The following is a 72,089-nucleotide window of genomic DNA, read 5'->3' on the forward strand; positions in this document are numbered from 1 at the left end:
GAAGAGTGCTTGTCTAGCACGTGAGAGGACCATAAAAGCCTTTTTCAAAAATAATTTATTTTTGAAAAGTGGTAAGCCAACCAAATTTTGCCTATGCCTTTATCTGTATTTTGTACTAGCCTTGTTCAAATTATCCAAAGTTACTTAACCAAAGCAGCCCTTTGAATAGATTATATTCAGTAAATCTATTAAAAATGATTTATTAGTTTACCATAATCCTTCTCATCTTAGAGATTTTCTAAATTAGATTAACCTGCACTGAGTCATTTATTACCCTTATCAATGTCTACTTAAAATACATTTATGAAATATGCTAACATGTGTGTGTGTGTGTGTATATATATTATATATATATGAATGTCTATTTCTAATTTAATTTTTATATTTTAGTAAATTAATTTTAATCAATACATAAAAATGAAAGAGTACACATGTTTGTAGGATATACCACTTGATCTTTTGTTATATATACATATTGTAATCAGGTTAAACATATCTATGACTGCAAATATATCATGTTTTCATGGAAAAAGCATTTGACATCCATTTTTCTAGCTCTTGGAAATACATAGGACACAATCACTATCTAGATGAATTGCTCAGGAGAAGTTCTTATTCCTATTTAATGGCAACTATTTACCAATTGATCTACCTTTCCTCAGCCTTCTCCTCTCCTACTTGAAAAGACTACTGAAATATCATTAAAATAGAAAACAAAAGACTACTGAAATACCAAGAAACTAGACTTGAGAAATCTGGAAAGCAAAGCATTTTCCACTGTATCCTCAGCTGCACATAGGAAATGGTGAATTTTTCTAAACTAGACGCTTTTGTGTCCATATTTCTGAGCTCAGATCTTCATTTAGTCAGTATAATTGAGCAATAACCTGAGATTAAAATAGAGCAACAGACATTAAATCTCAAGAAACACTATTGAACTACACTGCAAAATTGCAGCACATCAACTTAGAGAGGTCAACCACAAAGTTAAATGAGAATTTTTTTTCCTACTGAAGATATGTATTAGCATTACAACACAATAAAAACTGCCACCAGAAATCCAAATAGTGTATTATTAAACCTTGAAAGCCGATCAGAAAAAAATATGTGAAAACTCACTTAGAACTAGCATTAACTGAAGAAACCAGAGAAGCTGGAAGTGAAGAAATATAGTTCAAGGAGCAAAGCTTAGATTGGTTTTACAAAATTGATAATTTCCTCACTGTGCTTTCTTGGAGTTAGTTTTCTGCAGTCACTTACAGATGCGTAAACTGCAAAAAACATCTCTCCTTTGCACTCTTGCCCTCACTGTCCTCTGTAATTCTTTATTCTTTTTTCCATTTACAATTGCATTTCTTTTTTGCTTACTGAAGCCCACTTCACTCAATCTTTCTGTTTAACAAAAAAGTTTTATCTGATTCATAAATTATTTTCATGTAGCCCATGAAGTGATCTGTAATCTATCCTCATCTTATTAGACCTATGAGTTGTTTGCTGTAAATTGACCACTTTTTCCTCTTGAATGCATACTTTCTCCATTTGGTTTCCAAGACCACAATTGCATGTCTCTTCTCCATTTCTGTAGGCTATGCTCTTTCTTAGTTCCCTTTTGTATTTACCATATGTTGTCAATTCTCTTAAGTTACGACATACTAGGGGCCATTGAGGGAATGGTTATATTTTTCACTAACTATACTAATTCACTTATTGATATGACGTATTGGGCTGTCTTCTAATATTACCTGAATATATAGTGACTCTTTTATTTATATCATCATCCTAGAGATTTACCATGTGTCTCAATCTACTGTGTCTAAATCTAATCTGATCTGTGCTGTCAAATTAACTGCATTTGTAGTTTCTTCATTTTGGTGAATGCCAAATCTACTCTTTGAGTTAATATGGCCAAAATCTTGATTTTTATATCTAATTGACCCCTTTTTTACATGACTTTTACTCTCCATTAGGGACTTGGATTGCTTCTGTTTAATATATCCAATAACATATTTTTATTCAACTGCTTCAACCCCATTTGAATCAATGAATCTCTTCCCTTCTCTGTGATCATCCCGATTGATCATTATCTTTTACCTGGATAAAATAGTTGTCCAATTTTTCTCCTTGATCCCAACTTTGGCTAATTATAATTTGTCTTAAATCATACATCTGGCCAAAGCAGACCTCTTCACAAAACCTTTCCATGAACTCCTATTTACCTCCAAGTGGAAGACTAGTCCTTAGCATAGCCATCACAGTCATGGTTGTGACATTTCTGATTTTGTCTTCCACTCTCTTTCTTGAACGGTTTCAGGTGTGCCACCATTGTCTCTTTTTCTTGAGTGTGCCATGTATTCTGCCACTTCAGGGTATTTGCATCGTTTTCATCTTTGGCTAGAATGCTTCCACCTCTAGACATTCTACCTGGCCATCTCCCACATACCTATCAAGCCATGAGTTAAGAGATACCTTCTCAATTAGAGTTTCCTGATCACCGTAGTTTCAATGTCAACCATTGCTGTAAAAAAAAATAAGAGAAAGAGAGGGAGGAAATGAGGAGAAGTTTAGAAAACAAGGAGAATTGATTGAGAAGTTACAAATAATGTTTAGTTAGAGGTCTGAATGTAAATATAAAAGAAGGAGAAAATTCAAAACAGAAAAACAAGATGAATTCACCCCTAATTAAAAACAAGCAAAACATGATACAAACTTTTAAGCAAAACATGGATACTATTTGAAGACTTCTCAAAAACAGCAATAGAATGTACCTGGCTATTGTGATTTATTGTTTCTACAGTTCAATATATTATAATTACTCTAAGATATATAGTCATTTAATTTGCAAAATATCTCTAAGATAAAATAAAGAAATTGAAAAAAAATTCTAATGGAAGAGTAATTTTAAATTTTAATAAATAAAATGTGTATTAATAAATAATACTTTTATAACCTGGTTTACTTTAAGAAGAACTCATCCTTCGGAAAAAAATCTTATAAGAAAGATGAATTATACCAAGGAAAGCAGATATGACTGAATTAAACTTACAAATAATATGTGTACCAAGAAACTATTAAAGGTGGGCATATTACATATTGATAATTAGTATTTTGTTTAAATACCTGAAGTACTATGTTTCAGAAATACAATAAGAACTCAAATACTAAAAAAGTAATTATGAGTTAGTTTTCATTAAATTTATAGGATTATTTTATTTGCTAATTGAAATTTATTTTTTTCTGCCTTCTTTGTAGTTAGAACTTCTGCTTATGCTGGTTATAGTATAAATAGCAATTTATTATTTGAATTATACCTGTTTCACATGAAATAATTGATTTATAACATTTGTATATAATAAAATATTTTATGAAGTATTCCATTTCTAACACAATCAAAGATATCCGTATTCTTAGTTTTGTCAAGATAAGAAAATAAAAGTGAGGTTAGTAATGCTCAAATTGAGATAGCAAGTGCATTACCATGAAGACTGAATCTCAAAGCTTATATGAACAGAATAATTCATGTAAAAGCTTGATGACATGTGCACATATTGTTATCCAACACAACCAGAGTGTAGCCAGTTAATAAAAGGCACAATAAGCGTTTTTTACACCCCGTCTTTCTCAATATAATAAATTATTTGTTGATTAATAATTGATTATTTTAGCTGAAATACAATTTTGCTAGGGTGTCAAGAGAAAGGTGAAAAGGAAGGTGTTAACAATGTCATAGTTTTTTTATATTACATTAAAGGAAATAATCTATATTGAAATGCACAATAATCAAGATACAGACTGGAACTGTATATGTGAAAGGAATAAAAGATTATTAAAGGCCATTAATTCTACTGCAATGATTTTTCCTTTTTGGTCATTACTCCTGGACATATTTATTACTTTTTAAAGGCCAAGAATGTTTTGCCAGATACTTCTTGCTTGTTGAAAGAAACATCAAATTAAAAAAGTATCACAAGTACATACAAACATGGCACAAAAGGGGAAAAACAGAAGTACCTTGGGTATCCTAGGTAGTGTTTTCCCACCATAAAATGAAAGATTTGTAGGCTTGTGATACAATTCATGGGCTAAAATTAGATACATAGACTTAAGAAATCTGAATACTTAGGGATGTCTCATCGAAGTTTAAATGTTTAAAAAATTTCTGATATAATTTTAATACTGTGGTTGAAAGATGATAAGTAAATCAGTAATAACTACAGCCTCTCCCATAGACTAGAATTATAGAATTAAAAAGAAAAATAAAAAGCAGTCCTTTTTATTTTGAAAGAACTCCAATTTTATTGTATAGAAATTATAATTATAAATAGAAAGTATAAAACTAGTAATGACATAATTAAAAAAAAACAAATAAATATATATGTTAGCTAACCCATTTTTTAAATACACACACACACACACACACACACATATTAGTTGTAGTTGAACACAATACCTTTATTTTATTTTTATGTGGTATCCAGTACCTCAGGTGTGCTACGTGAACACTTAACCACTGAGCCATAACTCCAGCTCAGTTAACCTATATTTTTTTGTCATTCAGTCTTTCTGGAGTAAAATTGTATAATCTGTAAGCTGTTAAAAGTGCCTTATTAGTTTTGGTACAATATATATATATATATATATATATATATATATATATATATATATGTATTTAAGAAAATCAGTGAAATCTATCTTCTAAGAATAGAAAGAAGGTAAAGAAACTCTTTTAGAATATACTTTAAGATATCAATTAAATATCAACAAATATCTTAAGTATGTTTGTGGAAGGCAAAATTATATTCCTGTAGAATATGAATCATTTTAGATGAAAATTCTTCATAAGTGAATATTAATGCTCTACCTTGGTACATAGATTCACCTGGATTCTGATTAAGGTAGTTTTGTAGAGAATGTTTAAAGACAAGATCTTGTTAGGGTTTCTTAGAGTAACATTAATTTTACTTGATCCACTGATAGAGCCCTAATTACTTAGGGAAGTGAAATATGGCATGTGTTTACACACTTTTCATAAATAATAATTTTTTATTTGAATGTTATGATGAAATTCAAACAGTTGGAGGTTATGCTCTTCAATGGAAGCCTCGAATGTTTTCATTTTCTTGATTAATAACAGACACAATCCCACTGAAGAAGAGATGAACAAGTATAATGGCTGACACTATTTCATGTGACTTGAAAAGACTGAATGGTATTTTATGGATAGAAAGTGAGTACTTCAAAGCCAATTTATTCACATTCTCACATTTATATATTTTCTGAAATTTGGTTTATGCTTCTCTCTTATACCTATCTCACTATTTCTGGAAACAAGGGATGAGGCAGGCATATATATAATGGGAATACATAAATAAATGTAATTGGTATACAAAAATAATGTGAAATATCATAAGACCAATCAATAACAATTTCACATGAAAATCTGCAGGTTTTTCATGGGGAATTCTTATGGGAAATTTTTAAAATATATTCTTAGAAAAACTGTATTATCAACCAGAGCTTGTATTCTTCAGTGTATTTCCTTTCAAAATCTTAAACTGCTACTAACTGGCATAGCTTTTACTAATTCTGAGAGCACTAATGTGGATACAGAGCCATGTGTCTCTTTGCGAGCTTTCAACTTCAATTTCCAAAACAGAATTTGTGATTTGTTTTTCCTGCCGTGTACTATATACTTCACCATTGCAAAGTGCTACATAAATAACAAGAGAGCAGCACTATACCTGTACAATCTCCTTCTTTCCTTCAGCTGTATCTTTCAGATAATATTGCATCTATTTTCTCTCTGATAACTGGAATTTATGTACCTTATTCTACTATGCATTGATTGGAGAATAAATTCTTGCCATATATTTATTTTCCATGACTTCATTATATTTCTATTTTTCAGACCAAATATTACTGTCATACTTTAAGTTCTTTTAAAATGCAAGCTATAGATAATCCAATCCAATCAAGCAAAATAACTCATTTCTTACTCTGCTAAAAATACATGTTTCAAAAACGTTTGAAAAAACTTAATGATATTTAATATATGCTTTCAGTTTTTGAACACAGTTTTTCTTGCTAAAATTCATGAAGAAAAAAAGGCAATTTCTGGAATACTATTATTACTAGTTATATTTAAGACCAACAATCTAACATGACATTGAAAAATACATTTGTGAAAACCAGTAGGCGGCTAAAACATATTGAATAATGATTGTCCATATAGCGTTAAGCACCCAGTGTTTTACATGATGTGTATTCTGAATTTCTTGTAAATAGTATTTCTTTTATTTTATTTTATTTTATTTTTATTTTTATTTTTTTATTGTTGGTCGTTCAAAACATTACATAGTTCTTAATACATCATATTTCACAGTTTGATTCAAGCGGGTTATGAACTCCCAACTTTAACCCATATACAGATTGCTGTATCCCATCAGTTACCCTTCCATTAATTGACATATTGCCTTGAATTTGGAGGGAAATGGATGGCATTAGAGCAGATTATGCTAAGTGAAGCTAGTCAATCTTTAAAAAACAAATACCAAATGACCCCTTTGATATAAGGGGAGTAAACAAGGACAGGGTAGGGACGAAGAGCTTGAGAAGAAGATTTACATTAAACAGGGATGAAAGGTGGGAAGGAAAGGGAGTGAGAAGGGAAATCGCATGGAAATGGAAGGCGATCCTCAGGGTTATACAAAATGATATATAAGAGGAAAGGAGGGGTAAGACAAGATAATATAAATGGAAGAAATGATTTACAGTAGAAGGGGTAGAGAGAGAAAAGGGGAGGGGAGGGGAGGGGAGGGGAGGGGAGAGGAGGGGGGATAGTAGAGAATAGGACAGACAGCAGAATAAATAGTATTTCTATACATCTTTAGTTCCAAGCACATTGTCTACAGTTGTTTGAAAATTTGTATTAATTCAATCCAGTTAAAGTAGTAGTTAATATTAAGATATTTTGCTCCTATATTAATATACATGCAATATTTTTTATTTTTATAACAATATTCAGTAAGCTAAAATAATTATTAAAAAACAATAGCTAAATATTAAAGAAATTATTTCATTTCAGCAATGACATGGTATATAGGTAAGCTGTTATACTGGTGCAGTGATGTTGGTAAAATTCATCATTACACAGAATTCAGGCACAGGACTATGTTGCAGATGCTACAGGAATCTACAAATACTCCATTCTTTCTAAAAATTACCTCAAAGAAGAGTGTTTGGCATAAGGTAGTTATAAACTAACTAATTTGTATATATTTCTTACATGAAATCTTTGCAAGTTTGATCATAATAGACAAAAAGTTATTCTTTTTACAAAATGTATTTTCAGATAGGTGTTCATAATTGATGTCTTTAATTTTGCTTAAGAAATGTTTACTTAGATAGAAAATATAAAGATAGAAAATTAATTTTTTAGGACTGACAAATTAATGTGTTTTAACTGAAATTTTAGATGGGTATGCTTATTGATCACTATTTTAATTAACTGAAATTGGCTTTGGACATCAGTGGCTTTACTTCACTGTACAATCCATTCATAGTGTGCTGCCTCATAGCAAGTCCAAAGCAATGGAGTCAAGTGATCATCGACTGAGATCTCTAAAACTGTGCATAAAAATAAACCCTTTAGAAAACAGAAATCTGTTATTATCTAAAATTTATGAATATATTTTACATCTAATAACAAATGATTTATGAAATGAAATTAGATTGATATACTTCAGCATCAAGTAGCTATTTATGAAATTCCATGGTAAAAGCAAGCATTCTGAAGTTTAGCTCCCTCTAATGGACTTTCGGGTATAAGATTTGTATTTAACAGACACTCAAGACCTTCATTTGTTATTTCAATTCTACTGAAGTATTCTGAAAGGTCTAAATCTCTAAAAAAAATAATGATAAAAAAAAAATTTAATCAATTACAAAACTTAAGTAAAAAGTAATTAAGAAATATATTAATTTAATACATATTTAGTGGTTATAATATAATCATTAAATAAGTTAGAACTCATATTTAAATGGTTAGTATATAATCCAGTAAATGAATGGTGTTTAGAAATTTATTTGAATTCACTTAACCCCTGAAAAAGATATGGCATCTAGATTCTCAAGAAGAAAAGTTTGAGCTCTCTTTTCTCATTTTGTTTTGCAGTTATACTTTCAGTGAATTCATTTTTACATGGTTAATTAAAAAATTTTACTGGGTGAAAATTTCATATCAAATGATTTATTATTTATTACAAGTGATACAAAGGTAAATGTTACTATTTGATTTTTAATTTGGTCTCCAATTTCAAATAATATAGTGAATGTTACTTTTAAAAATATTGGAAAATGGCTTTAAAAACTAAGATTCAATCAAAATTCAAAGAAAGAAAATTCACTTCTATCATCTCGGTAGAAGATGGCATTTAAGTCAAGTTTTAAAGTAAGTAAAACATTCAGCACAATGAGAAGTGCTGAGGGAGGGTATTAAAATAGGGAGGAGGGAAGCCACATGGTGTGTTCTAGGAATGATGAGCAAGTCAGATTGCTGCATCATTTAACATATATTGAGAAACAGTGTGAGAAGAGACTAGAATATATAGCTCATGGAGGAGTTTGAATAATCAGATCAAATTTAAAAACATTATTGGCCATCATAGGTAGCTGTCAAGAGTTTCTGAGTAGGGAAATTTGATGAATATTTCTTTGGTTTAATCTGAAAGCAACATATAGGAGAATTTGGAGGACAAATGTACCATATGCAAAAATTAACAACAAAGGTCCTGAAATAGGTGTGGGGGTAAAGGCCATCCGATGTAATAGTCTAGAAGTAAGAAATACTGAACCCTAAAACTATAATTGCATTTATCCCCCTAAAAGTTTTAATTTCCATAGTTTAAAGTTTTTTATCTAAGAAATAGCAACCAACCAGAGAGTATATGTTTTAACCTAAACTACGATAAGGTATTGGTTATTGGTTAAAAGTTGAAGATGGCCAAAGGCATCTAAGTAGACATAACATAGACAGTTGTTAGAACAGGAGCATAAGAAGCAAATTTTCTTCCTGGACATTTTCTCCTAACTACTAACTGAAAGTAAAAAACTCAAAATCCCAGGGATGGTAAAAATTAAAGATGAAAAGAGCTGTGTTTCCTAAATTACCACATGGAAAGATCTTTCCTGACAGCCTGCAAAAGGAATGAAGTGCTATGTTATTGAATCTCTAAAATTTGGGGGTTTTGAATCAGCCCTAGCCTATCAGAGTTGCTGCCACATACAGAGCCCTAAATATATATATATATATATATATATATATATATATATATATATATATAATTTTAGACTTGAGAGAGAGACAGTGAGGATGTATTATTTTCCATATGCAATGGAAGGAATCATTGGATAAATTGGGGGGGAAAAAGTTGAAAAAATGCTGACTCTATCTCTGGGACCCAATCTGTCCCAGGTGAGCCCAGAATATCTAATAGTAACAGAAAAGAAGAAGTACTCAACAGAGTCACTTTCTTTCACAAAGAAAATAGAGCAAAAGAGCACAGAAAACACTCTATCCGTCAAGAGTGTAAGATTTATATAAGTATCAACAGTGATTAGTAAGGTTGATAAGATGTACTCTTGGTATGATACAATAAAATCTTATTTTTCTTTCCAGTGATCATCTTCCTGAAATGCTATGTTCTCATTCTAATCATGATAAAACATTCTACCATTTGCCATGTGAAGACAATTCTATAAAATAGAGTACTAGTACTTCTAAACTAGTACTTGTCTAAAACTTTCAGTCATAAAAAACAAGAAAAGGTTTATAAACTATCATAACAAAGAGACCTCATGTGACTTGATGCAACACGACAGATAAATGCAATTAGTGCCTTGAATGGAATGTTGGAACAGAAAAAAGGACATTTGGTGCAAACTAATGAAATCTGAATAAATCATGAAGCTAATTTAAAAATAATAATATTGATTCAATCATTTCAACAAGTTATGTTTAAGATTTTAATAACAAGAGAAACTTGGTTTGGGGTATACAGGAACTCTTATTATCCTCACACATATTCTGTAAATCTAAAATTAATCTAAAGATATTTATAGCAATTATAATTATGAAACAACCAGCCAGAGGGCATGCACAGATTACAAGGAATTTACAAGAGAATTTATTTCAGAAGCAAAATGAATATGAGACCAATATGTTTATCCTACTTACATGACAAAAATATGTGGGGAGACAATCCCCGTCACACCCCTTGTGTTTTCTGTACAATTTGTGAATGAGACAATGTCTTTCTTAATGTTCCAGACTGTCTTTTTCAAGACTGTTTGTATAGAAAACTTTTAAAATATCACATATATCTACAGGAAACAGTTTTGAAATATGGAATTCAAGGCAGGTTCACTTATTGCTCATTACAGAAGATAAAGATTCCCTCATCTCATATGTCCTCTGCCGTAACACAACTCATTATGTGTGCAGGTACATTGGGTATTCAAAAGGGACTCAGAGGACAAGCATAGAAATTACTGATACTCTGGCTCTTGCTGTTTCTGTGAATATTAAACTTCTGTTTGTGAACATACAGGAAATCTTTGTATTCTATCAGTATCTATCCTTTTTGCACTAGAGTAACATTTCAAATCCTTTACCATTCTTGACACAGAATCTCAAAATTATTGGCTGGAATGACTTAAGCATTAGTGTAAACCAGCGACCTTGGGTATGTTCTTTCCTTTTACAAAGGATAATTTTTCTCATAGATGCACACTGTGATATATTGAGCATTATAGCTAAATTAGTTTTACTTCATAAGTCTTCCAGACATGGACACGTACCTAGATGTGATAAAGAAGTCAGCACATGCAGATCTGCAGAAAGGCATGAGCTTCAGAAGGGAGCTTCTGTATACATGGGTGGAAGAGCAAGCAGAGATACCTTCTGGTCTTATGGTCAGACTTTGGCCCATATATTCTATACTCCTTATATTTCGTAGTTTGGTTTTCTTTGGAAATAAATGTAAGGCCAGCGGCTATGCCTCTTCTTTTGGTTCATTAGCTTAGTTTTCTTTGTTTCAATAGCTCTGTGTTCTTTACATTATACTTTGAAGGATAATTTTGAATACCTGAGGATGTTTGTTTTGATGTTCAGGTTATTTATTAGGTATTATAGAGGATATTTTTTAAACATTGCTTTAAAAGTACCTATGATATTAATGAAGTAACAAAAAATGAATGCTAAAGAATATGAAACAAAGAAGGGAAAACTATCATGATTTCAAAAACCATTATTTTATTGTATAATTTGACTTCCCATTAACCAAGTAGCTACCAATTGTATAAGTATATTCTACTTGTCAGTTTTTATATAATAACTTTACACAGAAAATTTCTCATTTAATATTAATTGAGCTTATGACTTCAGTAATAAGCAAATAATAAAACAACCACTATGTATTTGGCTTTAAACTATAACATTTGTAATTTACTTCAGAAAGAAAATTTAAAGTGTGACATTGAAAACAATTTATAAGAAGGGTGGTCTCCCCTCACAATTCTAATATATAATTATTATATCATCTTAAGTAAACTATTTAATCTCTTCCCAAAATAATACACTTTATATTTTTTAAGACATAATGCTTTAAACTCTTATTCTCTTTATTGATTTCCTGGCTGAATAACATTAGTCAACATATTCTTTTCAGTTACCCACCAATAAAAGGAGAATAATATTATTACTTTCCTGTTATAGCATCTGTGAAGACTAAATGAGAATATACATGTAAATCAATTAAAACAGAATACTTCCTTAAAATTAAAATTATATAGCTACTTGTTTTATATCATTAGAAGTATTTTTATTTCTATACATAATCTAACCAGGTACAATAAACACGTCACCATCAGAAATATTTCAAAAAACAAGTTTTCTGAAGTGAATAGCCATTGGTTATCTGTTCCATAATTATTTCCCGCTCTATGGAAGTTATGTATATTGGCATGACCTTACATGTAATTTGGATGAGGCTGAAGCTACTTCACAGCTCCAAAGATGGGCCTGTGCTGAGTGGCTTAAGTCAAAGAGAGCATCTCATGGTCATGGGAAAATTGACTGATTCTTGGGTGGGCATTTGGCTCAATTTTGGTCTGTTGGAGAGTCCAGTAGAAATCTCTGGATTCCACAACAAAACTATCAAATCAAACCTACTGTAGCTATTTTGATATCATGAGAGAAAATTCTGAACCTTCTAGGAGCCACCAGGTTATGTTTAAAGTCAAAATGCATTTTTGTATTAGGTTTAAAAAGCAAAAACAAACAACAACAACAACAACAACAATACAGACAGATTAGATCATTGGTATCATCATTTTGAAGGGTTAGACCAAGACCTAAAATTAGCCTTTAATCATTTGGTAAGTGAAAAGTGAAAGATAGGATATATTTGGAAAGACACATTAAAGTCAAAAGCCTATGGTTAGGGACTGGGGTTATGGCTCAGCCACAGAGCGCTTGCCTCGCACATGTAAGGCCCTGGGTTATATCCTCAGCACCACATAAAAATAAATAAATAAATAGATAGATAAACTTCTTTAAAAAAGCCTGTGGTTATTTCAAAATAGGAAAATAACTCATACTTCTTCCTTAAGCTCAAAAATTATGCATTATATTGAATAGTCAACTTAAGCAGGTCTTCATATGCATAAAATTCTGAGACTAAGTACTACTTTGTTCTCAGGCACATTACAATTGGCATTACGTTACAGAGGTTGAGAATGAAAAAAATAAAACCAGCCATTTTATACTCTTACATGGGATAAAATTGGTGACAGTAAGATTCCATATTCATGATTTCTCAAAACCTCTTCTGATGTGTACTTTAGAAAAAAGACAACTCTTCTTTGAGGGTGGAGTTTTATTTATTTATTTACTTTCCATATTAACTCATCCTAGATGTTTGGAACAGAGGCAATAGCTTTCTTTGTCACTTAAATGGGAAACAGAGAATTCAACTCTTTAAAAGATACCATATTTATATGATGTTTACTGCCCATTTTATTTATCTGAATCCAAATATGAGAGAATGAGAAAGAGAGAGAGAGAGAGAGAGAGAGAGAGAGAGAGAGAGAGAGAGAGAGAGAAAAGAGAGAGAGAGAGGAGAGAGAGGAAGGGACATACACAATAATGGAGGCAGTCTAATCAAGTCCAAAATCCATAAGGTCATCCATCAAAAGGACAGGTTAAAACTCCAGGTGGAGGATAAACCTCAGACCACTTGTGAAGCTTCATCCTCCTTGGGCCTTATTACCTACTGGGTGAGGATCCTTGTGGTTATATTGGCCCCACCCAAATATATAATAATATAATCTGGGGTATTCTGCCAGTTCCAAATCCCTTAACCACCTCAGCACAGTTCCTTCTATGATGTGAGGAATATATTTTTAGCTTCTAGGGATTATACTATAACATTTCAGGGAGCTATTATCCTATCAAAGAAATTAGTAGTAACAATAAAATAGAAGAAGAAAGGAAGATTGAATTCACAAATTTCAAGTTTTTTGAACACAGAAAAAAATAAAATTATTTTCAATTTTAATGGAAAGGACAGAACCAGATTTTTCATAATTTTACCAAACTATTAAGCATTTACTATGCTATGCTTGCATAGAAAATACTTAAAAATAAAGTGTTTATTATACAATTAAATTTGATCCACATTGGTTAAAAAATTACTTAGGAAAAAAAAATAGTTTTATGTCATGCATTAAATGATCAAATTACAAAAAAAAATTTATCAACTAGAAAGATAAATAATCCACAGGTAGGGAAAACATCATTTATTTTGAGGATTTCCCCAAGCCTAAAAAAAAGAGAGAAAGAAAGAAAATAAATATGATAGAAGTATAAGTATTCCATTTGTATTTTTCAGATGATACAGATAAGAAAAAAAAGAATACAATTTTGTCCCCAGAATCGCCCCAGAAGCATTTTTTTTTCTCTATTGTTTTTGCCAATTCAGTTTCCAAATGTGCCATCTAACAGAACAGAAATTAAATGATCTTCCGGGTTGCCCCTCAGCAGTGAAGAAAGCTATGCATTCTACTGAAAACAAATGTAATCAAACAAAAGCTATAAAAAGGGAAGGAAGGAGAAAATCAAGCAAAATTTCAGAAAGAAAATGTTTTTACAAAACCAGTATATAAATGGACTGATGAAGGAAACCATATTGAATCAACAGTAAGTAAATTGAGTATTAATAATATTGTGCTGAAAATTAGCAAAAGTGTGCCAGTTTCACCCTGAGAGGTGTTACATGAACAAGGATGCCACAATATGAAAAGAAAACTGTTTTTATTCTTATTTTAAAACTTTCAAAATTTTATCTGAGACTTCTGGGGGGTTTATTGTTATTGTTGTTTTGTTATTGTTCTTGTTTGTTTGTTTGTTTTACAAACTGTCATGCCTGTGTTACCTTTTTCCTTTCGATATCAAGATACATTTTCTGTTTCCATGCTCAATTCCATCTCATTATGAGAAAAGTAAACTACAGTCTCTTTATTTTGGGATATATTTATTTTTCCATTTATAGATATTCTTAGTGATCACTTCTTTTCCTGTATTATCATTGTGGTCGACTTTCTCCATAACCCCAACTCCTAATAATATTTTCAGTCCCTACCACTTCTCATGTTGTCTGAAACAGAATAAGACTTCAGTATGATATGACTAATTTATAAATATATACGCTACATAGGGCTGCTGTTTCTGATATTTTTTAAATATTTTAATATCAACAGCTTGAAAACTAGGAACATGTATTATGAATAATATTAGAGTTACCAGGTATGTGGGTTATAAGGGTAAAACTTTTACGGTCTTAATTTAGCCGGAACTACTCAAAAAAATATCAAATTGTCAAGTAATCTGGACATTCAATTATATTGAATATTCTGTTGCCTTTTTCATGAGGTCAAATCTGTTGGAGAATTATTTTTTTCTCAAAATGTAAGAGATCAATAATTAATACAAACAACAAGCTTATTATGTTCAGAGTGTTAATCATTGTGCCAATACTTTACCATGTAAGTCTAATTTAATTCTGAAAATATTTGTGAATAGTACTTACCATATTGACTTTACAACGAAGACACATTTTATAGTCTTAGATTTAGAAATGTAGAATTCGAATTAAATCCAATCTTGTCCAAATTCAAAATCATGCCTTATCATTATATCACTTTCATTTTATCCATACTCATCACACATTTCACAGAGACCTAGGAGACACATTCAAAGGAAATCTTCTTTTTTTCATTTTTTAAATTTTAATTTGTTATATATGACAGTAAAATGCATTACAATTCATATTACATACATAGAACAAAATTTTTCATATGTCTGGTTGTACACAAAGTAGAGTCACATCATACATGTACTTAGAATAATGATGTCCATCTCATTCCACTGTCTTTATTCTACATACTGACATCTACACTGGATGAACTGGGTAGCATGATTCTTTACTTATATATTTTACAATATAAAGTACTAAAATAGTCCTTTCTTATTTATACATTTTTCTTCTCTGGTTTCAGTTACTGCAGTCCATAACTGTCAGAAAATATTAAATGAAAATTTGAAGGAAGGAACAATTTACAATTTTAAATTTTGGATCATTTTTAAGTAATATAATGAAATCTCTGATCAACTTGCTGCAGCTCTGGCTGTCCTTCCTTCCTATGGCAAGAATTATAGTTTTGTCCAGTGTACCTGTGCTGTGAATGCTACCTCCTATGAGTCTCTTAGTGGTTTCTGTGGTTATCAGATCCAGTGTCTAGGTATTACAGTGTTTGGCCTCAGGTGACCCTAAATGTATTTCATAACAGACAAAAAGTGGAAGAATAATGATGCTGGGAATTTTCTTTCAATATATTTTTATAATTGTTTCATTTTATCAATTATTAATATCATATCATGTATAATTTACAAAATAATTTTTATGAAAAGTATATATGTGTGGGAAAAATATACTATATATAAAAATACTATATATATACATATATATATACTATATAAGTTTTGTACTACACATGACTTCAGCTATCAATTGGGGGGTTGGGGACATACCCACTGTGGATAAGGGGGACTACTGTCAGTATAAACAATGTGTCAAATCAGAAGACTTTTAGATGCCACTATTTGTGTCCAAAACAATCATTCTACTTTTCAGTTTATTATGGATTTTTTTAAAGAGAAAAAATTCTGAAGTAAATGTCTTTCTTTGTATATGCTTCTTATTTTCTCTAGATTTTTTATGATTTCCAAGAATTCTGGAGAATATGGTTTTTATTTTAGCAAAGGATGAACACTTAAATGTAGTTTCCTAAGAGACACTAGACACAGCTATTATTGTATTCATCTCCTCTGTGTACAGCAATGAACTAGATGAAAACCCTGTGTCTTCCTAATTCACTTGAATGTTCTATGTCTCTGTTTCTCAAACTGCATCCTCCTCCAGGAAACAAGGGTCTATGCAATGAGTGTTTTTTGATCTGCTGTAATAGAAAGGGTGCAATGCATCATAAGAGTGTAATTTAAGGAAAAAAATAAGCACGCTTTCTGAGTTCTTTAACCCTGATTCTTCTTAAATGTACATTCTGAGGATTCAATAGCTGTGCTTACTAGGGAAGATTGAGAAAGAAAATGTGAAATGTATTGTGGACTTTCTTAACTTTCTCTGGCAAATAGTGAGGCTTCCTTTGCTTTTTTTTTTTTTTAACTGACCTAAATGGGATTTTTATCATGTTTAATTGCATTTAAACATTTTCTTCCATGGGAGTGTAAGAATCTTGAAAAAGGCTCTGTCATGTACACATCCATAACACTGAAGACTTTACATGTCTACCCAATAAACATACTTAAAGAACGAGCAAATACTTTTCTTTATGAAAAGATATGTATTTCTAACCTTGAAATTCATGGCAAATTAAATTATATTAGTTTTATATTAGCAACTAAGAACAGAGCAGGGAGGAAGAGCATGAGCAAAAGATTAACATTAAACAGATGAGTGGTGGGAGGGAAAAGGAGAGAGAAGGGAAATTGTATGGAAATGGAAGGAGACCCTCAATGTTACACAAAATTACATATAAGAGGTTGTGAGGGGAAAGGTGGGGGGAACAAGGGAGAGAATTGAACAACAGCAGATGAGGTAGAGAGAGAAGATGGGAGGGGAGGGGAGGGGGGATAGTAGGAGATAGGAAAGGTAGCAGAATACAACAGTCACTAATATGGCATTATGTAAAAATGTAAATGTGTAACTGATGTGATTCTGCAATTTGTATTTGGGGTAAAAATGGGAGTTCATAATCCACTTGAATCATATGTATGAAAGATGATATGTTATGAGCTGTGTAATGTTTTGAACAACCAATAAAAAAATTATATTAGTTTTTAGATAAATCTTAATATCCAAAAAATCACATCCTTTGTGACAGTCTATGAAATTACCATCTTTTTCTCTACAATACCTAAAAAAATCACACTTATTTTGTTTTCAAAGAAATGAAAAATAAAATATTCCCTTTTTCTTAATCTTTTCCAAATTTTAAAATAAATACTATTACATTATAAAATGAAGCATCCAGATACATAACTGATTATTAAATGGGAGTAAATGTATGTCAAAATTTTACTTATTAAGAGTTGTAATATGATCTTAAGTATATACTAACAACAAAATCTTATACAACAGAGAAATGTTACCTATTTAAGTCAATAACCTAGAACATGTTTATATATCATAAATGTTATTAGGAAACCAAATAAAATGATTATAGACTAAGATATTTAGAATATAAAATATGTGCATATGGGTAATATAATAATATAATGTCTCAATATAATGTCTCAAAAGTTAAAAGATCGGGGCTGGGATTGTGGCTCAGCAGTAGAGCCCTTGCCTAGCAGGGGCACTGTGTTGTGTCCATTTACAAAAAAACATTCATTCTCTTTCTCTCTCTCTCTCTAAAAAAAAATTAAAGTATCAACTATAGAATATAAGCAAAGAATGAAAATTCTGACTAACATTATAGTAAAAACAGCAGTGACACATTCCAAATACCATTCTGTCTAAAATATTATTTTTAAACGATGAATTAGAGTTTCCTCTTTCACAGAATGGATCATGAACATATGGAAAATCCAAAGGTATTTCTTTCAATTTCTAGGATAATATTCCCTGAGAATTTTTTTGCATGCTGTTCACTTTGTACTGGCTACAAATATGACACAGTTTAAAGTTGAACCTACATTATTAACATTTTCTGCCACTTTTTGAAGTCCAGATACTAAAAATAAAGTGTCAAACCCCATTTTTAATGCTTGCTGATATGCATGATGTAAAAACTCATAACTGATTTTAAGCTGCCGATGTGGTGTCACTGAGCACAATGGCAAGAAATGCACATCATTAGAAAGCATTTCCACTATGCAAATGAAACAGACTTAACCCCAGGACCACTGATTATAGTTCTATGCAATATTAAAATTAGCAAGTGATGAGTGTTGAGTACTTTCTACATTTATTTTTAACTTAATGTCTCATTATAAGGTGATTTGATTAAATTTTTAATTTAATCAACCAGTTGTGATTAACAACTGGTTCACAACTTACAACTGGTTTATTTCCTGAAAATTAAGCTAATACAAGTTGACTCCAGTACATAATTAGCAGAGTTTATACAACAGAAATTCCAAACTGGATTGTAATATCGGAAAGCTATTGATATTCCACTAAAAGGTTCTTGAAGACACTGTTAGAGAATAGTGTCTCATGGAATACCTTAGGATGTCAGCAGTGGATGGCATTGTCACATGTGGTAGGTCCACACTCCTACTACCTCTAACCAAATTGGAGTAGCAAGGGTTGTGTTTATCCCCTCTGGACTGGATCAATTTAAAACTATATAAAAATAGGATAACAGCAAATCTGAAGGAATTAGATATCAGGTAAAAAGGGACAGTAAAATTGAGAGAAAGTAAAAACAATACAAATTGAATCATGCATTTTTTAACCCAAGTCAGCCTAGATGAATTATTTAGATCATGGTGCTTTAACACAGGAAACTCAGAGAGTGTGGTAATCCCTTTTAATTGAAGACATAGTATATGTTTCTGAGACAGCTCAAGTGCATGAAACAGAGAAAAGAGAGCTGTGCAGAGAGCAACCTTTGTAGATCTGCAGTGTCCCTCCCTCTCAAGTACTCAGCTGAACAAAAATCAGTGCATGTGTGAGGACATTGTACATCGTCAGAAAAAGAATGAACAGAAAAGGTGAGAGGGAGGAGTGCCACTGCTCTCTCAGAGCCAGAGAAAGTGTCAGTTCTCATTAGCCAGAGGGGAAAACTTTATAACTCTTGGAGAAACCATTAAACTAAGAGAATCCTTGCCTCTGTAGTTAAAAACAATTAACCTTCGTCGAAAGGCCGATGTGGACTCACATTACAATGCTTAAAATAAAAAACCCATAGGAATCAAATGTTTCTAAGTAACTTGATATGTCCTTTAACAAAGCTTAAGAATATTCAAAGTTATAGTTAAAAAGTCCTCCACCTGACCTCTCAGATTCCACACTAGCACGCATGACCTTCAGGCTGACCTTGAGCTACAGGCTAGCTCCCCACAAAATCAGTCTTGATTCAAGTCAGCACCTTGTTCTCTGAACAACCCTCAGAAGTAATAATTGTCAGTTGTGTGTTTGGTCTCTGTCTGTCCTGACTCAGGTGACATCCCATCTCTTATGGTTTGTATTTTAGGTGTCCCCCAAAAGCTCATATGTAAGACAACGCAAAAAGGGTGAAATGACCGGGTTAGAAGAGTCTTAAACAAATCAATGTATGAATTCCTTGATAGGGATTAACTAGGTGGTAACTGTAAGCAGATAGAGTGAGGCTGGAGAAGCTGGGTCCTTGGGTGCATGTCTTTGTGGATCTTATGTGTTTTGTCCCTGTTGAATAGAACTCTCGCTTTTTCTCTTTGCTTCCCGATGGCCATGTTCTGAGATGCTTTTCTCCATTACACTCTCTTTCATGATGTTCTGCATCACTTTATACCTTGAGGAGTACATTTGGCCATCTATGAACTGAGACCTATGATGAAATCATGAGGGCCAACTAAACTTTTCCTCCTCTAAAATTTTTCTTGTCAGGTCTTTTGTTCACAACAATAAAAAAAGTTTTCTAAAACACCCTCTTGATATTCCAAACCACTCATTCAAGATAAGAGTGAGGAGAGCCCTAGACACTTGGTGAGACATATATTGTGGGGTAGTACCATGCATGTGCACTTAGGGAGACTAACTGAACCATTAAAAGCTCCAGGAGTTCAGATGGCATTTAAGACACTGTAATATATTTCCTGTGGGGATACGTGCATGTTTATAAATGCATGCTAAAAATCAGTTTGAAAAGAGTAATAATGTTTACCACTGAGGAAAGCTCTGAAATTGCAGGTGGTGATCAGTAGGGATTTTCAGTTTATCAGTATTTTATTATTTTAGAAAAAAAGAATGAATTTGTACTGTACTCATGCAATGTTAATAAAAATTATTTTAGAAAGAGAAAAGTTTCCTCCACATAACAACGTGAAATCCAATTAAAAATTGTAAGGCACAACCACACAGGAAACTAAAACCCACAATGATGATGAAAAAGAAATCATTCCAAAATATCTGCAAATGGCACAAGTGGTAGAAGTCATAAGTAAGTCTGCTTTTATAACTGCATTCCATATGATGAAGAAGCTGCACAGAAACATAATAAAATGTTAAGTGAAGGCATTACAGATGTTTTTAAGGTGTCCGTAATCAGGTTTCTAGAAATTAAAGCTAAAATGACAGTAGTGGAAAATCCATTAGATGAGATTAGTAGGCATACTAGACATTGAAGAAAAATATGCTGGAAACATGAAAGTGTAATAACGGAAACTATAATATAAAATAAACCTTCAATAAAATAAAGAAGTATTAGTGAACACGAAGTAGTCAAACATATGTACATATATTTGGAGTCCCCAGAAAGGGACTTTACCAAAGAATTTGAGAAAATCATGGCTGATTTTTTTTTAATTTGGTGTTAATTATAAACATCAAAATCTTGAAGAACTACAAAGGAAAAAGACATTAAATAAACTGGATAAAGGCATATATTGCTCTAATTGTTAAAAATAAGTAATAAAGAAGAAAATCTTAAAAGTACTTAGAGGAAAGATACAAGTTACATACAAAGAAGATGAGAAGGACAACATATTTCTCTATAGAGAAATAATTCAAACCAAAACACAGTCTAGCAACATATTTAAACCATTAAAACAAAACAAAACAAAAAAATACAAGTGAACTTCTAACCCAGAATTATGTACTATTGAAAGCATTATTCAAAAAGTATTATAAAAATTACTGCTTAGAGACCTACATAATATGACATTACAAGACCTATAATGCAAGAAAGCATAAAGGACATTCTTCAAACACAAGGTAAATTGTGCCATATGGAAACTTCAATCTCAAACAAGGATTGAGTTGCATAGAAAATAGGATCTCAGACAGCATTTGTATGTCCTGATGATTTCTATTTTAAATAATATGCAAAAAAAAAAAAATCCTTTCCCCTCGATTGAATGAGGCATAGGCCTACCCTGATTGTGGGTCTCTCAGTCCACAGCTGAGTGACAAGTCAGAATCAAAACCAACTGCTATCATGTTCAATCCAGAAACTCAGCTAAATTAGTCGTGTTATTTAATCTTTTTCAATCTAAATGCTTTCCTTCTGTTCAGCTATATCCGAGAATAACAAATTTCTCAAATTTGTATTAAATATACATTAGAAATATCCTGAAATGTCTTAATTATGCAGACCTTCTCTTCCAGGACTAGACAGTATATCTGGTATATCTAACTCTTACATCATGAAGGTTTATTATTCTTGCCATAGTTCTGGAATCTTGAAGAGAATAGTCTTAGAAATGGAAAATCTACAACTAGGTGATGTACATGAAAGGTCTCACCACAGACTGTCTGCTGAAGACACTATTTTTATTTACATAAGGTGACAGTAGGGCCACATCATGTTAGAAATAAACAGGAGGGAAATATAAGCTATACTATTTGATCAAACAAGACTAGAAAATGTAAAGCTACATTATCACTTAATTATGTAAACATGTTCTTTATCACAAAATAAATTTAAAACTTTTCTTAGTCTATATCAAAAAATGTTTAATTAGAAATTTGATAAACTCATTCTAGAAAGCAAATGATGAGTACAAAGAAGATTATGGCTGAGAAATCATGAATAAGTAGACAATTAAGAGGTCTATTCTTTGAGATAGTTTGTACCACAGAAAAACCTGAAGTAACTAAAATTAACTGATGACATCATTGGAAAATGTTGAAAAGTAAAATATTGAAATAGTATTAAAAGCCTATGAAATATACTTCAAATTCTATGTAAATATATTATGTAACAACTGTGATATCTCACATAAACAGCATCAAGATTGGATTTCTACAAGGTCTTGGAAAATTGCACATATCTTTAGAAAAAAAAGATAATGTTAAAGCTCCATTTCACATGTTATACAAAAGAGATTCTAAATTAATAGACAGCTAGATGAACAGGATTTGAATATAACATCTAGTAGAAATAAAACATAATTTTAAATGTCTAAGAATTATTTAAAATGAAGTCTGGTACTCTTTCATGAACTTTATTTTTTTATATTTTTCCATTAAATATTCCATCATGGACACAGCACATGACATTTTCCTAATCATCCAGTTTAAGCTCACTTTTAAATGAACTAGAAATAATGAAAATTGAAGTTCTTTGGAGTGGAATTCTAGAACTTAAGAATATGAACAATTTCCAGAAAATTATCCTACATATTTCACTTTAATTTCAAACAGGAAAGTACATGACTTAGATATATATTGGTCATAATGGTTAGATTTTGATGTTGATTTTAACCAAGTGCATCAGTATAGAGCCAGGAATGGTGGTAGAAGTCACTATTGTGAGTCACCAGGTCTAAGTCAATGAATTGATAAATTTGATTACCAGTGTTTTTTTTTTTTACAAAAGAGATTCTACAAGCATATGTTATTGTTATTCCATAATGCCAAATAGCAAGCAAGATATTTACATACTAAGAAAAAGATCACACCTGATTATTTATTAGTATATGTAATATTAAAGCAGCAATTTGAGTAATTGTTGTAATTACATTGAAAAAGTATGTGATAACCCTATGAAACCTGAGATAGGAGCATTGCTGAAGAACAATTAATTTTAAACAATAGAAAGAGAAAGACATTGTTATCTTTCCCTATTTTTCTCTAAAGGGAAAAAAATCTTAAGAACTTATTCAGGTCTCTTTTTTTTCCTTCCCTAAGTTAAGCTTTATTTTTCATAATTATATCATCCTAGACATGAAATGCAGTGACAGTAGATATCACATCAAAACATTTTACTTTTAATCCAGAACACCACAAAAAGAACTGTAAGGAAGGAAATAAGCTTTGACATCTTTGTCAAGTCAAAATTATAGGTAATTATTTTAAAGTAGGTCTTCTTTTTATTTTAAAACTGAAGTAAGAGAAGTGGTCATAATTATTCTGTAGAGTAAATGCAAAAATAGTACAGTCCATAATTTCTGGAGTTATAAATTCTTTTCTATGTGTGATGCAGCAGGAACCAAACAAATAAAATATTTATGTGAAAAATGTAATTTAGTAAAATGAGCTAAGTGCAATTAAAATTATATAGAATATTCAAATAATGGACACTAACTTGAATTTTGTACTATTAAGCATTATCACAATAGTAAAAGGTAATGAAATGTGTGCATAAAATTAACATGTATTTGATATATTTAGGAGTTTGCCTGGTTTTCAACTTTGTAAAAAAATAAAATTTTGTGAGGTAGTATAACACTATCAGTGTCATTATAGCATAACACATAACAGCCTGGTTTCCACCAAGTTCTAATTAGCATCTATTGCATGAAAGAACAAAATTCCCTTTTAAAAATTGGGTTATTTTCACCTCCTATGTTACATACATACTTATAAGAAAAAAATGTTTGGAATACTTCAAAAGATATTAGAAAATTCTCTTAGGATATTTGAAGCAATTTAAAGAAAGATACAGGAAAAAAAAACATGTTTCTCACTTAACAAATCTTAAGGGAAAATTCAAGTCCAGAAACAAAGTAGCAAAAATAATAACTATAGAGGCAATTTTTTCTTTGTTTTTCTGAAAGCAGAATAGAATTTTCCTTGATCCCTAAAGAATGGCCATACAATTTTATGTATCTATATGTTCTTTTAAATAAGGCAATAACAGAATTCAACCTGAATTTATCTTTGAGTATATTTATTAGGTAATCCACAGAGTAGATTTTCTGTATTAGTCAGTTTCCTATCTCTTTGTCAAAATACTTTGAGAAAATCAATTTAAAGGAGGAAAAAATGATTTTATCTTAAGGTTTCAGAAGTTTCAGTCCATGATCCCTTAGCCTCATGGGTTTGGGGAGGCAGTAGATCATGATTAGGAGTACATGGTGGAATGCACATCATGGTGGCCAGGAAACAATCCTTTAACTGATAAGCTTTGGAGGCACATTTAACATCCAATCTATAATATCTTAAAACTGAAATGGCTGTGTATTAGATTTATCTACTTTATGTTATGGGAATTAGTAATGGGATAATTGCATGCATATGTTTAAATATACAAAAGATAGAGGGAGAGAGAGAGTGCACTTCAATCTAGAGCTGAAATCACATGGGTGGAGTTTCTGAATTCAGCTTCATTAAAAAGGGTAATAAACTTATTTGTTTGGTAGTAATAATAATTAATATTTATTTGGAATGTACTATATATCACATGATGTTGTTAGTGCTTCATGAATATTAACATATTTCATACTATCCAAAGTGGTATTAATTGGTGTTACTTTTATCAACTCAAATTTACTGATAAACAAGTTAAAATTGCCCAAACGTATATAACTACTCAGAGAAGAACTGAATTTCACATTCAACTGTGTGTTCATGTAGTCTATAAAGTTTCCACTATACTCAGGGGCCTTATAAAATATCTATGTAGTGAATCTTTGTGGCTTATTCATAAATTCTTCTTTCTCAGTAATAGATAAGGCCTCAGACTAGTGTATGTGCCAAATAAAACAATATTTCTATGGTTGCTTATCTATAGTTTTAAGTTGAGGTATGATTATGTATATTTTTACCATAACCAACTCAATATAATTGAATAAAACAGTTTTTCATCTGGTGAAAAATATTTAATCCATATGATACATCATAATATTCTAATTTATTATATTAAGTAACATATGCTATAACAATATTGGAAAAAATGAATAAGTCTAGAAGGGATTCTAAACTAGTGAATGTTATTCAGTTGGCTTGGAATGCAATCCCTTTCTTTACCATATCCATTTCTACTGGGTCATATTCTAAAATTCCATACATTTGATGGCACTTTTGTTGAACTTCAAAAAAACATTTTTACTTATTTAATTTAAATATTTTTACTTATTTAAGTATTATTTTGGATAAATATATATTTATTATATTTTTTATAAAAATATTTCTATAATAAAATAATTTTAAATAATATGGAAGTATATAAAATACATTTTAAAAAATTTATTGGCATGTCTTTTCCTACTTAAATTATTTCCCTAAAGGCATACAACATTCAGAAACTATTTTGTAGTCTCACAAAAAATAAATGACAAAAAACAAAATATATAAAACTTTTAGTGTCTCTATAGACATATCCCTGTTTTTACTGGTCACAGAATTCACGCTTATTAACTCATTCTAGTACAAGTATGAACTAGAAAGTGAAATCAACTAAAAAATTAAGCCCTGGAAAGAGGTTTACATGTAATACTGTGTCTGTATATACCAGTATACCATTTACAGTCTCATTAAACACACATATGCACAAATAGTTTGACTTACTTTGAAAGCAGAAGAATTGCTCTTAATGTCAATCTCTCTTTACTACCAACAAAGTGACCTAGAAAAAGATTATTAAGTTTCACATTTTGAATTTCTTGTCTGGGAAACGTTGGCAATAATATTTATATCAAATATCTATATATTTATATCAAAGATCTATAAAGACCATGTGATTGTTAATTTTATGTGTCATATTGACTGAATAATGGGATACCCTGATATCTTTCTAATTAAACATTATTTCTGAGCCTGTCTGTGATGTTTCTGGAATCAATTAAGGTTTGAATAGGTAAATTAAATAAAGTAAATGTTCAAATATTCCCCTCCAATGTGGATGGGCATCTTTCCATCCACAGAGAACCTGAAGAAAAGGTTGGCTTCTCTGTCTCTTGGACAGATTGCTTGATGGTCGATGGTCTTCTCCTATCCTCTGTGTCCTGATTCTGAAGCCTTCAGACCTAAACTGGAATCTGTACTATGAGCTCATCAGCTCTCCAGCCTTTGAACTATACCACTTGTTTACTTGAGTCTCCAACCTGCCTACAGAAAATTGTAGGGTATTCTAGCCTCCATAATTTATGAGTCAATACTTTACCATAAATTTATTTATTTATATATGAAATGCCTTATAAAATATTTTATAAAGTTCTCTTATATAATAAAATGTGACTGTATGATTATTTACAAATATAATTAGTTGTAATTATAATAGTAATAAATACAACAAATATTTGCTTATACCTAGATGACTCAATTATAAGATATAAAGGGAAACTGAAACAATGGTTTTATTTTTCATAATAAAATGTACAAAATGGTTACTCTAGAGTATTTTTTTAAATATTCAATCTTGCTTATGGAAATAACATGGTTGAAAATTTATCAATGAAGCAAACTATCTGTCATCACTCGTTTTCAACTGATAATCAATTAAAAGTCATTTTCTCTCATAATGCCTGATGTAAAGAAATAACTTTGTGTGTTTTGATACTGACTGGGTTTTGGACTGCATTATGATATCTCTGAACAGGTTCAGTTCTTCAAGGATTATATCCTTGACCTTATTCAAGCTGTAATCTCAGCCTGTGATCACAACTAATTTTGCAAACCACTTAGTAAGCAATGGCATCTAACATTAATGAAAACATTTGGCTTTCTTATATGTGACTGCTATTTAATATAGTGTCACTAGTTTTTTAGTTTGACATAGTTAAGAGGATATACAGATAATATTTAAGAGTAGTTGAATTTAGATATCAGCACTATGACAGATAAATCACAATGGAGATTATGAACCAGTGTCTTTTCTATTTTTTGCTCAGTTATATTTAGCTCCTACAGAAGTCAGCTCTGGGAAGATATTTGTGAGGTACAGTTATTATTCAAAATCCAGCTGAACTGACATATCAAAATTTTATATTTTTGCCTCTAAGATTAATGAATATTTACAAAGTTAATCAAGAATTGATATAATAATTCAGGAAAAATCTGGCATACTTTTTTTTTTGCTTTCAATAATCAAGTTTTTGCTAGCATTCATCAAATTTAAAAGGTAATCACTGAACTATTTGTTTCTCACAGTAACATGAAAGACTTGAAAATCAAGGGAGCAGTTTGAGAAAATTCCAAAATTGCTTGACCATCATCCATCGATGTTAAGGGAAAAAAAAAATATTTCTTCACTATGGAATGCACAGCCTCCTTGGATTAAGGATCTATTTATTAATGTGATGCAGCTTTTACCCTGGTTCAGGCAATGAATTCCACAACAGAATTTTAGAAATATCTCTCACCCAGTCCCTGGTCTCAAGAAGTGGACTATTCATTAGACAGCCTGAAACAGTCCAGAAATAGAATTTAAAATTGGGAAAACTAGCTTTATGTTTCAAAGAGAAGAAACAACTAATTACCTTGGTTTCAGAGAAAAGTTTAAGCTTGTTTCTAATTTAAGAACAATTCAAGAGTTTTTTTAAAAAAAAATGTTTCATATTTTAAAAGATTTTAAAATTTTATTCAAGTCCAAAGTTTCAAGCACTTAATATTTGTAACATTTGGGTTTCAGAGTCTAATTATATTTTCAATAGAATATCATCAGTGATACCAATGAGACAAAGATATTCTCTGGTCTTTTTAATGCCAGTTTTAAACAAATGACATTAGTTATTGATTTTGTATTTCATAATACATTGTGTTCCTTTAAATCTAGACTATTGTTTGTGTTGATAGACAGAAAGTCAGCTTGAGAAGTAAAGAGTCTGATAACGTCTGACAGTGAAATCTGGATTAAATGAAAAGTTGAAGTCTAATTTTAATTTCTTAAAGTAAAATTTATGAAAACTAGTTTTAATAATTCTCAAAAGAGTGTGCTCTTTTTATGCCTTGGGTCTCACTCCTTACATATTACCAATTTTACACTACAATAATCATCATCCATATTTTTAGAAATTAAAAACATTTGGGAAAGCAAAATAACCTTCTTCATGTAGCAGTGATCTACTTTATGGTTTGAATATAAGCCTTACTGCTCTTCCACTGCAGCTTAGTTTTAAAATGGACAAGTTTCTTTCTCTTCCTCTCTCCATGCTGCTCCCTAATTTCAGGGGAAACAGGATTAGGTTTCTTCCCCTAGCAGAGTTATCTGTCCCAGAATACATACCCACCATAGGAAGGAAGTAATCCAGACTTTGGAGATGGCACCAGATGATCTCAGAAATGTTCATCTCCCAAATTAACAAGTGAATCACAACTCCTACAGAGAATGTGTACAATGTAACATCTGAATCACTTCTTTAAAAACCCCATATTCCTGCTGATGGGAGTTCCCCTATGTTTCTCCTTTGCTAACAAAGCAATAAACCTTATTTTTTCTTATTTTCAAAACTATGTCCCAGTTATTGGATTGGCATGGGGGACAAGTACCGAACTTTCGGCAACAATCATACCATCCTTTTGGATTTTGATACTTTTGATATTTTAAATTCAGATGCATATAATGAGTAGAAGCAAGTAAACTAATTATTAAATAAAAGTTTTTATTTTTTCTTCTTGTAACCACTTCTTTTCCAACAATGCTTCAGGAAATAAAAATTGTTTTATTATTCCTAGGATGAAGAAACTCTGCCTCAAAATTTGAATTGCCCCATGACTTTGTTTGTAGAAGGGAACTTGAGAAATCTGTTTTTTCTGTGTAAGACAAAAGAAGATTTTCTTTTTCTAATTTACAGATTATTGGCCACAGAGAAGGGAAGCACTCTGCAAAATGGGAAGACACCAGTTCAAATGAAAAGCTGGTAGGGAGATTCATTAAGTTTCAGGACTCAGTGTTCAGGTGACTTTGAGAAATAGAGGACTGCACTCATTCCTAAAATGTATCTTATACTCTGTTATGGAGTAACATCTCCCTGCTATGTCAGGTCTTTCATGGTATTTTACTTACAAAACCTTCTTTAATTGGCTCTTTGAGGGTCATGGAGGAAAAGACACATTATTAAGGAATGAGAGAGGGGAAACTATTTCAACAGCTGGCTGTATGAGTGTTGTGGGCAGATTGCTCAGAAACCAAGTCCCAGTTTTATCCAAATTTAAGAGTCCTTATTTAGCCAGCCAGGACTACTCCCTACAGGACCAAGTTGTCTCTGCAGGAAACAGCCCTGCCCCTGAGCATTTTAGGATATTTAAAGGCATCTGGGTTGATGTAGCTACAAGCAAGCAGGTACAGAAGCTGAACTGGGCAGTTACCAAGACAATGCAATGGGTACATTGGTATTTCCCACAGGACTTTCCTGGATGGCACAGCAGCAAGCAAGCAGAAGACAAGTGGGTCAAAATGACCCTAGTTTAGTACAAGTTAGAGAATGGTTACTAACATCTAGCCAATCAATTTCTGACAAGGTACATTGACCAAGAAAAATGGAAACCAAAGAGAACAATTTTACATTGTATAAGAATTGCTATTTTGCATTGCCAAGTATGATATGCTATGTAACTGCTAATGGGTACAGAGGTGGGGCTTTCCTATGGGGGAAACATTTTTGACATGATATGGAGTCTCAGGGTAAAATGGAGTCTGTTTTGTCATTGCCCATATAATCTGGCCCATAAAATGAGCAGAGAGAGAAACAGGAGTTAGAAGGAATAACAGAAAACAGGTAAGAAGTGAGTAAATTCGTGTTTCTCCATGCACATTAGAAGAAGTGAGCTTTTGTTACTAAAGAAAATCTTCTCTAACTAAAGCTCATGAGGTGATGAAGTGGGAGTTAGATAATTAAACTAAATCATAAAAGTCAAAGTACGTTTTAGAAGCTAGATGTCCTGATGAACTTCTGAGAATCTTCCCACTGCCACACACATACGAATTCTACACATTTGCAGTTAGCCTAGGATTTACTTTAATTCTTTTCTAATCTGTCCTTTTGAGACCAGAGATGATACCAGTGTTGAAAACAAGGATCTGGGTCCTGTTCCACTAATGTTGAAGATGAACCCTGGAGAAATGCTGAGGAAAGCACAATAAGTTTAATTTAAAGGATAGAATAGAGAAGAAAGAAAGAAAGAAAGAAAGAAAGAAAGAAAGAAAGAAAGAAAGAAAGAAAGAAAGAAAGAAAGAAAGAAAGAAAGAAAGAAAGAAAGAAAGAAAGAAAGAAAGAAAGACTCCTCCAAAGAGGAGGAGAGTAAGGGGGTCCTACTCCTTTTATCCTTTCTTCTTATGCCCCCTCCTCCTTTTATCTTGTCTATAAGACCAAAAGGAGTAAAAAGGGCAGGAAGGAAGCTACCCAGGGGGCATTGATTAACAACTCCTTGCTGGGAGGAAAAATTTCCTAAAGCAGGTAACCTTGGCAACAGGTTGGAGGAGGGGGACATGCTCTGGAGGTATTAGCTTTTTATTTCATTTTGAATAAGCCCCCATCTTTCTGACTCAAACATTCCTTACCTACACTGACTATCCTTTTGCCCCATGGCACTTTTATTTAAAAAGATATAAGAGTCCTTCCCAAATTCATTAAATAAAGTCTAGTACCATGATGTCAAAGGCAGCATAGTCCACTCTTTTGTCCATAATTATAGTTCGTTCACTGTCCTTGCACACTCTATCTCATTTCAAATAAATGTTTTCAGAGAAAGCATTTTTATTCATCATTTATTCATGATTTTTCATATTTCTCTCAATTTGGAGGCTATAAAAACTCATAGCTTTAAATATATGTTAGGCTTTACATTATAATATGAGTATGTTTTCTACAGATGATCTATTTATCTAAATATAATATGAAGCATTCATTTGTGGTATTTTATTTTATTTATCTTTAAATTGCTCATAGCTGCTAATATAATGGGGGTAGAGAATAGACAGTCATTAAATATCTCTTAGATTTTGAAATAATAACAAAAAGTAATAAAAAACTAGCAGATTAAGAGTCATTATTCATTATAATTTTTATTGAGATTTGATAGCTGTTTACAGGTTTATTATTAATTTTTAAATTAATAACTTAATCATAATCCTCCTTCATTCCATTTGAACTTACCAATTGTGTGACAATGTTTTAAACTATTTACTTTCTTTCAAAGTTAATACATAAAAATAAGAGTATAATACACATTAAATTTTGAGACTATCCTATGTCTTCCAACCAATTAGAAATAGCTATTTTGCTGCTGTCACTAAATGACAGCACAACTACAGAGGAGGACAGTTTATTTAAGGGCTCACAGTTTCACAGGTCTTAGTCCATAGAAGGCAGGCTGCATTCCTCAGGGCTTGAGGTGAGGCTGAATATCATTCTGGGAGATTATGGCAGAGGGTAGCTGCTTAAATGGTGATCAGAAAGCAGAGAGAGAGAGAGTGAGAAACTTTACTCACTCCATACAAATATACACCCAAAGCCATGCCCCAAGTCCCACTTCCTTTACCACTCATTTAACCCTTTTTAGGAGATTAAATCACTTATTGGGTAAGACTCTTACAACCCAATCATTTCTCTTCTCGACTTTCTTGCCCTCTCACACATGTGAGCTTTTGGGGGACACCTTACTTCCAAACCATAACAGAGGGATAAAACAAAGTATTTGAAATGGCATGAATGAGCTATATGTCACAGGAAGTAATTTCCAAGAAACATTGATCAATCACTGAAAACTACATACACACACACACACACACACAAAAAAAATATTTCAGTTGCCTTAAAGATATACACTTGTATTTCAATTTCAAATCACATACAAAGAATTTATGATCAACTTTGCAAGAAGCCAGAGGACTTTGTTATGGAAATTAATTGAATGGAAGTTACTAGATACTAGTATTTAAAAAATTAAACACATTTTAGGGTATCCTGAAAAGAGGCTGGATCAACTGTGACTCACTAATTGAAACATATTACTAAAGTGAATGTTTCAATTAGTGAGAGAATGGTGGATTAAAAACTAATGTTCTTCCTCTGCTATGATGTAGTATCTCAGTATTAGATTTAAATACCTGGTATAATAGGAGAAATATGAGATTCTCTGGATCACCAACTTTGTGTCTATGGTGAAGTGGTAAGCAATGCCTGTTCCATTGTGGTGTACTGGATTTTGGATGCATTGTATGTGAGATTGGCCAGTGGGGACACAGCTCAGCTAATCATTGATGAGATAAATAGCTGGAATTTGGGTGGATGGGGGATAGTTGTTTTGTCCCTGTCAAAGGTAACAAGAGGATCATCCTTGAGAGTATCAGAATCATATCGAAGAGTGGTTCTTTGCAATAAGCTCTTTCCTTGATGCAGAAGGATAGGGGGATTTCTTAGCCTTTTATTCTAGGAGCACAATGCCCAGGTAAAGTTCAACATTCTCAGTTATCATTGTTTCTATTTTATTCTCTCAAATGTCACTGAATTACTAAAAAGGAATGAGGAAATATGAATTATGCAGTCCAGGAGACTGGCAAGAAGAAAGTAATGCATATTCAGATGGGACAAAGGTGTTCCTTTGTTGTGAAGGGATCATAATTGAATGGCTCCCTCTAGGGACCAGAATGAAAAACAGTCGTTTTCCAATATAAGATAGAAATCCCAACCATTGCAAAGGCCTGGCATATTATGTAAATTAATAGGGTGTGTGTGAGCTTCTATGTGTTTGTATGTGCATAAAGTCACAGCAAATGTTTCTTGAGTTTTGCTAAGTTTTATACTTGTGGTGTTGGAAGTTCCTGCTATTCAGAACACATATAAAGTGGCATTTGTAGATGCAATAAAATTGTTCTATGATTGCACCTCATAAATCATGCTGTTTAATATAACAGTTATAGGCTGAAGGTTTGCACATAGATCAGGTTTTATCAATACTGTTACTATAGGATTTAGAGAGATGGGCTGGAGGGAGTACATGTAAGTAATTCAGTGTAGCAAAGGCTGTGGAGATAATTTAAGCAATGATAGTGTATCAGTCATAGTCCAAGGGAAAACACATAGTTGTATAAGATTATGTGGTTAAAAGAGGAATTCACAGGTTGAACTCATAATGAGAAGAACCTATGTATTATTTCCTGAAATTCTTAGGAAAATAATCTAGAAGAAAAAGGCACTAGAACTCTAACTTACAAGTATTTAGAGGAGAGCCTGCTGTCCCTATCTATGGGATAACCAACTAGTGGAAAACATGCCTAAATGGAGAAGTAAGGTAATAAAACACTTAATCTCCTTTCCCTGCATTGCTTCAGTCACTTGTCATACTTTTGATTATGTATCCCAAACAAAATTCAGAGAGGAAGCATGCCTGTTGATTAAACCAAATGCATAGGGCAGGATGAAAGAGGCTAAGAAGGTCTCCAGGTTGAAGCAGAGGGGAATGAGGACTAGGGAATTAACTAGCTGGTTTCTTATTGATAAATATGAGAGTCACATGACTTTTTGGTTCAGTGTGTAATCTGATTGATTTCCTGCATCATTACTACAGCTTCTCAGAAGTAGGCACATAAAAACACAGAACTTTACAATATCATTTGCACCATAGGCTAACATCTGGATGGAATCCCTCCTAACTTCCTGCTAGATAGAATGCAAATGAAGTAAAAATAAATACCAGTTGTCCTGAAAACAGAGAGAATAATGAAAATTTTGAAAGCTTCTTTATCTGCCCTAGTTTAAGGTATTCAGAACTTATATTAATTATAGCTGCTCTCTAAAGTATGCTATTTTTAATGCATAGCATTCTAGTTTATCCCTTAATCTAACCTTCCTTTGACACATCCTTAAGACAATTCCCAGGAATATTGGAGAAGTGAGGGCTGCGGTTGGGTAGGGATTGTTGGAGAAAGAGTACCAAACTGAGCAAGCAAAGGAAAAACAAGTGTGAGCATACCATAGCATCCACCGGACTACTTACATGTTTTCCTATAGGAAGAAGATTTGATATTTATTTGGACACCAGATTGAAAACTGGTAATCTACCCATACCATTTGACTCAAATACTTTTGATCTCTGTGAAGGAATCTGTTATTTTCATAGGTTTCATAGTTGCTATGTTGCTGTTTTTTTACCTTTATTAAATATTTTCACTGAGAGACAAAATTGTATTATCATCTATATCATAATCCTGAAAATATGTAAATAAATGTAAATATATAAGTATATACAATTATATATACATAAATTTATATATATACATAAATGTATATATACATATATTTTTTAATTAGTTCAAATTTCTTAGAATTGAAAAGTGAAATGTAAGAACAAAAAGACATGAAGAACATTAATAGTTTAACTAATATGTCTAACATAATGGAACAATGTCAAATTAGTACCAATAAGTGGTGAGTAAAATTTCCATTAAGTGCCCAAAATATTCACATAATTTAGCTCATATTAAGATAAACAATACATTCTCAAAAGAGAATAAAATTATTTATATTATTTCATCATAATTTAAAAAAATAAGCAAATAGTAATTTCTAAACTTAATATAAACCTAAAATTAAGTAATGTTTAGTAAGTGGGAAAAATATGCATCCATTTTTAAGGAAAAGAAAAAAATATTCACAAATATTTATCATAAAAGAAAAATATAATAAAAAATTAGTTTAAAAGTCAATGACTTTTATAATTAGAAGAATCATGAAATACAGGAATGATGAATAAGAGATAAAAATATAACAATAATAATAAATTAGTATTTATAAATGCCCAAATTTAATATTGAAACAAATGTTTTGTTATTGGTAACAAATAACAAAGCTGAACTTTAGAAAACAGAATGATTGAATTGAAATGGAAAGATATATACTAATATTTGAAAATTTAATACATGCAAAAAAAATATAATTGTCTAAAAGTAAATAACATATTGGATATTACATATTTATCACACATTATTTTTAAATGATTTTATTCTATATTATTTATATTTTATTTCATAAGATCATAAATTGTACATATTTTTAAAATGAGAATATGAAATATAAAAATGTTTACAATAAAACCTTCTTTAAAAATGCACATATTGATGTATGTTTGCATGTGAATTTTAAAAATTTTTCAGAAAGTGGTAAACATAATTTTTATAAACTGATGTAAAACAAAATTCAAAATAAATCTTTTTCCTGTTTTCCTCTTACTAATGTTTGTGTTTATTCATTTCCCATGATGTTATCATTTTTTATTAGTAGTTTCAATTTATTTTTAAAATTCTTAACAGAATTTTTTAGGGAAAGGGACATAGCACTAGTTTTCATTCCATAATATAGAAATAGATACAGAAGAAATTAACCACAGCACATTTTCTTGTTTTGCTGTGTGTTGAGTTACACCCATTTTTTGCCTCTAAATTTTTTTCCCTACTCACCCACTTATTATGAATGTATATTGGAGTCTGGCAATCCATTTCTTTCTTTGACCAACAGTCCTGCCTTTGAAATGCTACAGAATTCTCTTTATTTCTGTTGGTCTTGGTTATGACTTTGTAAGTATGTAAATTGTGTATTGATTAAAGTGTAGCAATGGTTAAGTGGCATCTGAACATGAGTGTGAAGCACTTTGTTATTTCCATTCTTCTCAGTATTATCAGTGTAATTTTCCTGAGCACCACTTTTATATATGTTTATGATCCTTGGATTTCAATTTCCTTTGGAGAGAAGTACAAAGCCACTGCAGGGTCTATTTTTAACACCTACCTTTTAAGCAACTTTATCTGCAGCACTCATCTTTAAAACAAAAATATGCAAACTAATATCAGCTATTCATATTTTCTTTCTGTTTGCTGTATTGTTTTTTTGCTCTTTCCTGGTCCTATCCTCTTACACCATTTTCCTATATTCAAAGAAAGCTTTGTTTCTGAACCTTTAAATTACCTCAAATCATTTCTATTTCTTTCATGCATTTTCTGCTCTCAGAACTTTATTTACAAATGCTGAAGTTCAATTATCACTTAATGATTTTTTGCTATATTGTTGCTGCTCATTATGTATGCTTTTCTATGAAGAACAAAAAATCTGCTCAATCTTTATTTATATTCTTTTCAGTTAGCTCTTCCCCATAATTACCCTAAGCAAATTATACTAACACAAATAATAAATAACAAATATTTGTAAAATAAATGAATAAAATAATTTATTCCATGCTGGGCTCTTAAGGAACTCCAGGCTATATAGTAAGTGATATGTCAAGTCACTGGGGACAAACTACATTTTAATGCTGCCAACATTTTCTTTCTGTACCACAAACAGATTGAATTTGGCTCTGCTTCAATAGGCCACTTGCCTATGCAAATGTAAAGCTCAAGTATTATTGTGAAGAGCTCAACTGCTCTGCATAATAATGTAAAGTGTTGTCTTTGTGGGAACCCGAGTTTCAAGGAAGAAACCTAGGAGATTATAGAATAAAATTGCAAATAAAGAGGGAATTTTTTTTTTTTCCCCTCTTACTGTTCTTGGGGGAGAGACATAGGAATTGGCAGACTGGATTCAAGAACATGGTTCAAATTATTATTATTTTGTTTTATCTGTTCACCAAGATTAAGCCCAAACCACAAGAAGTCAAAAGAATATGGCCTTCTTTATATTGTTTAAATTATCATATTATAAGTTCCCTCAATTCAGAGCCAATAAACTGGGGTTTCTATTGATGTTGTCACAAGAACCTCCTGTTACTGGAGGGTAAGAGCAAAAGCCCCAGATGCAAGGGTCCTAAAAAACTGCTATCTGTCCCAAGATGCCAAACAAATGCAGGAAAGGAATTTTAATCAGTATAGCTACATGGGGAAGATAAAGGAACCAGGGTCCTCAGCCCTATATTCAGAAATACTAACATGAGCTTCCATATTCTATAGGAAAGGGCAACCAGAAGTATTCCTAGTCAAGCCATCTTGGTCAAACTGTGGTCTGTTTGATCATTATCTCAGGATGGGTCCACAAGGACCCTGTCAGTGGCAGCAATAAGAGTTGTTGTTGCCTGGTGAGTGGTTTAAAGTCATTGCAACATGTATATTTGTTGGGAGTAGCAAATAAATTACAGATTTGTCTGAACCATCTCAAGACAGAGGCATGCCCTACCGAGGAACTTTGGGTGCTGTCTCGCCAATTGGAGACTGCTCAGTCACTGGTGATGCCCTACACAAACAGAGTTCTACATCTCACAGAATTTATTGGTTCAAACAGCCTTAGCTTCAAATGCCAGCTGCTTAGAGGAGGGAGAAATATCCTATAAGCTGATATATCTAATTGAGCTGTTTTCCTCACTACCTCACTTTTGTTTATCTTGAAGAAGCTTTCTCACAATAAATCCTTTTGATGTTTAAACTGATATAATAAAGGTGGCAAGCATAACTCTATGTTGTTTGGCCAGACCCCCATCAGGACTGTCTTGTCCACTGGGCTCCATTTTACCTAGTTTTGTGTCTCTGTCTTTATTTTTGTTCTCACTATATTTTTAATCCACTCATAACCTGCATGTTGGAGAACTGACTGTGTTCAAAATAATTGTGAAATAAATAACTTCAACATTCCAATCACATATTATTACTTTTTATTACTTCACATAAAATATCTTAACTTTCCTTTCTTACACCTTATTGAATGATGATTGTATGAGGAAAATAAGATACTGAGAGTCGAAGTAAGATAAATATACATGTATATACATATATTCATATATGCAGTTATTGGTTTTCTTTTTGGAAAAAAAAAGTGAAACAAAATTTATGTATTACATTAGTTGCACAAATTTGAATCTAGTCAGTCAATTATATTTCTTAGTCTAATTATTTTATATTAAATTTGTTAGGAGCACATTTTAATAATCTATTAAAATAATCATATTACAAATTCCCTCAATTCAGAACCAAAAAACTGGGGTTTCTATTGGTGTTGTCACAAGAGCCTCCTATTACTGAAGGGTAAGAGCAAAAGCCCCAGTTCCAAGGGTCCTAAAAAACTGCTATCTGTCCTAAGATGCCAAACAAAGAGGAGAACAATGGCAAATGCAAGAAAGGAATTTTAATCATTATAATAATCTAAATTTAATAATCTATTAAAATGTGCTCCTATTCTGAAATACACCTTTCTTTTCTCCACTTATGCCCTTTATTTCAAATAAAACCTGCATTCTACTACCCCTGTCTCACTTGCTCATATATTTAATGAGTTCTCCAATGCAAGTACATGTATATCCATAATAATATGCTCAGATTTTTTGAGTTTCCCAGCTGACACATCCATAGTATTCATGATATAATGCTGAATTTTATTTTTTCTGCTGTTATTATGCTTTTGAGACCCATACATATTGACATCTAAAAATCTAGTGCATTATTTTAATTTTTTGTGATATTCTCCTTGTGAATGACAGAGTTTCACTTTCTGGACCTTTATCTTCAGGTCTTTGTGATGATTCCAAGTTTTGCTATGCTTAAAAATGAGTTATTAAATAAACATTATCAATGAATCTCATAAACCTTTAAAAGCAGTTCTAGAAACTCAGAAAATAGTTATATATGGTAGACTTCAGATGATTTGTCAAAAGATATAATTATTATTTGCATATGTTTCATGTGAACTTCTTTGAGAAATAGGTACATATGCTTTGTCAAATTCTTAGAGACTGTGGGTCAAAAATTCTTAACTTTCTAGAAAGCAAACTCCTCAATTATAGTTTCACATGGTTGTCAATATTAGTAAATAGTGACAATTTTTCAAAATTGGCTGTATTTATTTATACTTCTAGAAAAGGTAGGCCTCTATAAAATTAATATCCATTTTCTTTTTGCAATCTGATTGAAAAACAGCACCTTGTTATTTTTTTAAATTTTTATTATTTTTTATTAAAATGTATTGAGCATATGTCTTTTTTTAATCTTTTTTTTTGAGAGAGAGAGAATGTTAATATTTATTTATTTTTTTCTTTTTTTTTTAAATTTTATTGGTTTTTTAGTTTTCAGCGAACACAACATCTTTGTTTTTATGTGGTGCTGAGGATGGAACCCAGCACTGTGCGCATGCCTTGTTATTTTAATTTTCTCTTCCCTATTTAATTATAAGACTGAACATCCACAGGGGTATTTTTATCACGTGTCTTATTGAAAATTGACTGTTTTATAGTACCTTTGCATAAACAGTCCCAGAACATCACTGCTCTTTCAGTTTATGACCATTTTCAGTTTCCTCCATTTTGGGTGAGAATTAATTCCTATCACGAGTTAAACCATGAGTGGCACAGTTGAGTGACAACAGCAGTAGTGCTGCTAACACTATATCGAAAACTCAAGAGACCCAGTGTATTCTTCCCTCCCCTCCCCTCCCCTCCCCTCCCCTCCCCTCCCCTTCCCTTCTTTTCTTTTCTATTTTTCTACCCATACTGTCTTCATTAGAAAGATGCCCAAACTGTCCTGCAGGTCAGAAAAAGAGGATGAAAAGATACATGGAACAAAGCTGCCCCAGTTAAGTTTATTCAGCCAACCTGGCCTTCAGCGAAACCGCAAGTTGATCTGCTGGTACATAAGTCTAGTGACCCCCAGAAACCAGAATGAACTGAGGCGAGAGCTGCCAGCTCAGATCCTCATGGGTCCTGATATACAGTAATAAGTTATTGTTTCTTTAAGACACCGATATCAGAGAAAGTTTTTCAGCAAAAGCTAAAGGCTATCAATCATATCAATGAGCTGATTTGTTCTAGAAAATAATATGAACATCAGTTTTTATGATTCTGTGAAGCTTTTATTTGAATAATAACATGTTTAACTATTGTTAACTTTTGATTTTTAAAAAATTTTCCCCTATCAAAACTTGCAATAGTTAATTTTCTACTACATCAGCAAGGTTTAAAATCTATGATCTAAATTATTTTTTAAATATAAAGTGTGGCTAAGAAATATTAGTTTTTTTGAGTCTTTAAGTAGACAGTTAATTGAAAGCATGCATGTAAATTGTGATTTTAATTTGTAAAAATTCCAAGGTGTGTCAAAAAAAAAAAGACAACCATGGAAAACTGGAAATCCATTTTATATTTAGATATTTTATATCTAATAAAAGAACTTCATTATAATCTGAACCCACTAGTTCAAAATTCTCATATATATGAAACTTTTGAATACACATATATTTGGATATATATATATATATATATATATATATATGTATATCACAAACATAGTAGGACCCTAAGTATATAGCTTTGGATCTTGATGTTATGCTGTGAATGAGTTTGTAAGAAATGAACATTTTGAAGTATAATTGTCTCAAAACTTTCAGTGAATGGAAACCATTATTCACTGTGAAAGAAAAGTATATCTGGAAACTCTGTGGATTGAATAGCCCTTGAACTGCAAGAGACAAGGCACTTAAATACATATTTTGTATAATAATATTTTATGTTATTATGGAGAAGAAATAGATATTTTAGATGTTTTGTGTGTAAATATTAGTATGTCTGGTTTTTTCAGCTATTTCCAAATATTGTACAAATGCATTGTGGATGATGTAAAAACAAAACAACAACAAAAACAGATATTTCTTACCTTTCACTCTTTTCTGTGTTGTTTCAAAGTTTTCCTATCAAGAGGAATAGATTCTGGAGATCCAAGATCGCAGGCTGGAGGGAGACTGCATTCTGTGTTGCTCTGTGACAAGTAGTCTGATTCAAGTAGTGGGAATACTGTTTCTCTGCAAGTTATTAGGTCCTCCAGCCACCAAGGAGCAAGACCATCTGCATCAGTGCTCAGCAGGACTCCTGTCCGCCCACCTGAGTAGGAATCCCAGCCTCTGCTCCCATGCAGGACACCTGGCTGCTGCCCATGTGCAGGATCTCTGGTTGCCACACCTGTGTGAACCCTCATCTAACAACATGGGACTCCCCCTATTGTCTCCATCCTTGGACACTGCAACCACTGCTACAGTGCCCTGCACATGGTAGTCTGCACCTGAGGACACCACATAGGGTCTGGAGACAGCCACCAGCCATAACACTGTATGCTACAAAGCTGTATCTCTGAACATGCCTCTCAACACCATTGCCTTGATCCACCCAACTTGACATTGCATCTCTGAGAGCAGCCACCTCCATGTTGGGACACTATCTTCACCATCTTTAGTTGGGGTAACTTCCAGCTTGGGACACTAATTGGGGCTTAGAAGCACTATCAATGTACCTATAGTCCTCAAGCTACCCTATCCCTGACAGCCACTAAACTGGCACAGTGCTTGCAGCTACTTGGCCAGTCCTGTAGCTTCCAAAACCTGGACCTGAACTGCCCAATACAAAGTAGCTCTCCCCAGTAGGAGTGCAGCTCACAGAGCGCAACCCACAAGACACCCTGATAGAGAGGTTCCTGATTGGGAAGTAAAAAGAAAGGAGGTGAGTGAGATATAGTTTAGAGACTAAATTAAGATCAGAAATTGTGACTCAATATAAGGAGATAAGACCAGGTGAACACATCACATGAGTGGGACCTAAAGGAGATCCTTGGAGTGCAGTCTTCCATGGGGAGTAGCAAGTGCTATACCCCACCTCTAAGAGCTCCTCCCCCAAGACCAACACTTCCTCCCTAATAGCCTTCATCATCCTGAGGGTGAAGATACCAGCAAACAACAGACAAACCCAGCAAATGGATGAGAAGTGAAGCAGGAAAGATACTGATCTCCATCTAAACAACCCTTGTATCTTCCTTTAAGAATTTTTTTCCTTCTTTTCTCTCTCTTTCTTCTCTTGCCCTCACGTCCCCAACATTTGTGAAACCCAGTACTTCTCATAAATTAGGCTACTGAGGACTGGGATATGTAAATAGTATATTAGAGTTGTGTTGTACATTCTTTTATCTCCTTTTTTTTTGAGAGAGAGAGAATTTTTAATAATTTTTATAATTTTTAATAAAAAATTTTTATTTTTCAGTTTTGAGAGGACTCAACATCTTTATTTTATTTTTATGTGGTGCTAAGGATCGAACCCAGCGCCCTGCGCATGCCAGGTGAGCACGTTACCACTTGAGCCACATCTCCAGCCCTTATCTCCTGTTTTTACACTTATTATTTTTCTGAATTTACATGTTTGTTTGTTTTTTACTCTCTTTATTGTATTCCCACTCACTTGTCACCCCAAAATCACTTTCTATCTTTTCTCTGGTTACTAACAAACTTTTTTATATTCCTCTTTCATGCTTCAAAATAATAACTCTATATCCTCACCTTCTACCCCTTAACATCTCATCCTACACTTCACTTCCAGGTCTCTCTGTATCTACCATTAGAAAATGTAGGCCTTTTGCAAACCTACTGTGTATATTGTAGATAATAACTGAACTCACAATTTCTGTATATTGTGACAAATCTGTAAATGACTTAATAGCACCTATTTGGTTCAAGCAGGCTATATTTTGTTTGTATTGGAATCTGTTAATATTGTTCTCTCCTTAAAATAGAGGTACTGGAACCCTGCAAGGACACAATAGGGTAAAAACTGTAATGCCTTGGGTCCTCAATGCTATAAAGGAAGACACATGAGCAACATAAAAAAACAAGGGAAGAAAGTGTCCCAAACAAACCAAGATACTACATACTAGAATCCATGGCCAGCACAACAGAAGAAATGACAGAGAAGAACTTCAAAATGTACATAATTAAAATGCTCTGTGAGTTAAAGGTTGATATAAGAGACCAAAAGATCATTTCGATCAAGAGATACACAAGCAAATATAGGAAGCAAAAGATTACTTCAATAAGGAGATAGAGGTTCTGGGAAAAACAACCAAACAAACAGAAATTGAAATGAAATAAACAATAAGCCAAATTAAAAACTCATTGGAGAGCACCACCCAACAGATTAGACCACTTGGAAGACAGGACTGCAGACAATGAAGACAAAATATATACTCTTGAAAAGAATGTAGACCACATAGTGAAAATGGCAAGAAACCATGAGCAGAATATTCAAGAAATATGGATAGCATGAAAAGACCAAATTTAAGAATAATTGGGATAGAAGAAAGTATAGAGTTTCAAACCAAAGGAATAAACAATCTATTCAATGAAACAATATCAGAAAATTTTCCAAACATAAAAAAGGAATTGGAAAATCAAATGCAAGAGGCTTACCAAATGTACAAAATCACAACAGATCCACACCAAGGCACATTATAATGAAAATGCCTAGCATACAGAATAAAGAGAGAATTTTAAAAGCCACAAGAGAAAAGAATCAGATTACATATAGGGGAAAACCAATAAGGATATAAGCAGATTTTTCAATCCAGACCCTGAAAGCTAGAAGATCCTGGAACAACACATATCAAGCTCTGAAAGAAAATGGATGCCTACCAAAAATCTTACATCCAACAAAAGTAGGCTTTAGATTTGAAGAAGGAAAAAACCTTCTGTGATAAACAAAAGTTATAAGAACTTACAACAAGAAAGCGTGCCCTACACATCATCTTCAGCAAAGTATTCCATGAGGAGGAACTAGAAAGCAACAATAAAAATCAGCAAAGGGAGGTATTGCAGATAAGAAAAAAACCAATCAAAGGAGAAACTACATCAAGTTAAATTCCAAAAGTAAAAAAAATGGCTGGGAATACAATTCATGTCTCAATAATAACCCTGAATTTTAATAGCCTAAACTCACCTATCGAAAGACTTAGACTGGCAGATTGGATTAAAAAAAAAAAAAAGGCCCAACAGTATGCTGTGTTCAAGAGGCTCATCTCATAGGAAAAGATGTTCACAGACTGAAATGAAAGATTGGGAAAAACACTCACATGGACTTCGGAAACAAGCAGGAGTTTTCATCCTCATATCAAATAAAGTAGACTTCAAGACAAAGTTAATTCAAAGGGATAAAGGACATTTCATACTGCTTAAGGGAACTATACCACAACAAGACATAATAATTATAAATACATACGCCCCAAACAATGGAGCATCTATGTTCATTGAATGAACTCTTCTCAAGTTCAAGAGTCAAATAGACCAAAGCATAAGATTCTGAGTGACTTTAACATACCTTTTTCACCACTGGATAGATCTTCGAAGCAAAAGTTAAAAAACAAAACTATAGAACTCAATAATACAATCAATAACAGACTTAACAGACACATATAGAATATTTCATGTATCAACGAGTGAACACACTTTCTTCTCAGCAGCACATGATTATTCTCTAAAATAGACCATATATTATGCCACAAACCAACTATTAGAAAATCCAAAACAGTGGAGATACTATGCTGCATTCTATCAGATCTTAATTGAATGAAATTAGAAATCAATGATAAAATTAAAAAAAAATAGAAGCTACTCCATGCTTGGAGACTAAATGATATGCTATTGTATGAGCAATGGGTTGCAATAGACATCAAAGATGAGATTAAAAAATTCTTAGATTTAAATGAGAACACTGATACCACATACAAAATTCTCTGGGACACTATGAAAGCAGTTCTAAGATGAAAGTTCATTGCATGGAGTTCATTCTTTAAAAGAAAAAAAAAGTCAACAAATAAATGACATTACAAATCAAAGCCCTATGGAAAAAAAGAAAGAAAGAACAAAAAAAGAACATCTAAAGCAGTAGAAGACAGAAAACAATTAAAATCAGAGCTAAAATTAATGAAATTGAAACAAAACAATTGAAACAATCAACAAAACAAAAAGTTGGTTCCTTGAAAAAACAAATAAATTTGATAAACTCTTAGCCATGCTAACAAAGACAGAGAGAGAAAACTCAAATTACTAACATACATGATGAAAAAGAAAGTATCATAAGAGCACCACAGAAATACAGAAGATAATTAGAAATTATTTTGAAAAATTGTACTCCAATGAGATAGAAAATATCAAATGAATCAACAAATTTCTAGATTCATATGATTTGCCCAAACTTAATCAGGGTGATATATACAAGTTAAAAGAACAATTTCAAGCAATTAAATGGAAGACACTATCAGAAGCCTACCAAACAAGAAAAGCCCTGGACCAGATGGATAAACATCTGAGTTCTACAAGACCATTAATTAAGAACTAATACCAATACTCCTCAAATTATTCCATGAAATAGAAAGAGAGGGAATACTTCCAATCTCATTCTATGAGGCCAGTATCACTCCAATTCCAAAACCAGACAAAGACACATCAAAGAAAATTTTAGACCAGTATCTCTAATGAACATAGATTCTTGATACAATTTTGAAAAATTGAATAAAAAACATATCAAAAAGATAGTGTATCACAATAAAGTGGGGGTTCATCCAGGATGCAAAATTGATTCAACATACTATAATCAATAAATGTAATTCATCACAGCAATAGATTTAAAGATAAGAATCATAGGATCATCTCAATAGATTCAGAAAAAGCATTGGACAAAATGCAGCACCATTTCATGTACAAAACAATAGAAAAACTAGGGATAACAGGAACATACCTTAACATTGTAAGAGCTACCTATGCTAAACCCCAGGCCAACATCATTCTTAATGGAGAAAAATTGAAAGTATTCCCTCTAAAAACTGTGATTACTTTTTTCACCACTTCTATTTAAAGTAGTTCTTGAAACTCTAGCTAGAGCAATTAGACAGATGAAATAAATTAAAGGGTTACAGATAGGAAAAGAAGAACTCACATTAGCACTATTTGACAACGACATAATTCTATACCTAGCGTATCCAAAAATTTTCACCAGAAAATTTCTAGAACTAATAAATGAATTCAGAAAACTAGCAGAATATAAAATCAACACCCATAAATCAGTCATTTCTGTGCATCAGTGACAAATTCTCTGAAACAAACTAGGAAAACTACACATTTAAAATAGCCTAAAAAAAAAAAAACTTGGGAATCAACATAATTAAAGAGGTAAAAGATCTTTACTACAGAACTAAGAACTATAGAACAATAAAGAAAGAAACTACAGAAAATCTTAGAAGATGGAAAATTCTCCCTTTTTCTTAAGTAGGAAGAATTAATATTTCCAAAATGATCATACTCCCAAAAGCACTATACAGATTTAATGCAATTCCAATCAAAACCCCAAAGGTATTCCACAAACAAATAGAAAAAGCAGTCATGAAATTCATCTGGAAAAATAAGAGACCCAGAATAGCCAAAGCAAACCTTAGCAAAAAGAGTGAATCAGGTGGCATCACTATTCCAGACCTTAAATTTTACTACAGAGCAATTATAACAAAAGTAGCCTGATATTGGCACCAACATAGACTTGTAGATCAATTGTACAGATTAGAGGTCACAGAGACAAACCCACATAAATAGTTATCTCATTATAGGTGCCAAAAATATATTATAGAAAAGATAGCCTCTTCAACAAATGGTGCTGGGAAAACTGGAAATCCATATGCAACGAAATGAAATAAAACCCCTGTCTCTGACCATGAACAAAACTCAACTCAAAAGTGAATCAAGAAATGAGGAATTAAACCAGAGACCTTGTGCCTAATATAAGAAAAAAAAGGCCCAAATCTTCATCATGTCAGATTAAGCCCCAACTTCTTTAATAAGACTCATGTAGCACAAGAAATAAAATCAAGAATCAATAAATGGGATGGATTCAAACACAAAAGCTTCTTCTTGCAAAGGAAACAATCAGTGATGTGAATAGAGATCCTACAGAATGGGAGCAAATTTTCACCACATGTACATCAGATGGAGCACTAACCTCTATGATACATAAAGAACTCAAAATCTTAACACCAAAATAACAAATAACCCAATTAACAAATGGGTCAAGGAACTGAACAGACACTTCTCAGAAGACGATATACAAATAATCAGAAAATGTGTGAAAAAATGTTCAACATATCCAGCAATTAGAGAAATGCAAATCGAAACTACTCTAAGATTTCATCTCATTCCAGTCAGAATGGCAGCTATTAAGAATTCAAACAACAATAAGTGATGGTGAGATTGTGGGTAAAAAGGCACACTCATACATTGCTTGTGGGACTGCAAATGGGTGCAGGTAATATGGAAAGCAATATGGAGATTCCTTGGAAAACTTTAAATGAAACCACCATTTGATCCAGCTATCCCACTCCTTGGTTTATACCCAAGGGGCATAAAAACAGCATACTACTGGGATGCATTTACATCAATGTTTATAGAGGCACAATTTACAATAGCTAAATTGTGGAACCAAACTAGTAGGTGGATGGATAAAGAAAATATGGTATATATACACAATGGAATACTACCCAGTATTAAAAGACAATAAATTCATGGCATTTGCAAGTGAATGGATGGAGTTTGAGAATATAATACTAAGTGAAGTAAGCTAATCCCCCCAAAAACAAATGTCAGATGTTTTCTCTAGTATAAGGATTCATAATGGGGATGGAGGTGAGGAATAAATGAATTTTAGATAGGGTAAACAGGTGTGAGGGGAAGGGAGAAGGCATGGGGATAGGAGAGACAGTGGAGTGAGATAGACATCATTATCCCAAGTATATGTATGAAGATACGAATGGTGACTCCACTTTGTGTACAACCAAGGTATGAACAATTGTGCTCTATATGCTTACTATGAATTGAAATGTATACTGCCATCATGTATAATAAATTAGAATAAATAAATAAATTTTAAAAACTAAAAAAAAATTTTTAAATAGTATATAAATAAAAATAAAAAGAACAATTATTCCATAATGATGAAACATTCACATTGCTCATGTCAGAATTAGTATTAAACTAGATAAACCGGTCAAGTTTATATACCAAGCTAATAGTGTTCATGATTGTGAGTGTGTTTTGAGTAATCCGTTAATTGTCTAAATAGACCATTTCAATTGTATCATTTACTACTTCCACTTCTTTTTTGGTGGCTGACATTCAATTTGGGATAAAGATTTAGTTACTTAAAGTTCCTGGATTAATGCAAATTATGATGGCTAAATCTTATACATACCAATAAAATACAGAAACACATATGACAGTTTAAAAATAACCAAAAGAATTATTAAATTCAATTGGCAAATATATTTATTTTTTTAGTAACTGAAGAATTATTTTAGCAATCACAGATTTATTAGAATATTAAATTAGCAAATGATGAAATATTTGCAAATGTGATAAAAAGCCTAACTACTGTACAAACTGTAGAGTTTGAGTACATTATTTACTCGTTAAGAATTGACAATAAATTGGTGAAGTTTGTTTTCTTTTCTTACAAGAAACCAACTGATTTAGGGCAGTGGATACCCATTCTTGTGACCTGTCCACTACTTCCACAATCAAATCTGTACATACCTTGCCTGCACTGCCACAGCTCTCATTTTTCTAATTTAATTTTCTTCCTTTCTTTCCTTTATTCTCTCTCTCTCTCTCTCTCTCTCTCTCTCTCTCTCTCTCTCTCTCTCTCTCTCTCTCTCTCTCTCTCTTACTTTCTTTTTGAATACCAGAATTTGAATCCAAGGAGGCTTAAATGTTTAGCCATATCCCCAGTCTCTTTATTTATTATTTTGAGACAGGGCCTTGTTAAGTTGCTCTGGGCTTCACTAAGTTTCTGAGGCTGGCTTTGAAATTGCTATTCTCTTGCCTCATCATCCCTAGCTGCTGGGATTACCAGCACTCACCACCATAACCAGCTTGCTCTTGCTTTTCAGATCTTTTCCTTAGCATGCCCACTTCTCTAGAAACCAACACACAAATAATATCTCTTTAGAGGCTAGCTCATTTAAAGAAAAAGCTCAAAAGAATTTTATCCAGATATATACGTTAACTTGATTATCTTTCAAGTAGGGTTCTGATAACAAATCAATTATACTTACTATAAAAACCCCATATTAACTCAGGGATAAATAACATTCTAGTTGTATGCATCTGAGTATTTAAAACCTAACGATTAATATCATAAAGACATATGCTGATTTTAATCAAATCTTCATTTAAATAACAATTGTTTTACTAGCTGTTTTGAACAAGGCATAGTGATTGATTTTTGGAGGAGTGAGATCTGGTATTTATTTGTTATATACAGGTATTCAATTTTATGGGAACAATATTATACAAATATACATATATTTAACATATTATTGAAGAATAATATAATGATTATGTTAAAAAGTAATTTTATATGATATATGTAATTAAAAATAAGTTCTGTTTTAAAAAGTTTATATCATTTAGTAACATGTGAATCAGTGTGGTTTCTTGGGAATTATGTATTGTCAAAAGTGGTAGTTATGTCCAAAGTTTGAGCTCAATCCACTACAAGGAAACATTTTATTCATTCTATCAATAATACCTCTATAATGTTTGTATACATTTTAGTACTTCTAAAATGTATTGCTTATATGTTTTTTGCATTGTTTCATGATAATGTTTATAAAGACTCAAAGTACACTTCAATAAGTATATTATATTTTGGCTAACATCAAATGTTAGAGAAAATGTTGGTCTATAATAAAGAACAAAATCAAACTAAATACTTTATAAGAATTTTTCAAAATATTTTATTAAAATCAACAAAGGAAGAAACAAGAAATGCAATAATACAAATTATAGAAAATATTATCTTTATAAATTCCAATTTATAGAAAACAAAGATAGACACTTAAGAGTTACTGATCAAACATATTCTCTACATGTATCATTAGCCTATGTAATTATGTTAAAGATTAGTAATTTAGGACTGGGGGTGTAGCTCATTGATAGAGGTCTCACTTAGCATGAGAAAGGCCCTGGGTTCTATTTCTAGTACCATAAAATAAACATTTAAAAATGTTAGTAATTTAGTTATCTAATCCAATAAACTTTTTTCAGTTATACTTAATGAGAATAGATCATGAAAAGACATTTTATTAAGTAGATATGCAAATTATTTCAAGTTACATTTTAAAATGAGCCCTTAAGTTGAAGGTATTCCAAGATTAGCAGCCATTAAAAATTATCTTACAAATAATATCATATCAACATGGAGCGAAAGAAATTGTGTGAGGAAGTTTGCCTTCTAGCTAATATAGATGTTATATATTTTTCAACAATTAATGTTCCAATTAAATATGACTTATCCAAAACCCACATGGTATCTGAATTGGAAATCTTTGCCTATATTTTACTCATAAGTCTTACAGAAGTTCATGATTTTTATTATTTTCTAAAGTACAAGAAAGTCATTTTTAAATATATCTGTTCCTGTTATCTAAGGAAACTTTAAAGGTCTTCAAGAAAATTGTGGAGTGTCTTGAATAAAAATTTAAATAACATGCTTTTTCCAAAATTTTTCTTTCAAAATGATTAAGTTATAACTTCTTGGTAAAGAAAAAACAAAATGTCTTTTCTTCACATTGCAATTTAATTTTTAAAAAGTCAAAGTGCCTAAACAAATTATTAAAAGTTAAAATTTGAAATATTTTGAAATACTTAAAAATCTGTAACTAATAAAATTATACCAGTTGATTATTCTACAAACATTTAAATATTAAATGAAGTGAGATACTTATGGAAATTGGCAAATATATTCATTAAAATTAATCTGTATTCTTTTTGATTGCATACATTTTTATTTTAGTATTTAATATTGATTTCATAATACCAAACACATGATGCTTTAATGAAAGTGAAAATAATGATGATAAACAAATAAATTTCAGTGTATATAAAGATGATATTATATGGTGAATTTAGAAAATAATAAATCATAAGCCAAACTATTTAATCTTCAAATATAAAAATTAAAGTATAACTCTTTTAAAAAAATAATGTCTTCATTTATAAAAAAATTATTTATGAACTGGGTTTCCATTTATATTTCTAAGGCTATAATGCTAGTGTGGTAGTAATTAGTCATTTATGAACATTGAACACTTGAAATATGACTACTATGAATTGATCTGTGCTTTAAATATAAAAAACACACATAGGATTACCAATAATTATATAGAAAAAAATTTAAATATTATTAATAACTTTATATTGATTATGTTTGACTATTTTTTTACATATGGTTAAATAAAACATGATTAATTAATTTTGACTTTTTTCTACTTTTATTAGTGTTAGTGCTAGAAAAATCTTAAATTGCATATAAGGCACACAGGATGTATTTTATTGAATAGTGCTATTCTTAGGACAATTTACTGATCGATTTATGTGAGATATTGTGTATCTTTTCATTTAATATATGTAAATATTTATTATGACTTGTTGCATTTTTTAAATACAAACCAATGTCTGCAGTAGCAGCATAAGGGTAAACAAACAGTCATTAGAGGAAGAAAAAGAAAAACTCAAGATCAAATAATATAATAATTGTAGGTCATTCACAAAGTCACAGGAAGGCCATTTAGTAGATAAAGTAAAATGAGGAAAGTAAGGTGTGTTGTAAAATGAGTAATGAATATATCAGATGTACAAAATCACCTCAAAGGAACAAAACTCTTACCAGGGCATCAAAGTTGCTGTAACCTTATTATTAGCATAGAAATTATAAAAGAAAGACTAAGTCAATAAGAAGGTCTTTTAGTGGAAATGGGTTAAACAGAGCAAAGACACACAGATAAAATATTGGAAATACCTGTCTAAACACTATGCATTGAATGATTTGCTGCCTTAGGAAAAGTTATCTAGTCAGCCAATGAGAAATCATGCCTATGTAACTAGACGTACCACACTGTCAAAAGGTTGAGGGCTTACAACATCGTATTTACCCCCAAACTCTTAAATTTGTGTCTATTCACCAAGAAATTTTAAGTGACTTTTATTTCCAGGTAACTTGTCTATTTTCAAAATACATCTCTTTAACATCCAGTTCATTGAGTAATGTTTGAATGATGTATTCTTCTAGTTGATGGATTTCAATTCTGGCTTGATTCTTTTGCCTTTTAGGTGCTTTATAAGAGAAAAACAATTTACTCTAGTGCTTTCAAATCTGAGGCTTCTTAAATCAGAAATGCCCGATTTGAAAGTTGATCATCAGGACCAGATATGAGGAAAAGCTTCTGGGAGGCCATTGAAGATTCCCAAGATTCCCTTCCATATATGCTGAATGTACTTCTTATTTGACATTTTAAAAATATGTGTTTTTATATAAATATTTAAACAGTGTTGCTATTAACATGCTTTTTTGATATTAATGCAATGGATTAAGTATAAGTGTGTGTTTGCTCATGAATGTGTGTGTGTATATGGGAAGGAAAAACAGTATAATTTACATTTTGGGAGTATAGTTATTGAGGCCTTGGAAGAACCAGGTAAATCTTATAATCTTTGGAAAGGACAGAATTATGTCTCTTGTGTCAAGCATTCTCATTAGAAACATAAATATATTTGGGGACAAAGATATGTTGAGAAGAAATCATGTATTATTCATATTTTTCTAATTTATCTACTTGGCATTGCTTACCAAGCCTTAAATAAATAAATTATTTGAACCTTCTAATGTTATCCCTGTAACCTACGAATAAAGAGGAGATGATAAATGAAAGTTGATAAAATCTGTCATTGATAAAATACTAGGAGTAAAGAATTTGTTATTTTCAGAATTATGATAGAGTCAACTACATATCTCTTCATAGTTACTCCACATCAGTGCAATCATGGTATTTTCAACTGTTTTCTAGGACCTCATACATCAGCTTGTGAAAACATAAGCAGCTACTGTGACTTTGTGGTTAGAAATTTTATGTCTCTGAAGATTGCTGCAGGAGAATCAGAGTGTCTGAAGAGCAGTAAAATTTTAGCTGACTTGTGGAGTATCCTTTGAAGAGAAAAGTTAAACAGTGAGGGATCTTAGAGAGATAAACATTACAAACAAAAAAATGTAGAAGTAATTACTTTTAAAGTCTTCATTTTATGAGAAGAGAACCAGGAAAAATCATTATGCTACCTATACATATTCAATTATCTCATGATAATGAACTCACCAGACTATCAGTACTCGAATAGAACTTACAGTATGTTCCTAAGATGCTTATTATAGCTGTGTCGTGATGCATCTGTGATCTGAGTGATTCCCTATTTCCAGTTTCTATGAAATGTAAATGAAAGACTTGATGAAATATCACATCCAAAGTGGGCATTGAGATGTTATAGCACCCTGTGTCTCTTCTTTGTTATTTCTCCCCCTGTGTTGAAATACTCATTTATTTATACAAGAAATTGAAGGTCCTTCAAGTCAGGATATAGTGTTTGATCTCATTTCTGAATTGTCAGATTTATATTATTTCTGAATTTTTAATTAAACAATACCAATTGATAGTTCAGATAATGTCATGGAGTAAGTGTGAGAAATTCAAGATTTTCTTTGTAATGCATTTGCAAGGCTATTCACTTTGTACATAGACCACAATATCAGTGAAACCTTCCCTCATATTTAACTAGAAGCAACTCCCTCCTGCAAATTCTTGCCACAAGAGCTCCAGACTTGCCTTAGTGAACAATATTCTTTTCTCATTATTAATGATTGCAGACATAGTTTATTTGGGGAATTGCAATATCAATATCCAAAGGGAATAGAAAAGGAATATAAATAATGAAGTTGCATTTTTGTATTGCTTGCTACAGTGTCAGATCAGAAAGTCATCTAAAGAAAACAGGGAGGACTCAGCTGCAACTAAGTGAGCCTACTGGAAAACTCAAACTCAGCCCTGTCAGAACAATTCTATTTTACTTCGTCTCAAATTATTCAAGTTCATAGGGTTACTACTGGTATTTTATTTTAAAAAATGAGTTTTATTCAGACCTAAAATATGAAATCATGGCATTTGAAGGAAAAGGGATAGAATTAGGAACCATAATGTTTAGTGCAATAAGTCAAGCTTCGAAGATTAAAGGTCCCATTTTCTTTCATATGTGGAAACTAGAGAAGAGAAAGTAAAACAAAAATGGGGACATATCTCCTATAAATGAAAGAGAGATAAGTAGAGGCAAGGGACAAAGGGGCAGGAGACAGAGGGGTAGAGGGAAATGATGGGGAGTGATATTGGCCAAATTATATTGTTACACTGGGTGCATGTACAAATATGTAACAATAAATCCTTTCAGTATGTACAACTATAATGCACCAATAAAAATGTGGAAAAAACAACCAAACAAACAAAAGCATAAAACATGAATAACCATGGATAAATTTCGAATAAATACAATAGGTAACTAACCAAGAAATCTAAGCACTATTTATATATTTATATATGTGTATGTATAATATATATCTATTTATATATGTATATGTACATGCATGAATATTATATATGTATGAATATATAATGTCTGTAAGTATATATCCATATATAAGTACATGTGTGCAAGTACATGACTGCACTTTTACAGTTAATATATCATGAAATGAGCACTGAAAAATTTATCTGTGTAGTATCAGAACAGCATATTGCCTATATTAGATGTTATATTGATCCTTTTGGAATAATTCTAGTATGTGATATAAATAACATGATGTTATTAAAGGGCATAAAGTTGTCAAAATGAAGTAAATTTTAAAAATTTATTACTACTTATTTATTAGTGACATCAGGCTACAGCCATCATATGAGTAAAAATATCAACTCTATATAGTATTAGAGAAATGATGGCAAGAATAAGCGTTTCATTTCTGTTTTCTGTGAAGATCATCTAAGGATTTATTTTATCTAAAAATATCATAGCATTGATTCAGGTAATACAAGAGAAATTTACTTGGGGTACCCAATGAAGTAAACATTTTAAATGCCATGACCAAATAATATCTGAGAAAGACATTTAAATTCTATAGCTTACTTTTTCAAAATTTGTGGATGACCTACACAAAAGTTAGTATGATTTCTTCTTCTTTTTTAAAAAATTTGTTCTTTTTAGATACATGTGGCAGTAGAATATATTTTGACAAATTATAACCACAAAAAGTATAACTTTTTCTAATTAGAATCACATTCTTGTGGTTGAATATGTGGTCGAATATGGAGTTATACTGGCCATATATTCATATATGAACATAGAAAAGTTATGTCCCATTAATTCTCTTTTCTATTCATATCCCTATCCCTACCATTCTAATCCAATGAAATTCTCTTCTCTTCTCACCCACAACCCCATTATGTGTTAGCATCTGCATATCAGAGAAAACATTTGGCCTTTGTTTGGGGAGGATTGTCTTATTTTACTTAGCATGACAGTCTGAAGTTCCATCCATTTACTGGCAAATGCCAAAATTTCATTCTTCTTTATACCTGAGTAATATTCCATTGTGTATACACAACACCTTTTCTTTATCCATTCATCTGTTGAAGGTCCCCGAGGCTGGTTTTATACCTTAGCTATTGTGAATTGTGCTACTATAAACATCCATGTGGCTGTGTCACTGTAGTATGATAATTATACAGTTATCTCATACTAGACAAAGGCACTATAAACATACATTGGAAAAAAGATAGCCTCTTCAATAAGTGGTACTGAGAAAACTGAAAATCCATATCTAGCAGAATGAAATTGAACTATGTCTCACTCTGCACAAAACTCTCAACTCATAGTGGATCAAGAGCCAGAGACCCTGTGCCTACTCTAAGAAAATATTGGCCCAATTCTCCATCATGTTGTCTTAGGAACTAACTTCCTCAACAAGACTCTTAGAGCACAAGAAGAAAAATCAATAATCAATAAATGTGATCAAATCACTAAAAAGCTTATTCACAGCAAAGAACATAATCAAGAATGTGAAGAGAGAGCCTACAGAATTAGAGAGAATCTTTTCCACCTCCATCTCAGATAAAGCATTGATCTCTAGGATATACAAAGAACTCAAAACACTTAACACCAAAAAGGAAAAAAAAAAAAAAAGAATAACCAAATCAATAAATGGGCAAAGGAACTGAACAGGTACTTTACAGAAAAAAAAAATACAAATGGTAAACAAATACTTGATGAAAATGCTCAATGTCTCTAGCAATTAGAGATATGGAAATTTAAAGAGCAATGAGATCTCATCTTCTTCTAATCAGAATGGTGATTATCAAGAATGCAGGGGACAAAAATTATTGGTGAGGATATGGGGAAAAAGGTACACTCATACATTGTTGATGGGACTGCAAACTGGTGCATTCACTATGGAAAGTATGATTTCTTATTCATTTTCCCATTTTCTAATGCTAAACACTGTACTTATAATTTATAAGTATGCAAATGTTTATAATTAATTAGATATAAATAATAGTTGACAACTGGAAACCAGTTTTCTAAAATGAGCTGCAGACAGTTTATTAACAATTTTTTAAAACATAAGTTTGGGGATATTAGCTAATATGTTAATATAGGTAAGAGTGACCATTACCTCTTAAAATTGCTTGGCTAAAGTCTTCGAAGAGGAAAGTTTGGGTAGTCTTCCATTTTTTAAATTTTGACCTACAATCTACTCTCCTTTGACTGATTCTACATGTAACCTTTTTATCTAAGCCACAAGAGTGTACTTCTGAGACTAGACTGATTTCTTTTTCAAGTCCCAGGTATTGAAACAAGGAGTTCTTTACCACTGAAATTCATCCCCCAACCTTTTTATATTTTATTTTGAGATGGAATAATGCTGAGTTGCTGAAACTGACCCAAAATTGTGATCCTTAGTTTCCGGAGTTACTTGGCTTACAGACAGGAGCCACTACACCCAGCTTCAATCAATGTGAATTGAGAGTATTTGTAGTTAATAAGCACATTCTGAATTTCACTATTTAAAGAGCAGGTATTCAATTTAGTCATAAAATTACTTGTATTATATGCCATATATTTCTTTATGTATTTGTTACCAAATGATCAACTCATACATCTGCCTTGCATGAGGGGTTCTTCACTGAAAAGTCCATTCCAAATGGACTCTCCTACAATGCAGTAGCAGGAAAAAGCTTCACCTTCCAAACCACTTGTTTATGAGTCCTGAATACAATACTCAGGCTCCTATTCCTAGTCCCTAACATAGCTTCTCAGCCCTTCCTCAAGCAAACAATGGATAACAGGTGACATTTCCTAAAATCCTAACTCCATTTGAATGAGAGGGCAAAAAAAAATCAACATTTTGCATTTATACCTCAAAAATTTCATATCAACTGTAATAGATCCTTTCACAAGATGTCCTTTTAAAGTTATACACAATACCATTAATTCACAATTCTTCTTTACATAAAACATGAATAAAATATGCAAATTACTTTATTCTTCATTTGAGGAACATTTCTCTCTTCCTCATGCACATACATAAACACAAAAACATTGGGTTATGATGAGTTTAATTTCAAAACACAGTAAAATTTTAGACATTTTTGTAACAAGAACAAAATAACTTAAAAGAATTATTACTGGAACATTTGGTGATTTATGGAGATAGTGGAACAGAATATTTAAAATCAGGACTGCAGTGAGAAAAGATTGCAAATTGGCCACATAAATCATTTGGAAACATTTGCCTATGTAATGGACATAACTTGTAATATAAATTATGATACTTGTAAATAAAAATATAATTTTTCAAAATCTTTAATATATACTTTGCTATGCTTTTTATTTTGACATTCACTGTCACTTGAAAACTGAAAACTAAATATTTTGGGAAGAATAGACAAATCTTGATACATATTTAACTGCCTCATTATTTTACATTTTAGAAAAGAAAAAGCATCTGAAGTTCACAGTGACTAATTTAATTAGTCCAACATTGTTATTCTTAGTATACAGTTTACAGTGTGTCTTCTCTACTTTATTACCCACTTGGTTTTCTTGACAGATGTAAGACGGAGAAATCTACATGTAATGTGATATCAAATTCTACCTTATACTTTTGATTTTTTTCTAATCTTATCTTGTTCTGATGTCTAACTTCATTGGTCCAACTAAACAGTCATGCAAAAAGATATTATTTTCTTCTGTAAAATAATGTATAATTCTATTTTCCATCATGCATTGTGGTCCTCTTTTATTAAAGTTGAAGGATAATATCTTGAATCATATTTATGCTGTTAAATTATTACAAAATTAACTCCACCATATAAACCTTGTTTATATAAAAAACTACTTTACTCTCAGGACTGATCACATTCACCCAGTCTACCACATGCTTGTAGCAGAAAAGAATAATTGAATTTTTATAATTTTGTGTAATTTTCACTAAATTTTAATGATATTTCCAAAGGTGTTTTAAAGTGTACACAATCAAATACAAATAGCTGTTTTTCTTACAGCTCCTTGCATTAAATAGATAGGACACTGTACGTGTTCTTAAATGTTGATTTTTCTATTTAGCTATCCATCTTGTCAAATATTCCATATGGGCCCATAATTTGCTACTGCTTCTTTTCTAATTTTCAGAGTATCCAATTATATAAATGTAACATAATTTATATAGTTCCCAATTGATGGGCATTTGTACTGCTTCCAATTGTTTTTCGTAATCACAGATAATGCTGAATTGAACAAACTGCATATATGCTATTTTAAATTTGTTCAGCTATATATGTTACAAAATTCCTGGAATTTGAATTATTATATGCAAACATATGTTTGTATTTTAATTGGTGTGTTCTTCATATAATGGTTCTAAAAAATCCCAGTCACATAATGATGAATGAATACACCTGTTAAAAGAGAGTTTGATCAAATATTTGTGAATCTGGTTGTTAAAAAGTGTTATTTTAATTTTCTTTCTTCTTTGTAATTTTTTATAGGATAGCAAATTTGGATTTTTCAAATATTTGAGAGTTTCTATAAATTGCCTTTTTATATCATTTGAAAATTTTTCTATTGAGTTATATTTATACTAAATTAGTGGAGCTATTTATATATTTGAACAGTTACTTTTTTTCTATGAGTTTTAAAATATTTCTCATTCTCATTTTACCTTTAGATTCTCTTTATGTTTATTTATGTCATATCCATTTTCATTAAACTGCACATACACTATTACATTTAACCAATTTTGAATCAAGGATGTAAACCCTTAAAAACTCTGGAATTTTTAAATAACTAATAATTGACATCGTTGTAGTATTTTTTTGCCAAAATTTTATAATTTAATCTTTGTTCCATTTGGAATTTAATGGAATTAATGTGATATTTGGATTAGTAATCCACTTAATTCATTATTTTCAGAAAGTTACCCAATGATTTAAAATTTCTTATATTGAATGGTCATTTTTTAATCACTAAAATAATTTTTATCAGACTATGCTTAATATTTGTTTATATTTACATCTACATGGGGGTCTCAATTTTTCACTTGCCTGACATTTAAATATTTTATTATTGTAATTATTGCACTTGCTTTGGTAGCACAAGTCTAATCATTTCTTTCTCATAAAATTTTGGATATATCTGCAGTATTTCTTTTTTTTACTGAATATATTTGCTGAATCCATCCATATCCACGTTTTGAATTTAAAATCTAGTTCTTAGAGCTTTGATATCTTCTGTAAGTTCCTTAATTAGTTTCTTGATCTGAAGAAATAAAAAATGATTAGCTACCTAGGAGGATTGTGATGCACACATTTAAGTAATGCAAATAATGTCTGTCAAAGAGCACTCAAATAAGTAATGGCCTCAATCATAATTCATAGGAAACTTATTATTACTAATGCAGTTAAAATACTAAACCTGTGTTTTAAAGAACCTATATTAATAAGATATAAATATAAGCAGGTTATATTAAGAAACATTAATATTTTTATTATGTTAAATTTTGCTATACAGGAACATGATATTTGTTTTCTTTTTTCTTGAAATATTTCTTGGTTCTTCCAGAGCCTGTCTTCTGAATATGAATCCAATATATCTCAGCTAATTCCATTCTAAAACAGGCTGCCTTTTAAAATTTTCTGTTTGTTTTTTACTATAACAAGTTACTTTTTTTCCATTATCTCCTCTATCTTGCTTTTACATACAAAGTTATGGGCTTTTACATATTAATTCTGTAGTTTTACTACATAGGTGCAATTTATTATTATTTATAGTAAATTTTCAACTTATTCTTTCAGTTTACAAGGTAAAAACTCATAATTTCTGAAAATTAAAGTATCTGTATTCTTTCTTTCCAAGTTTTTACTTTTATATGATTTCTCCTTTTCAATGACATTGATTTTATTTGCTAACATTTGATCTCAAATCATTGCACTATTAATAAATTACATATTAATTTTTTTGGTTATTAGCAATTTTTTAAATTTATTGTATGTATTTATTAAGTATTGATATATTTTCTTTTAGAAATTTTTAGTAGAATTAGAATAATTATTTTCATGAGTTGATGCTATGAGTTTGCTGTGAAATCATATTAAAGGATCTCAAAAACTATAAGTATGGCTGGGTGCGGTGGTACAAACCTGTAATCCTAGCAGATTGGGAGGCTGAGGCAGAGGATTACAATTTCAAAGCCATCCTCAACAATTTAGGGAGGCCCTAAGCAACTCAGCGAGATTCTGTCTCTAAATAATTACAAAAATGGGCTGGGGATGTGGCCCAGCGGTTACGTGCCCCTGGGTTCAATTCCTGGTACTAAAACAAACAAACGAAACAAAACTGGAAGTATGGATTACATAGTGCAAAGTTAAAGATTTAAACTAAACCAAATAATATATGAGATATGAGAGGGGGGTTACTATATATGTATGTAAAACTGATGTGGAATTACTAAAATAAAAGGAATATATTATGTGTTCTTTATCAGTTATTTTTATAATAACATAACAATTGAATGTTGAAATAAACATTTACTATTTTTTATTTTGCTTGTTGGTTGTAGAACTTCACTAATTTGACTTGGCTCAGTTTGGCCCAGTCATGTGTCTTCAGTGAGCTGTGGGTCAGCTCAACAGATTTGCTAACATGGCAAGGTTGTCTAATTAATTTGGTGGTTTCTTTTTTGGGCTAGATAGCCTGACTCAGCTCTGTTCTCCCTGTTCTCTCATTCCTCATTCTACTAGCTCAGACTTGATCTCCCAGCAGAATAAGTGGTCCAAGGCAAGGAGGAGAAGTCCATGAAGTCACTTGAGGCCAAGTCTCAAAACTAGTACAGTTTGCTTCTGATGTACTTTACTGCAAAAGCCACTCACACTACCAGGCTAGATATAGGAGACAGAATAGGAGGTGGGAAGATGGTGGATTCAAGGAAATGTGCACTCTTTGGTAGCTGCATGGTTTCAGATTCATATGAAGCAGGAGTCTTGCTTCTCAGTGAGAAAGGTGATACAGGGAATTTCCTGAAAGCCATTTTTTTGACAGTAAAATAATCCTAGAAACACAGGCATTCAGTATCTTTGAACATAGAATAAAAAATAATATGTTAGGGACATGTCGCTTTGCTGGTGATTCACTACAGATGGGAGGGGTAACACAGGCAGAAAGAGAAAAAAAAATGTATGGCAAATAAAATGGCACAGAAGAACCTGCAGAATAGAGAGAGAATGGTTTTCACTTACCCAGAGATAAATCACTGAACTGGTGATTGAAAACTCCTCTTTGTCTCTCAGCTGGTGAGCAGAGTTGAAATGAGAGCCACTTGGAAGTGACCCTGCGGCAGCTTTCAGCATGAAAGACTGGGAGTTCATAAAAGGCATTTCTAACCTGGCCAGCAAATGCTGGCCATAGGGGCCAATATTTCTGCCTTTGTTTAAGTGAAATAGGCACAGAAAGAAGTGTGGCCTAGAGGATCTGGGCTGGGGATACTGAGGGAAGAGAGGCTTTGTTTCTGGTGAGCCAGGCTACTGGTCAGGCTGGCTCTTTTGCACTCAGGGTCTGATCCTGGGAAGTCCACATTCACTGCTGTGGAGCAGTGAGATATGAAGAGGATTATCCTATGAGTGAAATTTTTGGGTGGTCTCTGAGACCCAGATGTCTAGCAGAGATTGCTATTTACCCAACAAGAGACAGTGTGGATCTAATCTCTCTGGAGTTAACTCCACTTGCCCAAGTTCCAAAGAATGGTCAGAACTAAAAGCCAGTCACAGGAATTTCCCATTTAAATTCTGCATTAGCTCTGCTGTCTACACTCCCCAGTCTGTCCTAACTTACACTATGAGAAGGAAGCTGAGAGCTACTATATCCAGCTCTGGTTCCATGTCACATGAACTGGAAGCTTGGTGAGAAACACAAACATGTCAGATTAGTAACACCCAGTCATCAATCAAAGGGGAACCAACTCCAAAATGAAACAGAAAGACAGGTGCAATGGTGTAATTAGTGAACATCCATTCTTGTATAATGAACCACATTGGAAACAAATAGAATTTTTTTGTCTTATTCAATGCAGTAAATAAAAGGTGATGGAATAAATCTAACCCCTTTAATAAGAGTAACTATAAATTATATTTCAATGGCCAAATGGAGAATTTGATGTTAGTTTTCAATTAATGCAATCAATGGTCACACAAACTGAATTCTATTTTATATTTAGGATCCAACTCAAGATGTGTGTTCTGAAAGGATAAGAAAAGATTTATCTGGCAAGTGAGGGAAAAAAAAAGCATAATCGTGACTAATTAACTTTATATTCAAACAGAACATTATGCAGAAGACACAGAAGTATCTCCCACATTGAAGACCTGAGGTCAGACTATGAACTTCTTAGGCCATGATTTCCAACACTCTCTCCAAAATTTGATGGACCTTTTGTTGCTGAGAGTAAGAAGTATTGTAAATCTAATTATTTTATCTTCTGGTAAATTTAAAAATGGATGAACAAACTAAGCATCAGTGATCCTGATTCAATATAAACCTTAATCATGTTTGGTCATGGTCTCCTACATTTTGAGCATTGAGCTAATTTCGCCAAACATGAAATTCATACCATAGAACTCAGGCAGTTTTTATGCTGAACTTTTTCAGTCATTCTAAATGCACTTTTGTCTTTCTGTAAATCAGAAAGTCTTACTTCAAAAACATTGTTTTCTGTCTATCAGATGACACTTTGATTCCTAGAGTCTTTGTGGCTAGTGTTTGTCTAATATTTCTAACATTAAATATGGCTAGCAGTTTCATGTTATACCAATGTTTCTAGCAAATGAGAAAAATAAAAAATCACTTTCTTTTTGGCTCAGGTTTTGCTGCCTTTTGAAAGGCACTTTTTCTTGCCAAGTGCTATGGTACTGTTCTAAGAGCCAAAAGAGGAGTGTTTACTTTTCAGAACCTTCATGTGAAGAGAATTTCTGAAAGTCTTAACTTTTAAAATTGTTTTCCTATGCATCTTATGTAGAAAGTATAAGTTAGTTGGATTAAATATTTTAGTTTACCCTATGCTTGCAAAATATTTTAAGTATTGTTCCATCTAGACTAGTATTGTGAAAAAATCTGAGTCCTGTCTGAGTCAGTTCCTTCCTTCCTTCCTTCCTTCCTTCCTTCCTTCCTTCCTTCCTTCCTTCCTTCCTTCCTTCCTTCCTTCCTTCCTTCCTTTCTTTCTTTCTTTCTCCTTTGTCTTATTTTTCTCATTCTTCTCCTTTTATACGTGACAAGATGCAGTTTTAAAATTGGCCAATGGATTCTTAATTTTTATTACTTATTTCATTTTCCAAAATTTTTTTGTTACCTATCATTTTAGGTCACTTTCACCTGCATATGGTAGGCTCCTAATACACTTAAGACTAAGAGATATTGAGCACTTGTTTTCTGCTCACTTTTCTAAGCATAAAAGGAAAACTTATGAAATTTTTTCTGACCATGGTTGCATTTTGAAAAGTCCATTCTACATTCTGAATGAAAGTTGCTTTGGAGGCATATCAGAGTTGATCAGAGAGGTAGGAAAACCTATGCACTTACTGCTAGCTAGGCAACATCACTTTTCATGGTACTTTTCTGTCCATTGCCTTATAAAACAAGTGACCCTGATGGCCTTAGGAATCAAGTATTTGTGTCTAACACCATGCCTAGGGTTAGTGCTCAATCAATATTACTTTCTCTATGGATTCATTGGAGATCATATTTAGTAATATTTTATCCTTCTCATTTATATCTAAATGATACCAAGTCTTAAATTTCACTCAAATTTTGAGTCCTATAACTTTGCTTTTTTCACTTAGTATACTGGGATGTTGGTTCTAGGGCCAAGAAAAAATGGTTTTATGCTATATTATTGTTACTTACCAGCTATAAAAAGTTGGATATATACCCAAAACTTTCAATAATTTTCCTAAGCAGTAGCATGTGAAATTGAGTGAGAAGAGATACCGAGAATTTCTTAGCAGCATGCATAATGGAGTGGAAGTATAGTAATAGATGGTTGATGTTAGTTGTTTATGAAAAATTGTGTTAGATATTGTGACTACAAAGATGAGAAAACCATGATCTTTTCTTTCCTGAAATTTAAATTAGAATTAAAAAAATATATAACAATGTATGTCAATCATAAAGAAATGTTTAAATATAAGGTTATATTACCTAATATAAACTATCATAAATTATAATTATTTTTCTAAAGAACCTTTTTCCTCTATACTCCTTATCATTATTCCTATAAAATGCCTAATGCTAATAATAGTATTCATTCAAATTTTCATTCATTGTTTGAGGGAAATTCATGTCCTAGGCATTCTACATTTACAGCAGGGGACAAAGTAAATTGTTAACTCTTGCAGCCATTATACTTTTACTACCAATGAAACAAGATATAAAAATAAATAAGGAAATACATAAGGTAAGTTCAGATAATGTGACATTTTATAAGTCAAATAAGGAGGAAAAGATGTCAGCAAAAGAAAATACTAATTTTGTCAAATATTATCTTCCTGTTATGTCTGAAATTACTATCACTACTGTACAAATTGCCTCAAACTTGGTGTGTTAAGCAACACAAATAAATTTTTTTTGGTTCTGAAGATTAGTAGTTTGAAATGAGTATGATGAGATGACAATTAAAATGTCCACAACACCAGTTACTTCTAGAATTTTTTTCAATATAGAATAGTTCTTCAGTATTTATTCCCTATCTTTTCTTCCTTCAAGAAGTTTTTACAACATAGATGAAACTGGAAGACCTTATATTAAATGAAATAAATCAGGCAAATAAATAATTTCTCATCTGTGGTATCCAAAACTTAATTTCATAGAAGGTGATACTATAATAGTGATTACCAGAAGTTGGGGAGAATAGAGGTGATGGGGGATAGGCAAAGTTAGTCTATGGGTACTAAGTTACAGCTAGAGCAGATACATGAGTTCTGGTTCCTATTGCAGAGTAGGATAACTACAGATGATGGTGATGATGATATATTATTTTTATTTAATCTTAAAGAAAGGATTTTGAGTGTTTTAACCAAAATAAAGGACACTGTTTGAGCAGATAGATATACTCACCTGATTGGAGCATTGTGCAATGCATACCTATATTGAACTATCACATCAGGCCTCATAAATATGTGTAATTATCATTAATTTAAAAAATGAATAAGAAAGAAAAGAAAAAAGTAGTTGTTAACATAAGTTAGTCCCTAGCTATGTTTTTCCAAGATTCTGTCCTCACATTCTATTCTCTCAACTCTATCCTTCCTGTTTTCATTGTAAAGGGCCTTTGTCTGAAGTTACATTAGCCCCGTCTACATGCTTACTTTAATGATATTCTTTAACCCCCTTTGACAAGGTAAGAGAATGTATTCACAGATTTCAGGGATTAAAACCTAGTCATCCTAGGGATGAGTAATGAGTGAGCATTTCCACTCAATGCTCCAAAACCAGTCTGATTGACTCCTAGCTGAAAGAATGTTACTTAATATTTGCTTGGTGTACAATATATGTAAATTTAACAAAAATTCCATGTTATTTTTCTAGCATTATTTCTTTTAACTGTTGCTGGTGGACACACTAAATGCACTTACTGAAACAAAATCTAGTTTTCAAAGCTAGAAAAAGCAATTTCCATTAACCAGTTCAACTTAGAGATTACAATCACTGATTAAGGTCTTTTTTCATTGTTTTGAGGAAGTCTTTTTAAAACTGTAGAACATACAGTTTTATCTTAACCCCAACACTGAAAACTACTCTGAATTTATTAACAAGGCCTAGTGGGTTTAATTTTCCACTCAAGTAAACTTCACACTAGCAGAAACAAAGAGTACACTGCTGTATTTGAATATCACACTACTTCAGCATTTACCTGAGTCTGGGTAGAAACATCCACACCTTGTAGTAATCCTTGATAAGGTGCTTTTGCTAAGGTGATCTTTTTGTTTGGTGAGTGATTAGTATTCAACCTATAGCTAAATAGAGTTATGACTCTGGTCAAGAGATTTTGGAATAAAGAAATCTAAATTCAACTTAACATAGGTATATTTTGACCTGTTTGTACTTTGTATTGCATTTATTTTTTTTTTCTATCAGTACGACTGGATTACATAAAAAATGGGCATTAGATTGAGAGTAAGTTAACTCTGAGAAAACTTAAAAGTGTTTCTGTTCTTATTCACTGTGCTAAATCATGTCTCTGTGACCATAGCAGAATACCTGCAATAATTAACTTATAAAGAAAAACATAATAATTTGGTTCTAATTTTAGAGTGTTCAGTCCATGATTGGGAGGACCCATTGTTTTGGGGCTTCTAATACAGGTCCCAAGTGGTAATGGCAGTGAGCATGTGGTGAAAAAAAAAGCACTTACATAAAAGGCATTGAATTAAAGAGAGCAAAGAAAAATCCCTCTCAAGGACACACACTTAATGAACTCTCACTAGCCCCCATCTCTTCAAAGCTCTACCACCTCCTAATAGTGTCACCTAAGGGACCAACACATGACACAGGTAGCTATGGGACCATTCCAAACTATAGCACTTATCCATGTATTTTTGACAAGAAGTGTGCATACACATGTATGTGCTTCTCAATAACATTTTAAGGCCTGATCATGTCTTTAAATCTTGTTTGGTTCTTATGTATTTTGCTATTTTAAAACATATAAATGAATTTATTGTTGCTTATAATTCTGCTGCCTGCTTTAGTAGCTGAGAATTCACAGAAACTTGGCCAATGATCTGCCAACCTGCTCAGGAAAGAGCAAAGAGTAGATTTTTATCATCTTTGTCCACAAAAGCATAAGGCAGTTTGCAATGACATTTTATTTTACTGATTTTTACTGTCACTTCACAGAACAAGTTTATTTTAAATCAAGCCCAAACAGCCTTAATGTAATATGACTGAAATAAAGCATGTAAAAAAAAAAAAAACCTCTAAATGAATGATGAAGAATAACTAGAAATTAAAGAAATGTGACTGTGTGAAATTTAGTAACATATCTAAGGGAAATAAAGTAAATGTCATTGAATATGAAAAATTCTGAGAACAAAATATCATTTAGAAATATCTTCCCAGATATCTAGAAATAAAAATATTTGACTCAATTTACATGTAATTCCCTCTTTCTATTTGGAATAAGAGATTAATTTATATGGTATAAAGTGCCTTATATAATTATTTAGGAGTGTTTCCTACTTATATATAAGGGGGACAACCTAATAAAGTTGAAGAGATTGTGTTAGAGTTTGCTGAGTCTGCCTGCCTAGAATGTGTGAAAATGGCGGGGAGGGCTCTAGTGATCATGCAAGTATGCATCTGGGGTCATTAGTTGAGAACTGAATTAACTAGGTACAAATGAGAATTATCTGAGGATGAGGTAAAAGCATCTTTAACCAATAGGCAGGACAATTTACCAAGTTTATAAAGGCTGCAATAAATTGTGATTTTACTATCAGCTTAGAAAGATGTTATAATATATGGAGCATCCGTAGAATCCACAGGAGGGTATTGCCTTAGTAATGGCAACAAATAACCCATTACTAAAGGCTGCCCTGTAGCCACCCTCTATGAAACCTAAAATTAAGCCTTGAAGGGATGCAATTGATTTCACTCACTTAACTGCATGGTATAGCAAAATCTATGACTATATAAAGGAACACAAGAAAATCTAGTAAACAACATCTAATTGATAATACCAGGCATTCAGCCCAAAATCGCCAAGCATACAAAAAAAAATATAACTCATAACTAGGAGAAAAAAAAATCAATCAATACAAACAGACCAGAAATGACAGAAAGGAATACACTGGTAGAAAATCACATTAAATAGTTACCATAAGTATGCTTCATATATTAATGAATGTAGAGAAAACAGGAAAATATTAAGAGATGAAACAAAAAGTCAGATATAAAATTTCTAGAAACTACAGTATTTGGAATAAATCAAATCCAATGGGATTTATCAGTCAATTACATACTGAAAAAAAAAAAAATTGGTCGGGAAGATCCAGAGAAAAAAGAAACTAGTAAAATATAATGAATAAAAAATTTAAAATCCAGAAAACACAGTCTTAGAATAATATTTGATATAAGTCAAAAGTATGAAGTGCATGTAATTGTCATACCTAATAAATAGAAAAGAGTGTAAAGATTAGAAAAAAAATTGAAGAAAAAATTCTCCAAATTTATACCATTTGATGAAAGCTGAAAACCTCACAGTTCTGAGATCAACAAATTTTAGGCAAAAAAAAAAAAAAAAGTTAAAAGAAAAATAAAATCAGCTAAAAAAAATCTTAATATGCAAAAACAAGCAATAAAGAGATAAATCTTTAAAATATTCTTAAAAATTGTAAAAGGCACATTGTGCAGGCAAAAACAAAGAGGGGTTACTAGACTTATCATCAGTAATACAATCTAAAAGATGATTGGATGGCATCTTCAAGACATTGAGAGAAGAATGATCAATGTTTTTTTTTTTAACAAAGTTACTAATTTTCAGAAAGTAAACCAAAATAAGCAATTTTCCATATAATCAAAATTTTAGAGATTTCACTGCCAGCACACCCACAGCATGATGAATTTTAAACAAAAGTCTTTAGGTAAGGAAGAATAATATCAGATGGAAAACTGAATTGGCACAAAGAAATTAGGAGCTTTTGAAATGGTAAGCATGTGTATGAATGTAAGCATTTAGACATGTTTTTTCTCTTTGCCTTCTTTCTCTTCTCTTCTCTCTCTCTCTCTCTCTCTCTCTCTCTCTCTCTCTCTCTCTCTCTCTCTCTCTCCAGTACTGATTATGAAACCCAGCCCCTTGAATATAACCAAGCATTCAACCACTGAACTATACCCCCAGTCCTACAATATAGTTTTAATCCCTTTAAAGTATGTTTGACTATATACAGCAAGAATAATCATAGCATATTGTGAGCTTTATTTTGTATGTAGATATAAAAATATGACAAGATCACCAAGAAAGAAAAATGAGGAACAAGTGATTGAAATAAATATATTACATGTTATGTGCTACAATTATCTTCAAACTTGCCAAACTTGCCCTTAAAACAATTCCAGGTCTGAAATGATAACATTAATCCACTCAAGAGTTATCTCAATACCATTGCCCTGGAGATCAAGTTTCCAACACGTGAGCCTCTGGATGAACATTCAAACAAAAGCAATGCTATTTTACTACAGTTCCCATTTTCTTGCAGAATGTCTACACTGTTCCACTTTTATCTCCTAGATGCCCCTGGAGTTCCTGGCCCCATGCACTTCTTATAGACAACTTAGGTCTTCAAAACTGGTTGGAAAATTTTTCTTTTTTAAAAAACTTTTTATCTATTTATTTATTTTTTTATTGGTTGTTCAAAACATTACAAAGCTCTTGACATATCATATTTCATACATTAGATTTAAGTGGGTTGTGAACTCCCAATTTTAACCCAAATACAGATTGCAGAATCACATCAGTTACACATCCACATTTTTACATAATGCCATATTAGTGACTGTTGTATTCTGCTACCTTTCCTATCCTCTACTATCCCCCATTCCCTCCCCTCCCATCTTCTCTCTCTACCCCATCTACTGTAATTCATTTCTCTCCTTGTTTGTTTTCCCATTCCCCTCACAACCTCTTATATGTAATTTTGTATAACAATGAGGGTCTCCCTCCATTTCCATGCAATTTTCCTTTTCTCTCCCTTTCCCTCCCACCTCATGTCTCTGTTTAATGGTAACCTTTTCTTCCTGCTCTTCCTCCCTGCTCTGTTCTTAGTTGCTCTCATTATATCAAAGAAGACATTTGGTATTTGTTTTTTAGGGATTTGCTAGCTTCACTAAGCATAATCTGCTCTAGTGCCATCCATTTCCCTGCAAATTCCATGATTTTGTCATTTTTTAGTGCTGTGTAATACTCCATGGTGTATAAATGCCATGTATTTTTTTTATCCATTCATCTATTGAAGGGCATCTGGGTTGGTTCCACAGTCTAGCTATTGTGAATTGTGCTGCTATGAACATGGATGTGGCAGTATCCCTGTATTATGCTCTTTTAAGGTCTTCAGGGAATAGTCCGAGAAGGGCAATAGCTGGGTCAAATGATGGTTCCATTCCTAGCTTTCCCAGGAATCTCCATACTGCTTTCCAAATCGGCCGCACCAATTTTCAGTCCCACCAGCAATGTACAAAAGTACCCTTTTCCCCACATCCTCGCCAGCACTTGTTGTTGTTTGACTTCATAATTGCTGCCAATCTTACTGGAGTGAGATGGTATCTTAGGGTGGTTTTGATTTGCATTTTCACTTCTCAGAAAATTTTTCTCTTTAAACTCACTCTCTGTCATTCCCTCTCTTTCTTCAACCTTTCTATGTCTTTTAAACTACCAACAATTTGTTTTACCTTTTTTTATATTTAGTAACTATGGTCATTTTATTTGTTCATATTTATTATGTAAAGAGCATGCCTAACTATAGCAGATTCACAAGGATGATCTCTCTTGTGATTAGCTAAAAACTACCTTACTTAAAACCTTGGTTATATCTGCAAAGTACCCTCTGCAGTATAATCATTACTACCCAATAATGGGGCTAAGGTCTAATCATATTCATAGTTTCAATCACAGTAAATGGGAAGGAGTTAGAGTGTACACGTTGTTTATTCTGGGCAATGAAAATCTTTGCATCATTCAAGATTCTATCTTCAACACACAGATATTAGGTATTATTGAAATATTGAAAGCATAAAGAAAGGCACAAAGCAGTTGGAAAAACACATTTTTCTTCAGGAAAATAAGCACATTGTGTCTCTATTGAATAAAAATGAACAAAATATGTGTCTTTTCTAAAGTATTTTAAAGTGCTTAAAATGTGTTGATGGTAACAAGGAATGTTGGATTTTATTATAATCATTAATGGTGCTTCTTGACATTTTTATTTTTATTTATTTATCTATCTATATCTATCTATCTATTTATTTTGGGGGTGAATATAGACATTTATTGCTAGAATAAATAAAAATTATACAATAAATTAATTAATAAAATAAAACAAAATTCTAGACTAAAAACTGGTAACTTGGAGTTAAAGTTTAGTTTGGAGCCTTTTAGGCACATGAAATGTGCTAGGAAAGAGGGTGAAATGAACATAATAGTTTTTGAAGAGCTATGGAAACAGGCACAAACAAATCCCATGACTATATACTGAAAGTATTTTTTTTTACTAAGTTCTAAATTTCCAACAAAACACAACACAGATTTTGCAAAAGCATCTAACAAAAAATCTTGGTATTTTCTCCTCTAGGAGTTTATTCAGACAAAGAAGCATCCACATTTTATTTAAAAAGAAAACTATTTAAATTTTAAGTTTCAAGTAGTTTCACAGAT

Source organism: Ictidomys tridecemlineatus, chromosome 9, assembly GCF_052094955.1.
Source record: "Ictidomys tridecemlineatus isolate mIctTri1 chromosome 9, mIctTri1.hap1, whole genome shotgun sequence".
Taxonomy (NCBI): domain Eukaryota; kingdom Metazoa; phylum Chordata; class Mammalia; order Rodentia; family Sciuridae; genus Ictidomys; species Ictidomys tridecemlineatus.